The 71,884-nt window shown below is 42.3% G+C and overlaps 3 protein-coding genes across 9 annotated transcripts in view; 2 read left to right on the plus strand and 1 right to left on the minus strand.

Moving 5' to 3' along the window:
- The first annotated feature begins 8,491 nt into the window (after window positions 1-8,491).
- LOC117829723 (BTB/POZ domain-containing protein 17) lies at window positions 8,492-56,521 on the plus strand. Of its 6 annotated transcripts, XM_034707359.1 has the most exons (7): window positions 8,492-8,596; window positions 9,090-9,210; window positions 42,425-42,670; window positions 44,055-44,197; window positions 48,398-48,533; window positions 51,245-51,545; window positions 55,170-56,521. In XM_034707359.1, exons 4-7 carry the CDS (start codon window positions 44,129-44,131, stop codon window positions 56,242-56,244), a joined length of 1,581 nt encoding a protein of 526 aa, XP_034563250.1. In that variant the 5' UTR covers window positions 8,492-8,596; window positions 9,090-9,210; window positions 42,425-42,670; window positions 44,055-44,128; the 3' UTR covers window positions 56,245-56,521. The 6 variants fall into 6 exon arrangements, with proteins under 6 accessions (XP_034563250.1, XP_034563255.1, XP_034563253.1 ...); XM_034707361.1 differs by lacking the exons at window positions 8,492-8,596; window positions 9,090-9,210 and adding an exon at window positions 39,391-39,545; XM_034707360.1 differs by lacking the exons at window positions 8,492-8,596; window positions 9,090-9,210 and adding an exon at window positions 39,411-39,545 and having other exon boundaries at window positions 44,067-44,197.
- On the minus strand, window positions 17,279-34,406 carry gpr142 (G protein-coupled receptor 142). 2 transcript variants are annotated; one of them, XM_034707365.1, is made up of 3 exons: window positions 34,229-34,406; window positions 20,651-20,805; window positions 17,279-18,482 (listed from the first exon to the last, which is right to left on the minus strand). In XM_034707365.1, exons 2-3 carry the CDS (start codon window positions 20,787-20,789, stop codon window positions 17,524-17,526), a joined length of 1,098 nt encoding a protein of 365 aa, XP_034563256.1. In that variant the 5' UTR covers window positions 20,790-20,805; window positions 34,229-34,406; the 3' UTR covers window positions 17,279-17,523. The 2 variants fall into 2 exon arrangements, with proteins under 2 accessions (XP_034563256.1, XP_034563257.1); XM_034707366.1 differs by lacking the exon at window positions 34,229-34,406 and adding an exon at window positions 22,247-22,461.
- Window positions 56,522-59,087: 2,566 nt separating the features above from the next.
- The window catches only part of map2k6 (mitogen-activated protein kinase kinase 6), a 50,178-nt gene continuing 37,381 nt past the window's right edge, over window positions 59,088-71,884 (plus strand). Inside the window, exon 1 of the mRNA XM_034707368.1 lies at window positions 59,088-59,433. Coding sequence (XP_034563259.1) covers window positions 59,343-59,433 — 91 coding nt within the window. The 5' untranslated portion in view covers window positions 59,088-59,342. The remainder of the gene's footprint in view (window positions 59,434-71,884) is intronic.

Consider the following 71,884-nt stretch of genomic DNA (forward strand, 5'->3'; position numbering starts at 1 on the left):
GGCTCCCTCTTGTTGTTGCAACATTTATGGTTAATTAGACATTAAACAACAGTAAAAATATAAAGTGTGCATGAAGGAAACTCCTGGAGGAAGCTCCTGGACCTCCTCCAATACTGAAACACAAACTCAAATACAGAATTGAACATTTGCGTAAGCATATTGTACATGAAGCAATTTTATTTATAAAGCACATCCCACGACACATAAGCTCAATGTGCTTTACATGGAGAATTAAAAACATGAAAACATTAAATAAATAAATAAATAAACACAGAAAAACAGTTTTTACAGCAACCCAGACATAAGTACAATCAAGAAGAAGTTTCAATAAGTAAAAATAAAAATAGATAAATAAAGATAGAATACAATTTAGATATATACAATGTTACAAATGGAATTTAAATTAAATAGAAGTAATTACAGGCAGTATTAAAGCTGACATATCATGCAAAATTGACTTTTTAATGGTTTTCTACCTGAAATATGTGTCCCTGTCTACAAACCCCCTGAGAATGAAAAAAATCCATTCTGTCCCTGTTCTGATTTCTCCACCTTTCTGTAAATGTGTGTGAAACGAGCCGTTTCAGTTTTCAGTGTTTTTGTTACGTAACAACAATATCCGGTCTGTAACAGGAAGTCAGAGCTCGGAGCTTGTTCAGCCCATAGACTGTATAAAATACAACTCAACCCCTCCTCCGTTTTTCATTCCCTGCACACATGTGTGCTAACAAGGAGCTTAGGAGGGAGGCATGCTAGTTGTAGGCTGTCTTAATAAACACAAAGGTCGGTTTGACTCCCCACGTCTGCAGATTTGAAGATCTAGTGGATGATTTTTATTTATCATGGATAAGTGCTAGCGCTAGTTAGCATAGCTACATAGCTACATGTTGGTAGCTGTGTACCAAGACACACGTCGCCATACTGACAAATAAAACAACAAGAAACACTAAATCTGTGACCAATCCTTCAGAAAGGTCCTGCTGCAGGCGCCTCTCCGTCAGGATCAGATTCTGGATCAGATTCAGAGGGTTGAAGTAACGTGATCTCTGAGCAGCCGTGTATATTCAGCCAACATGTAAACATTAGATCAACGTACTGGACAGCCGAGGCCACACCCACTTCCTGAGGGGGCGTGGTCAGAGGGAAAACAGACTGTTCTGTTAGGGTTAGGGTTAAGATTAGGGTTAGGGTTAGGATTAGGGTTAGGATTAGGGTTAGGGTTAGGGTTAGGGTTAGGGTTAGGATTAGGGTTAGGGTTAGGGTTAGGATTAGGGTTAGGGTTAGGGTTAGGGTTAGGGTTAGGATTAGGGTTAGGATTAGGGTTAGGGTTAGGGTTAGGATTAGGGTTAGGATTAGGGTTAGGGTTAGGGTTAGGATTAGGGTTAGGGTTAGGATTAGGGTTAGGATTAGGGTTAGGGTTAGGGTTAGGGTTAGGAATAGGGTTAGGGTTAAGATTAGGGTTAGGGTTAGGATTAGGGTTAGGGTTAGGATTAGGGTTAGGGTTAGGGTTAAGATTAGGGTTAGGGTTAAGATTAGGGTTAGGGTTAGGGTTAAGATTAGGGTTAGGGTTAGGGTTAAGATTAGGGTTAGGGTTAGGATTAGGGTTAGGGTTAGGATTAGGGTTAAGATTAGGATTAGGGTTAGGGTTAAGATTAGGGTTAGGGTTAGGATTAGGGTTAGGGTTAGGGTTAGGATTAGGGTTAGGGTTAAGATTAGGGTTAGGGTTAGGATTAGGGTTAGGGTTAGGATTAGGGTTAGGGTTAGGATTAGGGTTAGGGTTAGGGTTAAGATTAGGGTTAAGGGTTAGGGTTAGGGTTAGGGTTAGGGTTAAGATTAGGGTTAAGATTAGGGTTAAGATTAGGGTTAGGGTTAGGATTAGGGTTAGGGTTAGGGTTAGGATTAGGGTTAGGATTAGGGTTAGGGTTAGGGTTAGGGTTAAGATTAGGGTTATGGTTAGGGTTAGGGTTAGGGTTAGGATTAGGGTTAGGGTGAGGGTTAGGATTAGGGTTAGGGTTAAGATTAGGGTTAGGGTTAGGGTTAAGATTAGGGTTAGGGTTAGGGTTAGGGTTAAGATTAGGATTAGGGTTAGGGTTAGGGTTAGGGTTAGGGTTAAGGTTAGGGTTAGGGTTAGGGTTAAGATTAGGGTTATGGTTAGGGTTAGGGTTAGGGTTAGGATTAGGGTTAGGGTTAGGGTTAGGATTAGGGTTAGGGTTAGGATTAGGGTTAGGGTTAGGGTTAGGGTTAGGGTTAGGATTAGGGTTAGGGTTAGGGTTAGGATTAGGGTTAGGGTTAAGATTAGGGTTAGGGTTAGGGTTAGGGTTAAGATTAGGGTTAGGGTTAGGGTTAGGGTTAAGATTAGGATTAGGGTTAGGGTTAAGGGTTAGGGTTAGAACCAAACCAGAACCAAACCAGAACCAGAACCGAACCAGAACCGAACCAGAACCGAACCAGAACCGAACCAGAACCAGAACCAAACTCAACCAGAACTCAACCAGAACTCAACCAGAACCGAACCAGAACCGAACCAGAACCGAACCAGAACCAAAACCGAACCAGAACCAAAACCGAACCAGAACCAAAACCGAACCAGAACCGAACTCAAACAAACAGAACCAAACTCAACCAGAACCGAACCAGAACCGAACCAGAACCGAACCAGAACCAAACTCGACCAGAACCAAACTCGACCAGAACCAGAACCGAACCAGAACCAAACTCAAGCAAACAGAACCGAACCAGAACCGAACCAGAACCGAACCAGAACCGAACCAGAACCGAACCAGAACCGAACCGAACCAGAACCAATCTCAACCAGAACCGAACCAGAACCGAACTACAACCGAACCACAACCGAACCACAACCGAACCAGAACCAAACTCAAGCAAACAGAACCAACTGGATACATTATTAATGTCCTCAGGTTGGCATTGAATAAAATCAGATCCCTCAGCTTGGATGGTCTGATCCGGTTTCTCCTCTCAGTGAGTATTTGCCCGGTCTTTGAGAAGAACCCTAACCCTAACCCTCTCAGAAGGAACAGATGAAGCCACGATACACAGCCTCCCCTCCATCACCTGTATCCTATATCCTCACATGTGATTGGCCGCATGGCCGCCATACAGACCAATCAAAACAAAGTTCTGCTGTGAGCAGAGCTGGGGCTGAGCACTGAGAGAGCTAAGCAGCGAAAGGAAAAAAATGGGAGCCGGCTCTCTCTGGACGTGAGCCGGCTCTTCTGATTCACTATAAAGCATCGACTCTCAGAGCCGCAGCTTTTCATCATGACACATCACTAATGTGTTTAATCTGTGTTACAATTATGAGGGGGTCCTTGGACAATTTTCTCACCTGTAAGGGGTCCCTGGCTCCAAAAAGTTTGAGAACCCCTGCTTTGGATGACAGGTGCACAAGAGCTTCACAATCCTACCTCTAGGGGGAGCTGAAGTCACATGTTCGTCTTTTTAAACAGACTCTAGGTGTCACCGAATTGATCTGGCTTCATTCTGCAGAATATTAGTAAGACTCATTAATGCTCCTATCAGGGTGTTATTATTCCAGCTTCAATAAATCCACCCTGCCTTTGCTAAAATAATTTAAGGAGTCGGAAATTAGAGCTCTTTGCATATGCAAGCATGTCCTGGTCAAACCCAGAGACAGGATGAGTCTTCTCAATAAATCATGACCTTTTGAAAATCTGCAGTTTCTTTTGTTTTAATCTCCTTTGATTCAGTTCTATCTGAAAGTGATGCAGCACAGCAGAGATGACATAACCCGTACAGATTTCTATGTTTGAGGTCTTTGTCAATGATTCATGGAGCAGTAGTTCACCCAGAGATCAGCTCCTCCTGCTCTTCACACGTCCTTTAGTTTACTCTCACTCACACTTGTTGCTCAAGAGCTGATTTTTCCTGCTTCATTTCTCTCAGTGAACGCCTCGCCTGATCTCTGCAGAGTGGACGGCTTCTCGTTTCTCTCCTCAGCTCCTCTGTGTGACTCCAACTGATGAAGCTTTTAGCTCGTCATTCTTCCAGTTTGGAGAGCCGTGCAGTCTTTTATTCATTTCTTTCTTTTCTGTGGGGGTCAGATGAGGTCTAGGTCTTCTTTGTTGTATTGATGAAGGTTGGATCTGTTTTCAGTGTCTGAGTTTGGCCTCCACCTCCAAAACTTTATATCATATTTTTGAATCTAATCTCATAATTCAGATTTTTAATCTCCTAATTTTGACTTTAAATAACATATTATGTCTTTGAAGCTTATATTTTTTTACATTCAATCTTCACATTTTGATTGTTAATCTCCTAATTTTGACTATAATCTCTTAATTTTTGTCTTTTAATCTCATATTTTTGACTTAATATCAACATTTTGATTTTGAATCCTACATTTTTTTTACCTTAAATCTCATATTATGGATTTTTAATCTCATATTACTTAAACTCATATTTTTTATTTATAATCTCCTGTTTTGACTATAATCTCATAATTTAGATTTTCAAATTTCATATTTTTTACTTAATCTCAAACTTTTGATTTTTAATCTCTTAATTTTGTCTTTTAATCTCAGATTTTTTACTTTGAATATCAAAGTTTGATTTTTTTATCTCATATTTATTTTCCCTTAAATCTCATATTTTGGACTTTTAATCTCATATTACTTAAAATCATATTTTTGATTTATAATCTCATAATTTTGACTTTTAGATTTCATATTTTTTACTTAATCCCAAACTTTTGACTTTAAATCTCATAATTTTTTCACCTTTTATTTCCTAATTTTGACGGTAATGTCAAAATTTGATTTGTAATCTCCTCATTTAGACTGTATCTCCTAATTTGGACTTTTGATCTCAGTGTTTTGATTTTTAATCTTACAAATTTTACTATTCATCTAAAAATTTGACTCTGAATCTCATAATTCTGACTTAAATTTTGGGGTGTTTTTTCCCCATCAAGGCCAAGTCCCCCTCTTTAGTTCTCAGCCTGGGAGAAATCGGCTTCCATAGCTTTGCATGTGAAGTTATGACCCAAGAAAGTCAAGATCTCTTGGAAACCAATACAAATGACATGTTATCATAAAAAAAAATGTGAATATGTCTTGAGATAAGAAGAGATCATTAAAATCTTGAGAAATGAACATGAAATTACTTATCATGAGGGGAAAATGAAGCACATAAAATATATGGATGGTGTTCTACTTTTATGGGAGTAATCAGACATAATCTACCAGAAGCCAGAGAGTATATTCTTGAAGCTGTGAAACAATGAGTGATGTTTTTCTGTCATGACTACTTCCTGTCTCCTGTGCACCCCCCGTATCTGTCCTTCCTGTGTTTAGACATCCACACATCTGATAGGACCCGCTCTCTGACACCTGCTGAGCAACAGGCCGGGCTCAATGCAAGCAGAGTCTGCAGACATGACCAGGTGTTTGAACAGGCACAAAGGACAGGTGGCAGGCAGACAGAGGACGTGTGGCTGGGGGGGGTTTACCTCTGTATGGATCTGTAAGGTCCCCCTCCTCCTCCTCCTCCTCCTCCTCCTCCCTCCTCTATACTCGCTCTTTAAATGTGTGAAAGCTCCATTAAACTTTAATCAAGCCTGCTCTTACATCCCAGCATCACATTACTGTCTTAAATGTTTATCCAGTGATCCCTCTGACCCCCGCCGGCTACACCAGTACAAGGTCACCGCCATTACACGCCCCCAACGCCCCCCCCTCTGTTATTGTCAGGCAGCGGGAGACGTCTTCAAAGAACGGTTTGGTCTCTGCATCTCTCAGAACTCAGTGTGGGACGAGTGTGAGGGGACATGAGCAGACTGACACGGCGACACACAGGGGAGCGGACGCTGAGGCTCGTACTGTTACAGTAAACACAAAGAGGACTGTGGAGAGAGGAGACTTTGCAGGTGGCTCACATCGGAAACTCTAAACCTGGATGGGTGGTCAGAGGGAGAAGAATCTACTTTAGTACTTGAGACGTGCATTGTTGAGTGAAGCTTTAAAGCATGTTTGTGATGCAGACAGAAGCTTTGAAGCTGTTGTTACTTTAATGCAAATAGAAAGCTGACATTCATCCTTCAGTCCAAAACAAAACAAAGCCGGGTATTTGCATTCACAATCAACTCGTACATGTCTGCACAACTGCACAATTTCATCCAGTAAATGTTAACAGATACAGAATATAACAGCAGCACCTCTTCCTGTAACTCTTCTGTCCTGTTACTCTGCTAAAGCCAACAAGTGTTGCAGTTTGTTGCTGTTTTCTTCAATTTGATAGACGTGTCTTTCTCTCTGCTCCTTTTATATTTAACATCCCTCGCTAATTCATCCCTCTTTCCGTCTTGTCTTTGCTGGGGACAGGTCATACACTTTATGAATGCACAGGCCTCCCTGTAAATGACACAAATAGTCTGCTGTTATTGTTTATTTATCTTTGAAGCTATTTTCTGACCCTCAATTTTTTGTTTCCTCTTTTTAAAAATGTATTTTTTTTATTATTATGATTTTATTTTTTTCACACTATATATAAAGCGTCGTTGAGTACCAAGAAAAGCAATATATAAGTTGTTTCAATTATTATAATTTGTGTTATTAATATTATAAAGATTGATGCTTTTATTTTAAAAAGCTGTATACTGGAAGTCCGACTGTTGAAGCGGTCAAACAGTAAATAAATGACATTAATAAGTAACTTTATGTTGATGTAACACCTGGTTAATAGAGGAACAAGGTTTGTGTATATTTCCTTTGTCATGTAAATTAATAAGAAGTGACTTTATGACGTCTATTTGTAGTTCTGTTAAAAGTTTTATGTATTTAACATCCATCGCTAGTTCATCCCTCTTTCTGTCTTGTCTTTGCTGGTGACTGGTTACAAACTTTATAAATGCACAGACCTCCTTGTAAATTACCCAAATAGCCTGCTGTTATTATTTATTTTACTTTGAAGGTATCTTTCTGACACTATTGTTTTTTGTTTCCTTTTAAGTTTCCTCTTTTTAATTCTTTAATTATTAGTTTTATCTTTTTATCACAATTAATGTAAAGCGTCTTTGAGTAACCGGAAAAGCAATATATAAGTCGTTTCAATTATTATTATTTGTATTATTAATATTATAAAGATTGATGCTTTTATTTTAAAAAGCTGTATACTGGAAGTCTGACTGTTGAAGCGGTCAAACAGTAAATAAAGGACATTAATAAGTAACTTTATGTTGATGTAACACCTGGTTGATAGAGGAACAAGGTTTGTGTATATTTCCTTTGTCATGTAAATTAATATGAAGTGACTTTATGACGTCTATTTGTAGTTCTGTTAAAAGTTTTATGTATTTAACATCCATCACTAATTCATCCCTCTTGCTGTCTTGTCTTTGCTGGTGACTGGTGACAAACTTTTTAAATGCACAGGCCTCTTTGTAAATGACCCTGTCATTGTTTAATTTACTTTGAAGGTATCTTTCTGACACTAATATTTTTTGTTTCCTTTTAAGTTTCCTCTTTTTAATTCTTTAATTATTAGCATTATCTTTTTATCACAATTAATGTAAAGCGTCTTTGAGTAACCAGAAAAGCACTATATAAGTTGTTTCAATTATTATTATTTGTGTTATTAATATTATAAAGATTGATGCTTTTATTTTAAAAAGCTGTATACTGGAAGTCCGACTGTTGAAGTGGTCAAACAGTAAATAAATGACATTAATAAGTAACTTTATGTTGATGTAACACCTGGTTGATAGAGGAACAAGGCTTGTAAATATTTAGTTTGTTATGTAAATTAATAAGAAGTGACTTTATGACGTCTATTTGTAGTTCTGTTAAAAGTTTTGTGTATTTAACATCCATCACTAATTCATCCCTCTTGCTGTCTTGTCTTTGCTGTTGACTGGTGACAAACTTTATACATGCACAGGCCTCCTTGTAAATGACCCAAATAGCCTGCTGTTATTATTTATTTTACTTTGAAGGTATCTTTCTGACACTAATATTTTTTGTTTCCTTTTAAGATTCCTCTTTTTAATTCTTTAATTATTAGCATTATCTTTTTATCACAATTAATGTAAAGCGTGTAACCAGAAAAGCACTATATAAGTTGTATCAATTATTATTATTTGTATTATTAATATTATAAAGATTGATGCTTTTATTTTAAAAAGCCCCAAAAAAGCTTATTTTAGTTATTGTTAATTTTACTTGAAGATATCTTTCTGGAATTGATGTTTTTTGTTTCCTCTTAACTTAACTTTTTTTTTTTTTTTATTATTTCTTCTTCTTCTTCTTCTTCTTCTTCTTCTTCTTCTTCTTCTTCTTCTTCTTCTTCTTCTTCTTCTTCTTATTATTATTATTATTATTATTATTATTATTAATATTTGTATTGAGTTCTAAGAAAAGCGATATTAAAGTCGTATCAATTCATATTTTTATTATTATTATTATTATTATTATTATTATTATAATAAAGAATATCGATGCTTTTATTTTGAAAAGTTTTACACCGGAAGTACGCAGTACCCTAACGGTAAAAATAGCAATTAAATAACGTTAATCAGTAACTTTATGTTGTTAAATCACCTGTTTGATAGAGGAACAAGGTTTGTGTATATTTAGTTTGTCATGTAAATTAATATAAAGTGACTTTATGACGTATTTTTGTAGTTCTGTTAAGTTTTATGAGAAAGTGTTTAAGCTAGCAAAGATGCTACAACCATAATGTTGGTGTTTAAAGCTAAAAGCTAATATTTACATCAGATTAACTCAGGCATAAGATGATTATCAGAGTGTATTTTATCTGTAATTTAAGGGCTGAAGTGTGCAAATACAATATTATGAAGCTAAAGGATGTTATTTCATGTTATTTCAGTGTAAAAGGAGCAACTTTAAAGCTAATTATAATTAGCTATAGCTCTCAATGTTGAGGTTGTTTTTTTGTAAATTCAAAAGCAGTGAAAGCAGCTTAGTTCATGATTTCAAGGTTTTAAATACATAATTGTATGGATGTAATTGAACACATGTAATTATAAAGGACTAAATGGATCTTGAATGTGTGCAAAGGTATTCATATTTTTCTTCATTGATTTCTTCCAGCTCTTCCCAGATGTTAAAAGGAACTACTTCCTACAAAACTTTGTGAACCATCAGATGGAGAGTCAAGTCGTCATCAACTGGGGATGCTACACTCCTCCCTGTGGATTGATTTGAGTGACAGGTAAGATCACGTTGTCCTTAGTGTTGCCTTTACTTTTCAGAGTTAATAACCATGGTAGTGACTACAGAGAGCCACAAGCCGATGAGAGGCTGGCGTTGGGCCTAGTTAGTGTCGGACGCGGTCAAAGCAAAAATCACTATTGCACAAAAAGTAAGTTTAACCTTTTATTAACTAAAAGTGCACCAACAGAAAATATCCAAAATAAACGATCATAAACGTAAACTAAGCGGTCAACAAAAAGTCCAGAGAGCCAGCTCACCCCCTCTCTATACCTGCAAACAAAAGAAAACAGGTGGCCTGAATGAACTCAATATCCCTCAAGGCTCCAACAACCATTGTCAAGAGGTTTTGTCCAATCAGACTCAAGTATTTCACACAACCACATCTTAAGAAAGACAGTCAGGTAATCATGTTTTCTAGCTTTATACTTGTGTCTTCCCCATTAAAGCAGAAGAAAGAGTCCTCGTGCATGAACACCGACCTGGTGATAACCCTGACTCTGACTCTTAGACATGCTTTGACCCTCTTAAGGATCAATTTTAGAGCTTCATCTGAGCTTGTTGCAGAAAAACCAGCCGCCTGCTGCTCTCACACTGATCCTTTCAAAGCTGCTGAACCAAACTCGAGACTGGAATAAGCTCCCAGCTCCCTGCAGCAGCTCTCAGGTGTTAATTTGCTCTGGGTGGGCATGCCTCAGCAAGTTACCTGCTTCACATTATTCATTCCTTTTATTGTTACACAGCCCTACAAATGAGTGTGAAAATAACAATTAGCAGGATATTAAGTGTGAATTGGTGAGCGTTAAAGGGCATGGGAAGCTGATTGTGGTTATTTCCCAGTGGTTCACTAAGCTAAGCTAACTTCCTGCTTCTTACAGATACAGAAAATAATGCACAGACATTCAAGTGGCATCTCAGAAACTATATACTACCTGCATATAAGTTTGATATTAGTAGCTTCACGACCTCTGATAGATAAGCTGTTTATGTTGTTAGCTGTATTTGTTTGTATTTGTCTGCAGACTCTGCAGAAGTCATGAGATGTTGGAGTGGATGTGGATGCAACTCTAGAACCACTGATTAATAACTTATATGTTTATTCTGACATGACTCTTATAGTTTGGACAAACTTGCAGACATAGAAAGTGCTTGTTTTTAACATTTTCATATGTAAAGTGTTGTTTTTCACATCGACAGAGCTTTGGATCTCTGTTGGGTCCCTTCTGTCAAACATTAGAAACTTTCAGCTTTTCAAACTCCATTATTCCCAGTGAGCACTAACAAGGAGTTCAGTGTCATTATGAGGTTGAATACAGGTTTTTATTAATCCCCCCAAAAAACCCCACTCCCTACGGGTGCAGCTATATAGTTTACCAATGGTTTAATGTGTACCTCAGTTTTTTGGACACAGTTTTCGTTTCAGTTCTGAAGACCTGAGCCTTCATAATGGTTTACTTTTTGATGTTTCATTCTCAGGCAAAAATTTAGCAGGAACAGAAAAAGTTTATGGAGAAAGAAAGCCATTTTTTTATTCTTAAACTATTTCTTTATTTATCTTTTCCTTTCATACATATCCCTGGTGTATTATATGATACAAAATAAATAAATAAACATATATATATTATGCTACATATATGCATATACTGAATGCAGATGCTCTCTAATGTGATACATAGTCTATGTTACTGTAACAGGCTTCTTTTTGTGGCTAAATTTAAAGTTTCAAATGTTTCTATGATCATTTTATTTTAGCTGAGGATCTAAACTGCTCAATAAAAACATTGTAATGTCGTTATTACAGAAAGGAAGTTTCTTTTCAGCCTATTTTAAGCTAAAACTCTAAACACGACCTGGTTAGCTTTGTTAAAGGGGACATATCACGTTTTTTTCATCAACATATATTGGTCTAAGAGGTCCCAAAAACATGTCTTTAAAGTTTATGCTCAAAAAAACACTTTGAAATCAGATTTTGGCCTGCCTGAAAAACCCTCTTCTTCATTCCTCATCAGAACACTCTGTTTTCTCTCTGACCACGCCCCCTCAGGAAGTGGGTGTGGCCTCGGCTGTCCAGCACGTTGATCTAATGTTTACATGTTGGCTGAATATACACGGCTGCTCAGAGATCACGTTACTTCAACCCTCTGAATCTGATCCTGACGGAGAGGCGCCTGCAGCAGGACCTTTCTGAACGATTGGTCATAGATTTAGTGTTTCTTGTTGTTTTATTTATCAGTATGTAGACGTGTGTCTTGGTACACAGCTACGAACATGTAGCTATGTGGCTATGCTAACTAGCGCTAGCACTTATCCATGATAAATAAAAATCATCCACTAGATCTTCAAATCTGCAGACGTGGGGAGTAAAACAGACCTCTACCAGAAAGGCAGCAGGACCTTTCTGAAGCATTGGTCACAGATTTAGTGTTTCTTGTTGTTTTATTTGTCAGTATGTCGACGTGTGTCTTGGTACACAGCTACAGCTACAGCTACAGCTATGAACATGTAGCTATGTGGCTATGCTAATTAGCGCTAGCACTTATCCATGACAAATAAAAATCATCCACTAGATCTTCAAATCTGCAGACGTGGGGAGTCAAACCGACCTTTGTGTTTATTAAGACAGCCTACAACTAGCATGCCTCCCTCCTAAGCTCCTTGTTAGCACACACGTGTGCAGGTAATGAAAAACGGGGGAGGGATTCAGTATCATTTTATACAGTCTATGGGCTGAACAAGCTCCGAGCTCTGACTCCGTGACAGACCGGATATTGTTGTTACGTAACAAAAACACGGAAGTCTGAAACGGCTGGTTTCACACACATTTACAGAAAGGTGGAGAAATCAGAACAGGGGCAGAATGGATTTTTTTCATTCTCGGGGGGTTTGTAGACAGGGACACATATTTCAGGTAAAGAACCATTAAAAAGTCAATTCTGCATGATATGTCACCTTTAAGTAAGTTAGCATGGTGATTTAGCAAGGTTACAACAGAGCTAGCTTTGTTACACTTTCTAATATTGCTTCTTTATTCACCTTTCAACCTTTTATTCAGACTTTTTTTAAAGCATTTTCGCTGCATGTAAGCTAATGGATAATGCTAACAGTACTAATTAGTAGGGGTGCAACGATACACAAAATCCACGGTTCGGTTTGGTTCGATACGTTTTCAATACAGAAAAAGAGAAATTTCCACGCCTTTTTTTACTTGTAGTTTATTGATATTACCAACATTTGTTTCAGCTCAAAAGCAGTTTTTAAATTAAATGAAATGTATCAGGGGCAGCTACACCTGACACATGTACATGGGGAGGTTGCGTGTGTTTGTGTGTGTGTGTGTCTGTCTGTCTGTCTGTCTGTCTGTCTGCGTGCACATCTGCCTTGCGCGATAGAGAGCAGAGGAGAATTGTGAACGCGCAGAAATGACATCCCATCATGTAAATAAGATAAATAACATAAGGATATTTAGTCTGTTAAATAAAAGAACAAGGTATAGACCTGATCTATGAGAGAGGGAACCTTAAATCACTTCTGCTTTGACTTCCAAGGGGGGGCGGGACCCGGCGGGTGCGCCCCCGATATAACGGCATGGAAAACACTGTTTGGTATCAGGCTGAAGTCTTACACAGCATGCAGTATAAGACCACAAGTAATGCATAAACGAACTTTAAAACCACATCACCCAGTCTAGCATCAATACAGGACCACGGAACAACTCTGCTCTGCAAACAAAGCGGACACTCGTGCTTCCCTCTCGTTCGGGCGCGCGCTCACACACATACGTGAACATATGAACCCAGCAGACCATCGCGTGGTGAAATATATATTTCCATATGAAGCACAGTTAAAAGAAACGTGACCAGCTTGGACTGAATGAATGTGGGAGGAGCGCGCAGTTCAGTGGACCTGCGCTCGACAATGCATCCCGGAGGAGTCAACGCAGATCCGCTGAACTTTCAGCACAGAGCGCCTCGTCAGAACCGTGACCACTGTATCGAACGGTTCGAAACAGATACACGTATTGTTGCACCCCTACTAATTAGTGCTTTCAAAGCTTAATGCAGTGACTCTGCTGACCATGATATTTAAATTTAGCGCCTAATGATTGGGAGGGGATTCCTTATCCCAGCGTGTGGACTACAGGCTCACACACACACACCAATTCAGAGAGAAATATAATGCATGGAAGCTAGTAATAGGAAAAACCAGCAGGTATTGAACCATGGAGGCTGTATTGAAGCGTTCATTATCATATGGAGAATTGAAGCATCTTTATTGGGTCTGCTCTGTTGCAACTTCTAAACCTTAGGATAGAGATCTTTGGATAAAACGGCATCAAATCAAAGCTAAGCTAAAGCTGTTATCCACTCCACGGCGGCTCTACGGCTGCACAAAGATTTTACATCACATGTTACGGGAACTTCATCACGATGCTGACACTGATTAAACACAGAGACGTCCAACAACTCACCACAACTGTTTACATCTCACTCTGGACTCCACGGTTTGAGACATATTACGTGTATACTTGTTCAACATTCAGGACCACACTTGTGTCTAAACTAGCTTTTGTTTCTGCTGCAGCGTTAAAGCTGGGGTTGGTAATCAGATTAAGATCCACTTTTTGTTATACTGGTTAAAATGATCTTTATGTCCTGATGGTAATCAATACATAATGTGTTCCTAAAAAAGAGTGAAAAAAAAGCTGCTATCTACAGCCAGAGTAAACCTTGGAAAACACCAACCAATCACCGTTTTTTGGCTCCCCAAATTTTAAACCAATCAAATCCTGTCCAGCCGTTCTGCCCTCCTCCTGCAGAGCGTACATTTCCCCGGCGTGTACTCCTCCGAGTCCCCGTCTCCTGCCTCTACTTCCCCTGACTCTATTTACTGCCCCTCTCGCTCGTCCTCGGGCCTGTCCCCTCTGACCTGATGAGGTGCTTTACTCAGGACTGTAGTCCGGATCAGAGTCTAAAAAGCTCTCACCATGGGGGCTCTGACAAGCAGAAGAATGAATGACATTCAGTAAGTCCTACAGAAATGTAGATGTACTGTCCGTCCGTCCGGACGCTGTAGGGATGACGAGCTGATTGGTGAACACGTTTAGTTTTAATAACCGGTCACTGTCGGCCGTTACCACGCCAACCAACAAAGCAACAATCAATGTTTGAATGAATGAAGAACTTCTCCTCTTGTCTCTCCTCTCTCCCACTCACACACTCTACACCTCTCCTGATGCCTTCACTGACCGTCAACACTGTAGGAATTAAGAACATCTACACTGAACAGGTTTAACAAACAGTAGAGCTGTTACAGTGTTATATATGTGTTATAACTTTTCTCCTGATATCGTGTCACCGGTACAACTGGATAATGCTAGCATGATAGTTGTGAGTGCTAACAGCAGCCATGTTTGTTTGTGTTTTTAACTTTCACTATGAGAATGTTTTGGTGAGGACCGGTTTTGAATCAGTCACCATCATATGGTCGCAAGTCAGCGGCGCTCATGCATGTGAGCGGGGGGGCGTCGCTTTGGAGGAGCTCCGAGGGAGGGGGGGAGGGGTTAGACGGAGTCATGAGGAAAAGCTACATTCAAATTCATGCTGGTTTTCCGAGACTACCAACCCCAGCTTTAAATCACATGAAACTAACAAACTGCTCTCTCACATTAGAGACCAGCTGACGTGAAGTTTGATGGTTAGAATGAACTCTTCATGAGAAACCAAAGTGAATGCATCACCTACTTTCTCCTGAGGGCGCTAATCAGAAACATGAAAATGTGCAAAAGATCATCACATCTAAAGATCTGGAACACAAATAAGCCAAAACAAGTCTTCATCAAGCCGTCATGATGTAACAAGAGAATTCCTGTTGGAGCAGATGGAAATGTACTAGCGAACATCTGTGTGTGTGTGTTGCTGTGTGTGTGTGTGTGTCTGTGTGTTTGTGCACACCATCAGCCTAATCTGCGGTTTGTTTAGCCAGAGCTGAGGCTGTGTCGGCGCTGCAGCGGAGGGGCTGTTTAAAGAGCGGCGTCCTCACTCCTGCCGCTTCAACAGCAAGCTTTCATTTAAGGCTCCATCCAGTTGCGTTTCATGAAAAATAAACACCGGCCTTAGCAGCTGCGGTTTCTGTGCCTGGGAGCGCGCTGAGCAGACGGAGTACGATTTCTTTGCTCGATTGGCTGCGCTCAGCAAAGGCGGATTGTCTTTTGGGCATTCAGCATCTTTACACAACAGAAACAGCAGACAGTGGAAATTAAAACTCGGGTTTCTCCTCCTCTGCTGCTCTCAGAGAGGATATCATGCCAGGGCGGTTAAAGGAGACTGCAGTGAGCTGAGTGACACTTTTTTTTAAAGGATTGAAGTGTGAACAAACATTGGCTCTCACAAACATCCTCCAGAGAGGCTTTTTTAAGGGTTCGTATGGGGGCTTGAAATCCTTGAAAATGCTTTTTAATGTTGTGTTTTCAAGGTTTGAAAAAAGCTTGAATTTTGGGTCTAAGTGCTTGAAATTGTAACCATATATATTTCACAATTAACAGCAATCTGACTCAACAGATCGATTAAAGCTGGGGTTGGTGTTCAGATTAAGATCCACTTTTTGTTTTACTGGTTAAAATGATCTTTATGTCCTGATGGTAATCAATACATGATGTGTTCTTAAAAAAGAGGTAAAAAAAGCTGCTATCTACAGCCGGAGTAAACCTGGGACAACACCAACCAATCACTGTTTTTGGGGTCCAAAATTTTAAGCCAATCAAATCCAGTCCTGCCGTTTTGCCCGCCTCCTGCAGAGCGTACATTTCCCCGGCGTTCACTCCCCGTCTCCTGCCTCTGCTTCCCCTGACTCTACTGGCTGCCCCTCTCGCTCCACCTCGAGCCTGTCCCCTCTGACCCGATGAGGGGCTTTACTCAGGACTGTAGTCCGGATCAGAGTCTAAAAAGCTCTCACCACGGGGGCTCTGACAAGTAAAAGAATTAATGACATTTAGTAAGTCCTACAGAAAATGTAGATGTATTGTATCGTCAGTCCGGACGCTGTAGGGATGACGAGCTGATTCTTGAACACGTTCATCTTTAATAACCGGTCACTGTCGGCTGTTACCACGCCAACCAACAAAACAACAATCAATGTTTGAATGAATGAAGAACTTCTCCTCTTGTCTCTCCTCTCTCCCGCTCACACACTCTACACCTCTCCTGATGCCTTCACTGACCGTCAACACTGTAGGAATTAAGAACATCTACACTGAACAGGTTTAACAAACAGTAGAGCTGTTACAGTGTTATATATGTGTTATAACTTTTCTACTGATATCATGTCACCATGACAACTGGATAATGCTAGCAAGACAGTTGTGAGTGCTAACAGCAGCCATGTTTGTTTGTGTTTTTAACTTTCACTATGAGAATGTTTTGGTGAGGACCGGTTTTGAATCAGTCACCATCATATGGTCGCGGGGCCGTCGTTTTAGCGGACCTCTGAGGGAGTGGGGGAGAGGTTCAAATTCAAATTCATGCTAGTTTTCCATGACTACCAACCCCAGCTTTAAATGGAGAGAAATAAAATAGTCAGATGTAAGAAGTCTCGTCTAAAAACACCGTGTCGTGCCTGAGCCGGCGGCCATGGAGTGGGAGGCTCTCCCGCTGGATACGAAGGCACGACACAGTGTTTCTCATTGAGACTCGATTCTATCACATTATTCAATTTAAAACTGCTTACAGTGGTTGAAACGTTTGAAAATTGACCTTAAAAGTCCTTGAAAAGTCCTTGAATTGACAATGTAAAAAGTGTACGAACCCTGTTTTTTGGACACATAACATCGTATCTTCTGATCGTTGCAGACACAAAGCATCATTTGCATCCTTTTGTTGAATCCACATCCAGTTATCTCTCTTTAACTCTTTACACTTATGAAAACATGTTGCACAAACATCTTCCTGTGCACAACCCAAAGCCCTACAGCTGAGTAAATCTCCGTCTCCTAACTCTATAAAAACATGCACTGACATGAACACCATGTATGGAAAAAGAAAATGTATGAAAAGACTACTTTTATTTGGTCAAAGTCTTCTAAGAAAAATAAATACGCTGTCATCTCGTCTGATTTACATGAAGAAAAAACACCGGCTGACATTTTATGGAATAAACAAAATGTCTTTAAAGTTCATTTGAGGCCCTTTGAGAGCTCCCGGGCCGACGGGCAGATGTCCACAGTTGTAGCTGGAACGCGATGTGCGTCCCTGGGGTGAAGAGTGCTCAGGGACCGTGGGACGGCGGGTGTTTTTGATTTAAAGGAGGAGGAGGCAAGGGGTCATGAGGGCTTTTGGGCCCTGCAAGGTGACAAGGGAGTGGAGTCCCGCTGTGAGCGTTTGTTGTTCACACTGTACAGAGAGGAGATGGAGGCGTTGGTGGGGGCGTGCTGCGGCGGCAGAGCGCGGCGTGGATACAGCGGCCCCCCTCGGAGCAGCACGACATCCCGCACGGCGCCGCGGAAAGGTTTACTGACGAAGCAGTAGAGGAAGAAGTTCACGGCTGTGTTGAGCATGGCCAGCATGTTAGAAAGGTCGTACGCGAGGTGGACGCGCCAGTCTCTGTGCACCGATGACACGTACAGGTGGTAGATGACCACCACAGTCCTGGGAGCCCACAGCACGGAGAACACGGAGGTGATGGCCAGCAGCATCGCCGTCGTTTTCCCAAGTCTCCGAGGAGGCGCAGACTTCGGCCCGCACTCGTCCTCAAACCTCTGCTGCCTCTGCCTCACCCGCAGCGTGTGGATGATCAAAGAGTTTAGCACCAAGAAGATGCTGCAGGGCAGGAAGTAGATGATAGTCACATGCGTCCATATGAGGACAGTGTCCAGCGCCGTGGGCGGGTGGCTGTTCCTCCACATGTCCGACCACCAGAAGAACGGCACGCCTGACACCAACGACAACAATAGCACCATCAGGATGATCTTCCTCGCCCGGGCGGGGTAGCTGATCTGGCGGTGAAGGAGAGGGTGGCACAGCGCCACATAGCGGTCCACGGTGAGGGGCACGGTGGACCAGATGGAGGCGTGGTTGGCGGCGAACTCTGCAGCGCTGACAGAGTGCAGCAGTAGCGCGGGGACGTCGCGGTGAAACACTGCCGTCTCCAGCAGGAAGCCGACGAAGATGATGAAGAGCTGGGAGAGGATGTCGGAGCCGGTCACCGCCAGGAGGTAGTAGTACAGAGCTTTCTTTGTGCGACAGGCCAGTCGGGATAACGCCACCGCCGTGAGGATGTTCACTGACCGGAAAGAAGACAAAAGAAAGGAGAATTAGACAAACGTTATCCTCAGACTCTTTCCAAACAGAGGAGGTCTAGACTGTACTCTATGTTCTATTATTAACAAAGACCCAACATCAAGACCGGATCAGATCCAGTCCCATCTTCCAGACAGGACTCTGATCTCATCTTAATCCACCATGAGCAGAGTACTTTGCAGCATTTAGCAAGTTACAGTGGCAAGGACAAACTTCCTTTAACAGGCAGAAACCTCCAGCAGGACCAGACTCATGTTAGACACACATCTGCTGAGACCGTGTTGGAGAGAGGGATAGAGGGAGATGAAGAGAGAGAGAGAGATGATAGTGGGGAGACGGATAGTAGTAGTTGTAGCAGCTGGAGTCTGGCACGTCCACAGCAGCAGAGATCCAGAGGAACCTACGAGACAAGGGAGCTCAGGGACTCCAGAAAGGTCTAAGAAAAGAGAGAAGAGAGGGAGACCAGAAGAAAGAAAAAGAGGAGAATAAATGGTGAAGGAATGACAGAAGGAAAGGACGGGATGAGAAAAGGAGACATAAAGGATGAAGAAACATGGAAATAAGAAAGAAAGGCAGAAAAGAAAGAAGTGAAGAAAGGAAGAAAGGAAGAAGGAATGAAAGAAGGAGGGAAGGAAGGAATGACAGGAAAATTAATAAAAGAAAGAAAGAAAGAAAGAAAGAAAGAAAGAAAGAAAGAAAGAAAGGATGAATAACAGACCCAAAAAAGGAATCTACAGCAGAGATCCAGAGGAAGCTACGAGACAAGGGAGCTCAGGGACTCCAGAAAGGTCTATGGTTAGTAACTTTAATGGGACAGGAAGAGTTAAAGTGAGAGTCAGGCAGAGAGAGGAGAGAGAGGGAAAGACAGGATCCCAGTGTGTCAGTCTAAGCCTATAGCAGCATAACTAAGACCTGGTCCAAGCCTGATCCAGCTCTAACTATAAGCTTTATCAAAAAGGAAAGCTTGAAGCCTACTCTTAAAAGTAGAGAGGGTGTCTGCCTCCCGGACCCTGACTGGTAGATGATTCCAAAGGAGAGGGGCCTGATAACTGAAGGCTCTACCTCCCATACTACTTTTAGAGACGATGAGCAGGCCTGCATGTTGGGAGCTTAGTGTTAAAAACTCCTCACAGTGACTTCAAGCTGTGGACGGTTCAACCCAGAGATGAGTGAGCTTAATGCAGCTTCTACACTTTGTCAAATAAAGTAAACACAACATGCATCATCTCTTCCTCAGAGGAAATAACACTTTTCCAAAGTGTGATCATTTTTAACGGGAGCAGCAGTTTCTCGTTGATTTTGCTCCGGTCGGCAGAACGTGTTACATAACTCCACATTTCCAAGGTTGCGGTTCAGCTGTGGGAACAAACGTTCTCCGCGGTTCACGTTACAAACCATCGATTTTATTTGTCCCCTTTCAGCACATCTAACCCAGAATATCTTCTTCACATTGTCTCCAATTAATGTGAACACACCTCATCACCGGGGGGGTTATTGTTCTGAAGCTACTTCACCAGTCGTCATCAGACTCACTCAGGCGTACGGCTGTTTACTCTCATTCTTACACTTATTTCCCTCAGGGGGTGATTAAGAGATGCAGCTGAACGCTCCTCTGACATTTCATTGAACAGCACTCACACTAAATCCCTGATGGATCAATACAAAAACGCCTGCATCGACTCGAAGACAAACCACAGTAATGAGAACGACTCTGAGGAGGACTCACAGTGACAGATGTAAATAAAAGACGTCCTGCGTTTCAGCAGAGAGAGATCTGGTGACAGTTTGCGTCACAGACTCTAACGGAGCGATCGTGATGGTTAGATTATTTTATCCTGCGTGAGGAGGCAGCAGAGCTACAACACGGAGCTGTCTCACAGGTCCATTAGGGCACCGTAATGTACCTCTAACTCACTCATGTATTGATCCCTTCATGTGCTGCTGCTGCTGCTGCTTCTGTTATAAATAGATATCAATTCAAACTGAGCTCACTTTACACCAAAGCTGCGGCTCCGTGCAAATGATCCTAATAAAATATAATGGAGTGCTGTTCAGTTGATATTCTGACCTTTAAATATCTTTTCCCTTCAATTACGTAAATAACTGCGATAGTAAATCCAACCCCCGCCCGTAGACCTGGTCTCAGTGTACCTGGTACTCCCACACAGAGCAGGATGCTGTAGTAGATGACGGGGATGAAGCCCAGGACACATTTGGACCTCTGCAGCTCCTCGGGTCTCCGGCCCAGCGCCTCATTGCCGGGCGCCGTCAAATTGGGCCAGTCGATCATGACCGAGGCGCTTTACCTGGAAAACAAAGTAATGGTGGAAAATGTTAGCAGGGCTTACCAAATATCTACTGATGACTTAAAACACTGGTTCACTGACAAGACCACACCCTTAAACATTATCATTATATTTGGACCAGGACCCACCGTAGTACGTAAACAAAACCACATCATCAAACATCAAAAAACCAAAATGTGTTTGTTTTCAGAGTTTTATAAAAGTAAGTTAAAGGGAAGAGGCTACGAGGGATGAGTAGGGGTCGAAGTTACGAGGGATGAGTAGGGGTCGAAGTTACGAGGGATGAGTAGGGGTCGAGGTAAGATGGAATGAGTAGGGGTCGAGGTAAGATGGAATGAGTAGGGGTCGAGGTACAGAGGGTTGTATAGGGGTCAAGGTAAGATGTGATCAGTAGGGGTCAAGGTAAGATGGGATGAGTAGGGGTTCAGGTAAGGAGTGATGAGTAGGGGTTGAGGTACAGAGGGTTTTACAGGGGTCAAGATAAGGGGGATGAACAGGGGTCAAGGTAAGATGGGATGAGTAGGGGTTGAGGTAAGGAGGGATGAGTAGGGGTCGAAGTAAGGTGGGATGAGTAGGGGTCAAGGTAACGAGGGATGAGTAGGGGTCGAAGTTACGAGGGATGAGTAGGGGTCGAGGTACAGAGGGTTGTATAGGGGTCAAGGTAAGATGTGATCAGTAGGGGTCAAGGTAAGATGGGATGAGTAGGGGTTGAGGTAAGGAGGGATGAGTAGGGGTCGAAGTAAGGTGGGATGAGTAGGGGTCAAGCTAACGAGGGATGAGTAGGGGTCGAAGTAAGGTGGGATGAGTAGGGGTTGAGTTAAGGAGGGATGAGTAGAGGTCGAGGAAAGGAGGGATGTGTAGGGGTCGAGGTAAGGAGGGATGAGTAGGGGTCGAAGTAAGGAGGGATGAGTAGGGGTTGAGTTAAGGAGGGATGAGTAGGGGTCGAAGTAAGGAGGGATGAGTAGGGGTCGAGTTAAGGAGGGATGAGTAGGGGTCGAATCAAGGAGGGATGAGTAGGGGTCAAGGTAACGAGGGATGAGTAGGGGTTGAAGTAAGGAGGGATAAGTAGGGGTCGAAGTAAGGAGGGATGAGTAGGGGTTGAGTGAGGGAGGGATGAGTAGGGGTCGAAGTGAGGAGGGATGAGTAGGGGTTGAGTGAGGGAGGGATGAGTAGGGGTCGAAGTAAGGAGGGATGAGTAGGGGTTGAGTTAAGGAGGGATGAGTAGGGGTCGAATCAAGGAGGGATGAGTAGGGGTCAAGGAAAGGAGGGATGTGTAGGGGTCGAGGTAAGGAGGGATGAGTAGGGGTTGAGTTAAGGAGGGATGAGTAGGGGTCGAATCAAGGAGGGATGAGTAGCGGTCAAGGCAAGGTGGGATGAGTAGGGGTCGAGGAAAGGAGGGATGAGTAGGGGTCGAGGTATCTGAATAGTCAGGAGTAGAGACCTTTGTATTCCTGTATTAAACTTCACAGCCACATAATTTTGGTGTCCCTGTTTGTGAGTTACAGCATTGCACATCCATGCCTCTGTTTCCACCTCTGATGCCAGCTCAGCAGGAGAACGTCGCCCCACTATTAAGCCTCAGACTTCTTGTGGAAATTTTGAAGGGAGGGAAAACTTGTCAAATTTGGGATGCAATTTTTTGGCCATTTGCATTCACACGTGCAGCCTGCCTCAAAAACCTTGGAGTGTTTTCAGGAGTTTTGTGCATTTTGTTTTGGAAATTAAAGGTTTCAGAAACTTTTAAGCGTCCGGCCTGCAAAATTATAAATGATTCTTCTTCAACCAGACTTGACTCAGAGATTTCTTTGGAGAGCTTGCAGGATAAAGCTTGGGTGAAAATGTTGGCCTTTTGCATTCACACAATGTCTCACAAGTTTCAGGAGTTTTGTGCAGATGTAAATACAGATACAGTCCCATCTTAATCAGGTAATGTTAAAATGAATTGATCCTAATATTGTCCTATAGATTCAGTTTCTGATTTATCTTCTACACTGTGCTGTAGATCTTCATCACTGTCCAGAACATTAAAGCTCATCTTGCTCTGGATGACATGTTGTATCATTTCCATGAACGCACATAATCTACTCTTTAAAATATATACTAAACTAAATCCCAAACAATCCACCCTGCTGCCAAAGTACTCTCTGTAGCCATTACTTCACTGGATTTAAGTTTCTGCTGCATCAGAAATATTCTGTCAGTGAAGATTCCCACGAAGCAGAGAGCTGTTTTTTTTAGAGCTGTATCCTCCTGATCCACCGTGGAGAAAGGAAAACTATTATAGCATGGAGGCTTGGGTTATAATATGACTTCATGTATGATGATGGAAAATCAAACTTAACTCTAAATATCTGAGTTTGTATGAAAAGAATGTCGAACATTTCCTAAACCATGCCGACCCCCATGCAAACTCAAGATGATGATATCCTGTCTTATATTACAAGGGACCCAAAACCCTCAGATATTTAATGATCAAAATTAGGGATACACACAATTAATAGATTATTGATTAATTGATTGTTAAGACATTACTCAAAACACGCATTTTTGTTTTCAATTTTCCATCACATGGAACGGACAACATGTGGTCTCATATTACACTCAGCTATCAGGGAGGTGTTTGAAGTTTAAAGCATGTTTGGATGTGAATCAGCTGTTTAAAGGTGTTGCTCATAGCAGAGACGCTCAGCTGGCGGCTGCGGCTGAGTGACAGGTCTCCACGTGCGCTTTTTAAAAGAGGATCAAACGCAACTGCAGCCAACAACGACATGAAGGTTGACAACTTTAAACAGGACATTTCCACCTTTGGATACAAATCCAACAGACTGGTGGGAATTGCTAGTACACTATCTTTGCAGACCAGCAGCATCAGAGCCGTCTGAGCTTTTCTGCAGCTGGACTGATTATGACCCGGTTGCGCTCCCGGCTGACACCTGATCGAATACACACGTTTATTTCTCTCAATAAGAACAAGTAGACAGAAAACTGGACTCTGAGAGTCTGAAGTATTTTCCTGTTAGTATTATGAGCCTTCACTTTATAAGATTATGTCTGCAGAGAACATTTTTATGAGCCTGATCATTGATCAGAATCAGAATCAGTTTTATTGGCCAGTTATGCTTGAACACACAAGGAATTTGACTTTGGTAAACTGTGCTCTCTTTGTACAAGGCATAAGAAAAAAGACATACAAATAAAAATAAAAATCTAAATATAATAACAACATCAACTATAAACTAGGGATGTACATGCTAAGTATTTTCCGTGATCGATTTTTGGAAATGTTAACGATCAATTATCGATTAATTGATTAAAAAAAAACATTATTATTCTTACGTCAAAAACAATGCCAAATACGTTGTTTTCCCCCTAAATTGTATTTTCTACAGCAACAAAATGCATCTAACTGACGGGATTGAATACGGGTACATGTTTGACACGCAGAATATCAACGATCAGGCTCATTAAAATATTCTCCGTGGACATAATCTTATAAAGTGAAGGCTCATAATACTAACAGAAAAGCACTTCAGACTCACAGAGTCCAGTTTTCTGTCTACTTGTTCTTATTGAGAAAAATAATCATGTGTATTCGGTCAGGTGTCAGCCGGGAGCGCAACCGGGTCAGAATCAGTCCAGCTGCAGAAAAGCCCAGACGGCTCTGATGTTGCTGCTCTGTAAACGTAGCGTACCTGAATTCCCCCAGTCTGTTGCCTTCGTATCCAAAGGTGGGAAATGTTCTGTGTAAAGTTGTCAACCTTCGTGTCCGTGTCGTTGTTGGCAGCAGTTTTGTATTGATCCTCTTTTAAAAAGCGCACGTGGAGACCTGACGCTCAGCCGCAGCCGCCAGCTGAGCGTCTCCGCTGTGCGCAACACCTTTAACAGCTGACTCACATCCAAACATGCTTTAAACTTAAAACACCTCCCTGATAGATGAGTGTAATATGAGACCACATGATGTTTGTTCCACGTGACGGAAAATTGATAACAAAAATGTGTGTTTCGAGTAATTTCTTAACAATCAATTAATCGATAATTGATTAATTGTGGTCATCCCTACTATAAACACAAAAAGAACAACAAATAGGCATGACTCATATGTGCAGGCTAAAATAATATGATAATAGTGCAGTGGTGAGTACATTAAAAAAAGAAGTATATGTAGATGATAGTTAAATAAGAAGATAAATAAAAATATGTAAATTCTGCTTGGAGAATTAATCAGTGTTAAACATGTACCCGTATATAATAACGTCAGTTAGATGCATTTTGTTGCTGTAGAAAATTTAATTTTGGTGGAAAAAATTTATTTGGCATTGCTTTTCACATAAGGCAAGGCAAGGCAAGGCAGCTTTATTTGTATAGCGCATTTCATACACGAGGGCAACTCAATGTGCTTTACATTAACACATTAAAAGTATTGGAGACATTCAGACAAGCATAAAAGAACACAATTAAAATGACAAATATGATAAAACAGAAAAGAAAAGGAAAATTAGAAATATATTAAAAATTACATTAAAATTTTAATTTAAAGTGGGTTAAAATAATCTAAGATAGGAAGGCAGAGGTAAATAAAAAAGTCTTAATCTTTGATTTAAAAGAGGTGAGAGTTGGAGCAGACCTGCAGCTTTCAGGGAGTGTGTTCCAGATATGTGGAGCATAATGACTAAACGCTGCTTCACCATGTTTCGTTCTGACTCTAGGGACTGAAAGCAGACCAGTACCTGATGACCTCAGAGGTCGAGGTGGTTCATAAAGTAGTAGCAGATCAGCCTAAACCATTCAGGTCTTTATAAACCATCAGCAGGATTTTAAAGTCTATTCTCTGACAGACAGGAAGCCAGTGTAGAGATCTAAGAACTGGAGTAATGTGGTCTACTTTGTTGGTCCTTGTTAGGACTCGAGCAGCAGCATTCTGTATGAGCTGCAGCCGTCTGATGGACTTTTTAGGGAGTCCTGTAAAGACCCCGTTACAGTAGTCTAGTCTGCTAAAGATAAATGCATGGAGGAGTTTTTCTGCATCCTGCTGAGACATAAGTCCTTTAATCCTTGATATATTCTTAAGGTGATAGTAGGCTGACTTTGTAATTGTCTTAATGTGGCTGCTGAAATTAAGGTCTGAGTCTAAGATTACACCAAGGTTTCTGGCTTGGTTTGAACATTTCATCATTGCAGATTGGAGCTGAGCAGTAACCTTTAACCTTTCTTCCTCCAAAAACAATCATTTCAGTTTTTTCTTTGTTTAACTGAAGAAAGTTCTGGCTCGTCCAGTCATTGATTTGTTCAATGCATTTACTCAGTGTTTGTATGGGACTATAATCCCCTGGATTATATATAAGAATAACATATATATTTTATTTTATTGATTAATCGATAATTGATCGTTAACATTTCCAAAAATCAATCATGGAAAATACTTAAAATGTACATCCCTAATCAAAATATTGTAAAAAACATTATATATTTTTTCTCTACCAGAACAAATTTGCATTTTTCTGTAAACTTAAAGAATAAAAACACATTTTTAATTTTGGTTAATTTTGCTGTTTTCAGAGGAAACACCTTCCTGTGCATTTCCATACATCTGACCCTTCAGTCAGTCTCTATAAAGATATGACGTCTGCTGGATTCTTCGTACGCAGACGACGACCTGCTGTTTGTTGCTACCTCTCATATTTCACTGCGTGCGCTCGGCCCGTGTTTGCTTTACGAGCTGTTTGCTGTTTTTCAGAGATAAACTGTGAAAACAAGAAGTCAGTAAAACGTCTGAGTTTGGACTCAGTCGATTAAACTGCAGGTCCACAACAACAGATGTTGCCGTCAGCGCTGACCCCGTCACCCTCCACCCTCCTCTTAGTCATTATCGTCCCGTCTCCTCGTCTCACCTTTTCACCTGGGAGCTCTCCTTCCTGTTTTTCTCCTCTGCTCTCCTAATTTACCTCGCTCATGCGTGAAGCCGTATTTGGACTGTGTTATCTCCACCATTTGTAGATGCTTAACCAACGTAAACACCATCATGGAGCCACGTTCAGTCGGGTGGTGTAACCAGACTCATGACGCCAGCGGGGCCAATCTCTACTTCCGACATTGGGTCATATTTATTTTCTGCCGTTATAAAGGTTATTTACGAGCATGAATCATACATGTGCATGAAGTGACCGGCACATTTTACGACCTGTAGCAGGAATGTGATCATAAAACGGAGGAATATCTGAGCGCTCGGCTGCTTTAATTCACCTCGGCTCCATAAACACGTGGAGAGAGGCGTGGATCGAAAAGCAATCATCATGATCAATGATGGAAGTCAGGACGGGAACTTCAGGGGAATTTCATTTTCCTTCAAAGAGTTTCTTGGGCTTCTGGGAGCCGCCTGAAACTTGTGCTCCGTGTTTAGTGAATGATGGGGAGGTGCAGTGAGATGCATGGTGTCTGTCCGGTGTGAGGAGTCACCGGAGTCGACCACATTTCATCCTCAACTTCTAAAACGGGCTCATTGATCGACGTCACGACTCAAAGGCGACTGAAGGTCCCTGCTGTGCCGGTTAGAGGAGCTAAATGTCTCAATCTCTTTGTTTACACTCTGAACAGCTGATTTTTATCATGTTACCTTTAAACAGATAACTACAAGTGTTTTTAAAGCAGTGAGTCAGTTTGACCTCAAAATAACAACTTCAAAGTCATTCTGATGTCAAATTATAGAGAACTGTGACGTCCACACTGAACGCCTGATCTTACTCTATATAACCCGACTTATCCATCCATCCATCCATTATCTTGACCGCTTATCCCGTTAGGGGTCACGGGGGGCTGAAGCCTATCCCAGCTGGCTTCGGGCGGAAGGCAGGTTACACCCTGGACAGGTCGCCAACCTATCACAGGGCTAACACAGAGAGACAGACAACCATTCATGCACACACTCACACCTACGAGCAATTTAGAGTGATCAATCAACCTGAGCATGTTTTTGGATTGTGGGATGAAGCCGGCGAACCCGGAGAGAACCCATGCATGCACGTGGAGAACATGCAAACTCCACACAGAAAGGCACCCGCCCGGCCAGGGATTCGAACCAGGAACCTTCTAGCTGTGAGGCAACAGCGCTACCCACTGCACTGCACTGCAGCCCCCTTAACCCGACTTAATGAGGTCCTAACTCCTGCATGATGTGAGCATGCTCTACAGCTGAGCTTTTGGCCCTGCAGTCACCTGTCGTACCTCGACCCTCTCATTAAAGCATCATTAGAGACAAAGAGATGTAGGAGGACGTTCATTAAGAAGGAGGCGAGTCGACTGCTTCTCTATCTTCTATGTGCAAAGACATCAAAAATACTCACTCCTTCATAATGTGTCTTTAAGATCTGCCTCTTGATTATTTAATTTGAAGCAACTTCTTTCATCACAAAGAGGATGAAACAGTTAAAAACCCAAATTAAGATCCTGCAGGAGCAGACGTCTATGAAGTGCACGATGACTGAATATCCATTCTGTCCTGACTGGTGGACGTTCAGTGCTGATAGAGATCATGATGTATGCTCACACCTGCAGAACAGACTCTTACTCAGTAGCTGTGTTTACACAGACCCCTGACGACTGAACCAACATTATTCCTGAAGAAGAACATGCCGATTCCAAGCCAGGAGCATCAGCTGCACTTTAGTTTATTTAAAGAGAGTTACCTGATTTGTTTTAATATTTAACACTTTCATTTGGGAATCGTTCACTTTCCATTTCTTTAGATATTTATGTACGGCCATTTTTGAGTTTTTTTGCAAGGTGCTGAAAAAAGTGTGCAGTGGTTTTACTTGAGTTACAACACACCTTAAAAATGAAAAAGGATGACTTTATTTACAAATAAATATAAGAGAACATATATTTATTGCAGCTGTCTATATCTGAGAATTGAAGTAGAATAATAGTTATTTAAATTTGAGTTTAATCCAGTTTTCTTGAAAAACATTAGAGAATCGTGAGTGAACCAAAATCAGGATTCAAATCAAATCGTGGGTTGAGTGTATCTTTACATCGCTACTGTTTCTGGATTAATGTCAACTCTTAATTTTGATCGCTTCTTCTGAGTAGGTGTAAAATTATTCTTGCAGCACGTGATGTGAGGAGTTTCAGCTTTTGTTGTTGGAGTGCACAAGATTCAACCACAGCTTTCTACATTTTTGCTGCAGCCTTTAAAGCTGGGGTTGGTCGTCAGATTTAGATCCACTTTTTGTTATACTGGTTAAAATGATCTTTATGTCCTGATGGTAATCAATACATGATGTGTTCTTAAAAAAGAGTGAAGAAAAGCTGCTATCTACAGCTGGAGTAAACCTGGGAAAACACCAACCAATCAGCCTTTTTTGGGTGCCAAAATTTTAAACCAATCAAATCCCGTCCTGCTGTTCTGCCCGCCTCCTGCAGAGCGTACATTTCCCCGGCGTGCACTCCGAGTCCCCGTCTCCTGCCTCTGCTTCCCCTGACTCTACTGACTGCCCCTCTCGCTCCACCTCGGGCCTGTCCCCTCTGACCCAATGAGGTGCTTTGCTCAGGACTGTAGTCCGGAACAGAGTCTAAAAAGCTCTCACAACGTGGGCTCTGACAAGCAGAAGAATTAATGACATTTAGTAAGTCCTACAGAAATGTAGATGTACTGTAGCGTCCGTCCGGACGCTGTAGTGATGACGAGCCGATTGGTGAACACGTTGAGTTTTAATAACCGGTCACTGTCGGCCGTTACCACGCCAACCAACAAAACAACAATCAATGTTTGAATGAATGAAGAACTTCTCCTCTTGTCTCTCCTCTCTCCAGCTCACACACTCTACACCTCTCCTGATGCCTTCGCTGACTGTCAACACTGTAGGAATTAAGAACATCTACACTGAACAGGTTTACAAACAGTAGAGCTGTTACAGTGTTATATATGTGTTATAACTTTTCTCCTGATATCGTGTCACTGGTACAACTGGATAATGCTAGAATGACAGTTGTGAGTGCTAACAGCAGCCATGTTTGTTTGTGTTTTTAACTTTCACTATGAGAATGTTTTGGTCAGGACTGGTTTTGAATCAGTCACGATCATATGGTCGCAAGTCAGCGGCGCTCGTGCATGTGAGCGGGGGGGGGGGGGGGGGGGGGGGGGGGGATGGAGTGATGGACATGCTTCATTCAAATTCATGCTAGCTTTCCGAGACTGCCAACCCCATCTTTAAAAGAGCTCAGAGTTTTTTAACATTAACATGGTGGGAAAAGAAAGTTAAGAAAGAAAAAAAGACAAGTACGAGAAAGGAGGAGATTGAAATCTCAGGTGCACAGTGGAAGGTGTGAGCAAAGAAGCAGTTACTTAGTTACTTTAATTGAAACACGTCCAGATTGATGTCAGGGCTTTAACAGGGAAAACCGGAACAGGTAGGAGGACTAGTTTCTTCCTCTGCTGTTTCTGTTAAATATGACCCACAGAAGAACCGTGCAGCGTGCACGAGCCAGAAGGGTTTCATTCTGATAGAACTTTAATGCACGTGCACACACGATCACTTTATTTAGCATCTGTGCAAACAGTGAAGCTGGAGTCTGTAATCTGAATCTTTTTAATCGGATTGAAGAGAAATTGCAGACTTCACCATGTCACCTTGGATGCTGTAATTGCAGAAAGTACTCCTCTGTAATATTTGTATAACTTAAGTAATCATGAGCCACTTCAGAGAATTGATAGAGAGATATAAAAACTACCTTAATGAGAAACTGATTTATTTGCTTGTGGAAGAAGCGTCAGGATTTAAGGATCTGAAATCGTTTGATATTTGTCTGATTGTCAGAAAACATTGTGGACAACTTTTTGTAAGATATGAAACAAAAACTACGACTACTTTTTAAAATCAGTCAGGATTAAAATGTCCCGTTGGAGAACATTCAAAGCAAAGCGGTGCCAAATAACTAACGTCCAAAAAAGGCTGAAATATCCTCAAAAATGATCGTCTCCAAATTAAAATAACAAATCTTGATCCTTAAATCTGTCTGAAGTAAAAAGAATCAACTCTCAGAGTAACATGAGGTCAGGACTGAACATCAGTCTTTCATATCAGACCTGTCTCTGCTGTAATCCTCGGAGCAGAAACGTCCTCACCGCCGTGGTGAGCTGTGATACGCGTCGTGATAAGGAGCTCTCAGAGTTTTATTACAGAGTCTTAAATCCAGCTCATAAATTCATGACGCCTCCTCGGGAGATAAATAAGCTCACAGTGTGCAGCACCTTGATCTTACATCGTGCTGCTTTTAATTGCAGCACGCTTCATTGATGCATTTGATCCATAAACCGTCTCATTGTTGTGTAACACCATCACACACGGAGAGATCGGATGTCCTATCCACTATTTATACTTCCATGAGCGACGTGCGGCAACATGTCAGACCTCAGAGGAGAGAACCCTCCGTCTCTCCACACAGAGGGTTCATGCATGGAGCTGCACAGTTACGTAACGAATGCACGATCCGATAAGGAGATTAAGTTTAAGTATTTAAAGAAAGAAAAGCATCCTCAGATTGTCGTGGAAGAGTTTAAGAAATCATGTCTAAAAATAAAATATGTAACGTGAGAAACTTTTCCTCGCTTGAAGCCAAAGGTGACGTGTGTCATGTTTGTTCTCTCACATATATCAACACTGGAGGGGATTAGGTAGCATTCTTGGTAGCATGCAAAGTTGGAAAACATAGTTTCTAACGCTACAACTCTTAAAATATCCACAACGTCTGAAGCCAAAAGTGATTCATTGAAATGTTTGTTTTCTCAAATCCTGCAGGCATCTATCAGAGGTCAACATCTCAGGAGCTTTAATCAACATTTCTGTCGTGCATTGTCCAAAAATAATAATTTGCTGTAATATTTGGTGCTTTAACTCTTCCTGTTTGGCTTCCTGTCACATTGAAAGCATCACTTCTGCAAGGATCAACTGAGACACTTTATAAAAGCACACCCTGAAGGTTGCTAAATATGCTCTGAGACACCACAGCTGTTTAAAAACAGGCTGCTGCATGCACAGTGACATTACGCCTCCGTCAGACACCTGATCCGTCTCCTCGTGAGCCTCACCTCAGGAGCGGCAGTGAAAGAGAAAGATGATCGTTATAAAGGAGGAGGTTTTTAAAGGCTGCCTGAGAAACGTGGCACAGGGGAATCATTACCACACACACACATGATCAATATCCAGGCAGCCGCTTCTTTTCCTTCAATCTGGAGAGCAGCAAATCAAACGCTGACGTTTGGAGAGTTCTGTGTCTTGTCTTCCTGCTCCTCATCACACCTCAAGGCCAGATTCCACCAGATCCGTCTCCGGTCCATCTCTGATCCAGCGCCGGATCTGATAGGTTTCTATTCTAGTCAATGTGTTAACTTCCACTGGATCCAGCAGGTCAGAGCCCTCCGGATCAGATACACAAGACTATTCAAACAAAGGAAACACTCGTCTCTTCCTGTTTGTCTCCTTTGCAGGGGGCGTGTCTAAAACGGGTAGGCGGGGCCTAAGCATCTGAAAAGAGCTCCTGCATGAAACACTCCAAGGGGTGGGGGATTCAGGTACAAGTTGCATTGATTTTTGTGTAAGCTGTAGATATTTTATCACGGCCAAATTCCACCAGATCCATGTCCGGTCCGTCTCTGATCCGTCACATGACCAGATCTGATAGGTTTCTATTCTAGTCAGTGTGTTAACTTCCACTGGATCCGCTCCGTTGCGTTCCGGCCTGCCGGATCAGATACGCAAGACTTCTATGTTTACCGGATGCCGGAGCACGACGCATCAATCTCAACAGAGCAGATGGAGCGGGACAGGAAGTCAGGTTTCACCAAAACAAAATGAAAACATCCGGTTAATTTTCAGAATAAAACACTCTGTGTTATCACCAGATCGTATTTCACTTAACTACAACAACAAACCAAAGTCATGATGAGCGGAGCCAGGCCTGGAGTCAACAGGTCAGAGGTTTTCAGAGGACCAGAAAGACAACATGGATGAGGAGAGGAGGAGGAGGAGAATCCTTGATTCAGGGATTACTGGGAGAAACCTCGGTCACATGACTCCAGCTGTCCGGTGGTCCTGCACCGTGCTGCGTTCTGAAAACGCAACCTGATCAGAGACGGACTAAACATGGATCTGGTGGAAGTCCCGGGTGAGATTCGGCTCTTGCCTTATAGCAGAGTCAAGCCTCACAGTGTAGCTACAGTCGATTCTTCTAGTGTCAAAAAGTGTCTCAAAACATCCAGACTTTGCATTAAGAGCAAATCCGGACCAGATTATTTACAAAATTAAGCATGAGATTACTGCAGGAAAACCTCGGTCACATGACTCCAGCTGTCCGGCGGTCCTGCACCGTGCTGCGTTCCGAAAACACAACCGTTGGGTGTTGATGGACGAGAGAGCATGGAGACAGACCGGACACGGATCTGGTAGAAGTCCCCATGCCTCTCTCTCACAAGTTTTGACTAATCGCCACATTCACTCCCTGCAGGGCGCTGCACATTGTAACTGGGAATTCTCACTTCAAAGGTTGTTTCATGAAGTCAACCCTCATGACTTCCTGCACAGAGGGAATCAGAAACACTGACGGGACCGCAGGCTGATCGTACTGTCCCAGCCGAGCGTCAGCAGCAGGATCCTCAGAGGAATCCTCTGACTCACAACATCCCCTTCGAACGAGAACATCGGAGTGAGGAGTCAGAGGAGATCAGAGGCAGAGGCATGTTTCTGATTAGGAGATTACTCTGGATGTTGTTCCCAGGGTTAAGATGCAGCTGGAGGCGATAGGACGAGGCTCTGCAGGGGGTTCAGTGCCCAGGAAGCCGAGCTGAACTCTATCTCTGCTCCACTGAGTCCTCTTAATTATTCATCAAGAGACGTGCACCTGAAACAACAGCGCTGAGATAAAGGATGCTGCTGCCGGCACTGTGCTGCTATACGTTGGTTTTATTTTGGGTCTTTAAGATCATATAGCGGATGTTTCATTCTGTCCAGATGGAAGAAGTCATGCCTACAGTGAAAAGGAGAATCTGGCTTCAAATATTTCCTGAGCTTTGTTTAAAGTTCATTCATGAAGAGGCCAAATTCCTGACCCGGTGGTCAGTGTTGTTAGGAAGACAGGATCCAGAAGTCCACAGGAAACATGATATGATGACAAACGTCTCTTTCTTGGAAGTTTTCAGGAGTGAGATAACAAAGAATCACATCGAGGACACGGTGTTAACTAAAAGCTGAGTGGATCACACAAAGGAGTTAAAGGAGAGACATCCCAGACTCCCTCCCTGCATCCAGAAATAACTTTTATAATAAGACTGTACCTTGCACCAACGTGGTCAGTGATGTAGAACAGCGCTGATTGCATAAGAAACAGAAATCATCTTTTCACTGCAGAGCTTTGTTTGACCTGCGTTTAATCTTACCTTCACATCTACGTCTCACAGCGAAGCCTCCCCGCCCGGGTTACAGCCGGTCCTCTGCTCCGTGAAGCCCTCGAGGAGTCCTACAGAGTCCCGACATCGCTGCTGGACACTCGCTGAGGAGCTGTGGAGGTGGACAGAGAGGAGGAGGAGATGTGGAGTCCATGCAGCTTGTTCATCAGTGCTGAGTGAGCGGAGAGAGAGAGAGAGAGAGAGAGAGAGAGAGGGGAGGGAAAATAAAGAGAGGGTGAGGGAGGAGAGAGAGGAGGGAGGGAGGGAGGGAGGGATTGATCTGTGGATGGACAGAGGTGAACGAGGGAGGAAACCGATCAAAAAGAAACACTTCAGAAAAACTGGGTTCAATCTGACGCCTCCAATTTCATATTCGCCCTGGAAATCAGACAACATCAATAAACAGTACGCAGACTAATGTGTTCCCAAATTCCACCCTAAATACTTAAAGAGCACACATGCTCTGAGCACTGATAATCACAGTGCAGCACTTTGAATCATGTGTGCTTTATTGCATTGTGGTGACAGCTGATTATATAACGTGTTAAAGCTACAGTTTGATTGTGACCTGATGATATCATAGATCAATAAAGAAAAGAGAAGTGCAGGATTTAAAATACAGGTTCCTTAATACGCTAACCTGGTTTATGTGAGGCCTTACGCAGAGCTGGCCCTAACAGACTTGGTGCCCTATAGGCAAGATTTTAACTGGTGCCCCTTGTGTTATAACCAACTCCAACAATCGCATCACATATAGACTGAAAGACAACTGACATCCTGCTTTATGTTTTACAGGTTCCTTTGTTTTAAAATAAAAATGACCTCTAAAAGAACATGAATAAAATGATAATAACACTGATATTTAGCAGGAAATCATCATACAATTTTCTATCTAGTTAAGCTAATAGATTCCAAAGTGTAAAGAAAACAACAACAAAACAAAAACAGTAAATCATGAACACTTAAATACTTCAAAAACTGATTTGCATACCATTATTTTTAAAACCAAAAGTGAATCACAAGCATTTAAAGGGGAAATATCACGCTTTTTTCATCAACATATATTGGTCTAAGAGGTCCCCAAAACATGTCTTTAAAGTTTATGCTCAAAAAAAACACTTTGAAATCAGATTTTGGCATGCCTGAAAAGTCCTCTTCTTCATTCCTCATCAGAACACTCTGTTTTCTCTCTGACCACGCCCCCTCCGGAAGTGGATGTGCCTCGGCTGTCCAGCACGTTGATCTAATGTTTACATGTTGGCTGAATATACACGGCTGCTCAGAGATCGCGTTACTTCAACCCTCTGAATCTGATCCTGACGGAGAGGCGCCTGTAGCAGGACCTTTCTGAACCATTGGTCACAGATTTAGTGTTTCTTGTTGTTTTATTTATCAGTATGTAGACGTGTGTCTTGGTACACAGCTACGAACATGTAGCTATGTGGCTATGCTAACTAGCGCTAGCACTTATCCATGATAAATAAAAATCATCCACTAGATCTTCAAATCTGCAGACGTGGGGAGTAAAACCGACCTCTGCCAGAAAGGCAGCAGGACCTTTTATGAAGGATTGGTCACAGATTTAGTGTTTCTTGTTGTTTTATTTGTCAGTATGTCGACGTGTGTCTTGGTACACAGCTACAGCTACAGCTACAGCTATAGCTATGTGGCTATGCTAATTAGCGCTAGCACTTATCCATGACAAATAAAAATCATCCACTATATCTTCAAATCTGCAGACGTGGGGAGTAAAACCGACCTTTGTGTTTATTAAGACAGCCTACAACTAGCATGCCTCCCTCCTAAGCTCCTTGTTAGCACACATTTGTGCAGGGAATGAAAAACGGAGGAGGGATTCAGTATTATTTTATACAGTCTATGGGCTGAACAAGCTCCGAGCTCTGACTCCGTGACAGACCGGATATTGTTGTTACGTAACAAAAACACGGAAGTCTGAAACGGCTCGTTTCACACACATTTACAGAAAGGTGGAGAAATCAGAACAGGGCAGAATGGATTTTTTTCATTCTCGGGGGGTTTGTAGACAGGGACACATATTTCAGGTAAAGAACCATTAAAAAGTCAATTTTGCATGATGTGTCACCTTTAAATGTTTTACTGGCATCACTCCGGAATTTAATCCAAATTTTAATTAGATAAAATAAGATTGTTTTCCTATTATTGTCAAATTTTCTTCCTCACTCATTTAGCGGCACCCCCTATGGATGGCCGGCGCCCCTAGCATTTGCCTGTACTCCCTATGCCACGGGCCGGCCCTGGCCTTATGAGTGCTTTCATCACTTTTTGTGTATGTTTTGCAAATGCATGCATGATTCAATAATAGTTAGTAAATATGCAATGTTTCTGTTTCCTACCGATCTGCAGAACACATCTCTTCTGTCAACACCACATTGTTCCGGTTTTAACACTTCTTTATAACCCGGCTCTCGTACTGATCTTCAAGCAGTGTAAGACGCCTTATTCTGATTGGTTGAACCATGCTTTAGACTTAAAACACCTCCCTGATAGCTGAACCAAATATGAGATCACATGATGTTTGTTCCACATGATAGAAAATCCAAACAAAAAAAATGTGTTTGAGTAAGTTCTTAACAATCTATATATCCATACTCGATTAATTGTTGACATCCCTAGTCTAAACCCCTTGACCATGGTTATTAACTTTCCCCAAGATGAGCAACGCCAGAGGCAAACTGATCACACGTCATGATATGTTCACATGCACATTTAACTTACCAACAAAACCACAAAGCTCCCTCAGGTGGATCCAGTCCACAGCAGGACAGATTCTGAAAGCTCCCTCAGGTGGATCCAGTCCACAGCAGGACAGATTCTGAAAGCTCCCTCAGGTGGATCCAGTCCACAGCAGGACAGATTCTGAAAGCTCCCTCATGTGGATCCAGTCCACAACAGGACAGATTCTGAAAGCTCCCTCAGGTGGATCCAGTTCTCCGCAGGACAGATTCTGAAAGCTCCCTCAGGTGGATCCAGTCCACAACAGGACAGATTCTGAAGGCTCCCTCAGGTGGATCCAGTTCTCCGCAGGACAGATTCTGAAAGCTCCCTCAGGTGGATCCAGTCCACAGCAGGACAGATTCTGAAAGCTCCCTCAGGTGGATCCAGTCCACAGCAGGACAGTTTCTGAAAGCGTCCTCAGGTGGATCCAGTCCACAGCAGGACAGATTCTGAAAGCTCCCTCAGGTGGATCCAGTCCACAGCAGGACAGATTCTGAAAGCTTCCTCAGGTGGATCCAGTCCACAGCAGGACAGATTCTGAAAGCTCCCTCAGGTGGATCCAGTCCACAGCAGGACAGATTCTGAAAGCTCCCTGAGGTGGATCCAGTCCACAGTGTCACAGATTCTCGTGTTGGTTTGGAGCAGACACTCGTGGTTCTCTGTTGACCTTGGAGAAAGCAGCTAGCCGTATTTCCCCTGACGCGGTCCGTGTGTTTGACAGGTCTGGATAAACCGAGTCAGAGGACCTTGTGATAAGAATGTTGTTATCAGGTCTGCAGCCTGTTGCTTGTGTATTAAAACGCGCAGGGGCCTTCCAAAATATGTCTGACCCCCATGTTGTATCATTCCCTTTCATTTAGACACGGCAAAGCACGCTTGTTATCTGTGCAGAGACTCAAATATTATGACTGTGCTGTAACACTGCACACAGGGAGCAGCTTAGGTATGGACTTGAGGCACTGATCCCAAAAAACGCCTCACTCTCAGGGGCAAACTTTGTACCCCCACGTGGAGGCGAGGTCCCCTGTTGTGTGTGCGTGCAATCAGACATGTGTCCCAACAACGTGAGGATAGATTTAGGACACCGAGCTGTGGCAACTTCCTAATTTCATGTTTGTATTCCTGACAGCGGTTGAACCTGACACGATTACAAGAGAGGAAATCAGATTTGCACAAAACAAACGTGTCCTTAATTTCACTAAACTCTTTGAGGAAGCTCGTCTCACGGCTGCAGAGTGTCGGCCAAAGCAAAGCTGTGAAGCAAACAGTGCGTTAAAGGAGAAGATGTGGAGAACTGATTCATCCATCTGTTCGATTGGTTATTTAGAATCCTGAAGCCTGCATGAGCTCGCCGTGGCGTCCCTCCCTATGCATTTATCTGATACCTCTGATGTGACACGACAGCAGGGGTCACTCAGATGAATGATCAACCTTGTTACCTCAGGGTCTGGAAGGCATGACTCGTTATCGATCGGACCTGTTAGGTTGGAGGAAGATGATGCAGAAGGAATAAAGAGAAATAAGCTGATTATGTTTTCTGTTTTGCAGCAACTCGATCAACAGAATCAACTCTTCCTTTTAAGAGCAGCTCAGAAAAACAAGTGAGCCTGGACAGAAGTAATAATGACCTTTCCTTTAAACTCGCCTTGCAGATCTTGCAGATCCTGCAGCGTTGCACCTGAACTTAATCTGTGCATCCTCTGAAGCCGTAACATATGCAAACTTGTGTGCCAAATATTACACAATCCTATATTCACACCAGCAGGTAATACTGCAGTGTCTAATGATCATTCCCGTGCAGGGTTTATAACTCATGGAGCCAATTTCACGCCTCAAGGATCTATCGGCAGCTCAACTTTACAGTCAGCCTCTCTCCTCTCCTCTCCTCTCCTCTCCTCTCCTCTCCTCTCCTCTCCTCTCCTCTCCTCTCCTCTTTCCTTTTCTCTCCTCTCCTCTCCTCTCCTCTCCTCTCCTCTCACGGAGGTTTTATGCTCCGTGGGTGCAGACGGAGGTTTGGTTGTTAACTTCTGAGAGGGACACGTTCTGTGTTTTGGTGGACGGATCTATTTGATTGTTTGTTTGTTTGTTTGATTGTTTGTTTGTTTGATTGTTTGTTTGCTCGGCGTTGTTTGATGATGTGAGAGTGTTTTTGGTATGTCATTGCAATGGTTCAATAAAGGGACTTTAACCAAACCTCTCCTCTGCTCTCACCTCCTCTCACCTCACCTCACCTCTCACCTCTCCCAACCTCTCACCTCTCACCTCTCCCAACCTCTCACCTCTCCTTTCAACTCTCCTCTCCTCTCCTCTCCTCTCCTCTCCTCTCCTCTCCTCTCCTCTCCTCTCCTCTCCTCTCCTCTCCTCTCCTCTCCTCTCCTCTCTCCCTGGGTCTCCAGACTTAGATCGTCCTCTTGGTCTTTCTGCCTACGCGGATGATGTGAACGTTTTCATCTCCAGCCAGCGGGACGTTCAGAGACTGGAGGACACTCTGTCCTTATATGAAAAGGCCTCTTCATCACGGGTGAACTGGGCAAAGAGTGAAGCTTTGTTGGTGGGTCAGTGGAGGGATCAGACAGTGCCCACTCTGCCTGGGGGACTTGAGTGGGGGAAGGAGGGACTGAGGGCTTTCAAAGAAAGAACTGGGAGGGAGTGAAGGAGAAAGTGTGCGCTCGGTTGTCTAAATGGAAATGGTTGCTACCCCAGTTGTCATATAGGGGAGGAGCTCTGGTTTCCAATAGCTTGGTCGCCTTGGCTCTTTGGCACAGACTTGCGGCCCTGACGCCACCAAGGGGCCTGATGGAGGAGGTTCAGAGAGCGATCCTGGACGTCGGGAAAACACTGGATACGGGCAGCGGCCCTCTACCTGCCTGTAGCTGAGGGGGGGCAGGGTCTGATGGACATCAAATCTAAAGTCGCCTCTTTCAGACTCCAGACTGCAAGGAGACTCCTCTATGACTGTGGCCCGAGCTGGATCGGTACAGCCCGACTGCTGCTGAGGAGAGCGGGGAGACTCGGGTACGATAAACAGCTGTTCCTCTTGCGGCATCAGGACGTGGACCTGGATGGTCTAACACCTTTTTACAGTTCGGTACTGCAGGCATGGCAGATTTTTCAGTGCACACGTGCCACAACTGAGACTCCGGGCATGTGGTTATTTGAGGAACCTTTGTTTTTTAACGACTTCCTAAAGACTCGAACGCTGCAGTCTGCCAGCCTCCGTACCAGTCTGAGAGAGGCCGGCTGCACCAAACTAGGGCACCTTCTGATGACGACGACGGCAACGTCTGGGGACGCCCTGAGAGACAACAGCAACATCACCTCTCTCCGGTTGATCAACAGGGTAGTGGAGGAGGTCTGTGCTGCCCTGCCACAGTCCCTGAGAGTGTATGCAGGGAACCAGACTCAGTGGAGTGAGGAGCAGGAGTACTGCTTCCCCTCTCTGTCTATTACCCCAGCTGTTGGGGGGGGGTGGCAGGAGGGGGGAGGCCAGCTGCTGACCTTTACAACCCTCCACCTGGGCAAGTTTCAGGATGCAGGGAAAAAAAGACATCTACCAGACCTGCGTTAGGGTCTTGAACCTCGGATCGTTGGAAGGGATGAAGGAGTCGAGGTGGACCAAGTTTTTTGGGCCGGAGGTCTCCCCGAAAGGCAGCTGGCCGTCCCTATACAAGCTGCCCGTTGAAAAGCGGACAGCAGATCTCCAGTGGAGGGTCGTACATGGGGCAATAGCTACGAACAGATACAGAGCGCACCTTGATCCGGAGCTGGGGGAGGGGTGTACTTTCTGTTTTCAGGTTGAGACCCTGTTTCATTTGTTTGTTCAGTGTCCTCGGCTGGTGGCACTGTTTGATCTGCTGAGAAGGTGGTTTCAGGGGCTCGGGGAGGCTTTCTCTTTTTTTTCCAAAGTACAGTGCCAGGACAAAGACGGTGCACACGTTAATGAACTTTGTAGCAGGCACTGCCAAGTTGGCCATCTGGCTAACCCGGAAGAACCAGGCTCGGGGTGCCGGGTGCGTGGATCCGGTCCTGGTCCTAAAGGGGCTGCTGAAGGCGAGACGAAAGATCGAGTATGGGTCCTTTATGATGATGGACAATGTGCTGGCCTTCAGTCACATGTGGGCTGTGCGGGAGGTTTTATGCTCTGTGGGTGCAGACGGAGGTTTGATTGTTAATTCCTGAGAGGGACACGTTCTGTGTCTGGGTGGAAGGATCTATTTGATTGTTTGTTTGTTTGTTTGTTTGATTGTTTGTTTGCTCGGCGTTGTTTGATGACGTGAGAGTGTTTTTGGTATGTCATTGCAATGGTTCAATAAAGAGACTTTGAAAACCAAACCTCTCCTCTCCTCTCCACTCTCCTCTCACCTCACCTCTCACCTCTCCCCACCTCTCACCTCTCCTTTCTCTCCTCTCCTCTCACGTCTCACCTCACCTCTCACCTCTCACCTCTCCCCACCTCTCACCTCTCCTTTCTCTCCTCTCCTCTCCTCTCCTCTCCTCTCCTCTCCTCTCCTCTCCTCTCCTCTCCTCTCCTCTCCTCTCCTCTCCTCTCCTCTCCACTCTCCTCTCACCTCACCTCTCACCTCACCCCACCTCTCACCTCTCCTTTCTCTCCTCTCCTTTCTCTCCTCTCCTTTCTCTCCTCTCCTTTCTCTCCTCTCCTCTCCTCTCCTCTCCTCTCCTCTCCTCTCCTCTCCTCTCCTCTCCTCTCCTCTCCTCTCCTCTCCTCTCCTCTCCTCTCCTCTCTCCTCTCAGCTCACCTCTCACCTCTCCCCACCTCTCACCTCTCCTTTCTCTCCTCTCCTTTCTCTCCTCTCCTCTCACTTCTCACCTCACCTCTCACCTCTCCCCACCTCTCCCCACCTCTCACCTCTCCTTTCAACTCTCCTCTCCTCTCCTCTCCTCTCCTCTCCTCTCCTCTCCTCTCCTCTCCTCTCCTCTCCTCTCCTCTCCTTTCTCTCCTCTCCTCTCCTCTCCTCTCCTCTCCTCTCCTCTCCTCTCCTCTCCTCTCCTCTCCTCTCCTCTCCACTCTCCTCTCACCTCACCTCTCACCTCACCCCACCTCTCACCTCTCCTTTCTCTCCTCTCCTCTCCTTTCTCTCCTCTCCTTTCTCTCCTCTCCTCTCCTCTCCTCTCCTCTCCTCTCCTCTCCTCTCCTCTCCTCTCCTCTCCTCTCCTCTCCTCTCCTCTCCTCTCCTCTCAGCTCACCTCTCACCTCTCCCCACCTCTCACCTCTCCTTTCTCTCCTCTCCTTTCTCTCCTCTCCTCTCACTTCTCACCTCACCTCTCACCTCTCCCCACCTCTCCCCACCTCTCACCTCTCCTTTCAACTCTCCTTTCTCTCCTCTCCTCTCCTCTCCTCTCCTCTCCTCTCCTCTCCTCTCCTCTCCTCTCCTCTCCTCTCCTCTCCTCTCCTCTCCTCTCTCTCTGCAGGGAGATAAATTGATGCTCAGTCCGAGTCCTCCTCATAGGTCACCTCAGTCTGAACTCGTGCCATAACCTCAAACCTCCAGAACGTCACTCAGTGCAGCTTTAAAGCAATAAGAGTCTCAGCGGCTGAAACATGAGCTTCTTATCTGAGCACACACACCCTCATCATGACTTCATGCTCCGTCTGTGACAGCTGAATTCTGCCCAACATCTCTGAATATCTGATTTATGTGACGCTTCTGATCGAAGGTTTGTCTTTGAGGGTTAACAACAGACTTCATGTAGTCTCTTATGTCTTCTTATTCCAGGTTTAATGTTGTGATTCTTCCTCTGCCTCTGACTCCAAACTTCAAATTATAAATGTATCTTAATCAGCTCCAGCTTGATTGATCACTTTCTCTGTGATTACAGCGTCCCGCATGAAATATTATCTCGTTAAGGATCACATTTCTGTGTTATTTGTTCAGATCATACCAGAGCAGTGACTCAGTCGGGCTCAGACGCTGCATTAGTCAATCAATTAAGACTTTCACCTGACTTTATTTTCTTATAAAACAAACAGCGAGCACTAATGGCTTCATGATTACTCCTACTGGTCAGCCCTCTGTGCAGAAAGCTCAGTGATTACAGAGCATCAGTTTGATTTAAAGTCCCTGAAACAGCTGGACAGCAGCAGCAGAGAATAATAAAGAGCTTTAAAGACGTGTGCACAGATCGTTTACCTCTGGGAGACAGTCCGGCGTTTAATGATGTTCAGTATAGACACTGAGGTCCTCCTAAAATCTGCATCTTAACACTTCACCTGTCGTCGTTTGAGGACAAGAGAAGAAAGATCTTGATTTAATTTTGTCCTCATGAAAGTCAAATCATTTATTTTTAAATTAGTTTCCAATAAAAAGGAGGGTGACCAACTATTCTACATTTTATTGTTGTTAAAAAATTAAATGACTGAATAAATCATACATCATTGACTCGTCTTAATATCTGATATTATTTTAAACTTACTTATAGACATTCATTTGGAGGATTTGAGCTGTTTGACTGGTTCAACTGTTTTTTAATATTTATATTTACTTGTTTTATCATTTTTATCGGTCAAATAAATAAAAAAATACCATCTAAATTCTTCTTTATACATATTTTTCACCTGAGTGTGTTTTAATCCAGGGTTTAAATTAATTTCATTTTATGTTTTTATATTTTATTTTTCAGATTTTTGATTGATCTAATATTTTTCTTTAGTAGTTTTTATTCCTCCAACATTTTTAATTTCCTTTAATTTGTTTGCATCACTTTTCTCTTTTTTGGTCTTTTATTTTTTTATTTTTTTATTATAAATAAATATTTAGCAATTTGTAACAAATTTTGAAAAGTGCTATATAAACAAATATTATTATTATTATTATTATTATTATTATTATTATTATTATTATTATTAGTCAAACACAAATTTTATTCTAGCATTGAAAATATATTCAACTTTCACTTTGACTCTTATTACCCTGACTTCCTCTTCCTTTATCTTATTTAAAACCTAAAAATGTCAAACATTATTTATGTCAGATCAAAGATTCTTATTTTTTTGTACTCATTTAAGATCAAATCACTTAAATGATGTGTTTTCAATCAGCAGAAACTTTCACATGAGCTCCAGTGTTTATGTTTCTATGAAGACTCCATCAAGTCTTCATCCTGTCTTCTGCTTGGATGCAGCAGCTCCGCCCTCTAGTGGACACGAGGTGTAAATACAACCAGTGGTGTCCTACACAGCAGGTGGTAAGTGAACACTTCTGTTTGTATGTTCTGGTGCTGCTGTTAAAACTTCAGATAGTGAACATGTCCTCCAAAGCCTGATAACAATTAAAGGGCTAGTTCACACAAAGAAATAAAAAGAAGACCTTCACACAGATTGTTTTAATCACCAGACTGTATTAGAGGGAACCCATGCAGACACAGCGTCTGAGTTTAATTCATCTGTGTTTGGAGATTCCTGGCCCCTCACATATAAACACAGTTTTATAGGGAATGTTTCCTGAAGGAAGAACTCAACTGAAAACAAAATCAGGCTTTATTAATAATGAGAGAGATTGAGTTTTTGCAGCAGCACAGGGATGGAAATAAAAGAAAGAGTAGAAATCTTTCAATAAAGGTTATTTAGTTTTATTTGCACAAATATAACATTACAAAAAGTCAGATTATAAAACACAAGAGGTGAGTCAGGAGACGAATATACAATGAAAACACACGAGGACAATAAAAGCACAAATATCTGAGCTAACCAGTCAAATCAATCATGATGATTATTTTTTTATCATAATAATTTTATTATATAATTATATATATTATTAATGAAATTATTATATAATAAATATTCATATTCCAATCAAATAAATCATGATATATTGACATCGTGAAAACTGGACAAAGAGGTTGGAATGAAATATTTAAAATGCTAATAATAATAATACTCATTATGATTATTACTATTACATCAATAAATATTATTTGAAAAATATAAACATAAACATAAAAATAACTTAATGGATTAAAGGTGACATTCTGCTCTTCTTCATCAACATATATTGGTCTAAGAGGTCCCCAAAACATGTCTTTAAAGTTTATGCTCAAAAAAACACTTTGAAATCAGATTTTGGTCTGCCTGAAAAACCCTCTTCTTCAGTCCTCATCAGAACAGTCTGTTTTCCCTCTGACCACGCCCCCTCAGGAAGTGGGTGTGGCCTCGGCTCTCCAGCACGTTGATCTAATGTTTACATGTTGGCTGAATATACACGGCTGCTAACAGACCCGCGTTACTTCAACCCTCTGAATCTGATCCAGAATCTGATCCTGATGGAGAGGCGCCTGCAGCAGGACCTTTCTGAACCATCGGTCACAGATTTAGTGTTTCTTGTTGTTTTATTTATCAGTATGTCGACGTGTGTCTTGGTACACAGCTACGAACATGTAGCTATGTGGCTATGCTAACTAGCGCTAGCACTTATTCCATGAAAACTAAAAATCCTCCACTAGATCTTCAAATCTGCAGACGTGGGGAGTCAAACCGACCTTTGTGTTTATTAAGACAGCCTACAACTAGCATGCCTCCCTCCTAAGCTCCTTGTTAGCACACATGTGTGCAGGGAATGAAAAACAGAGGAGGGGTTGAGTTGTATTTTATACAGTCTATGGGCTGATCAAGCTCCGAGCTCTGACTTCCTGTTACAGACCGGATATTGTTGTTACGTAACAAAAACACTGAAAACTGAAACGGCTGGTTTCAGCACACATTTACAGAAAGGTGGAGAAATCAGAACAGGGGCAGAATGGAGTCTTTTCATTCTCGGGGGGTTTGTAGACAGGGACACATATTTCAGGTAGAGAACCATTAAAAAGTCCAGTTTGCATGATATGTCACCTTTAAATGTGACAACAGTCTCCTTCTACAGATTTTAAAGCAGATTAATTCTGAACCTAACCTGAATACAAATCTCAAAATTCTAAATAAAAATAAAAATACTATCTGTACAAAGAAAGTTATAGAAGTACTTTTAAAGACATGTGATAAGTTAAATTAGCCTCAGCCAGAGTGAACATTTTACCAGATTAAAAAATAAATAAAAAAATTGTGTTATGGATTAAATTAAAATATTGCACATGGTTTATTGAGGTATTGCACCAGAAATCAAAGTGTTGCACATGTATGTGATATATCATAGGAGTCTTTAGTGGTGTGAGGGCAAACTGAGACAAGTCTACAGGATAAAATAAGGAAAATTATTTTTTAAAACGACACAGTTTGACAACTACAACAACTTTTATTTAGAAAATGAGGCAGAAATATTAAATTAAAGCTCTTTAGTCAGAACATCTGGATATAAAAAAGGATATGATTTGACCACTTTAGGAAGTAAGAGTCAAAAGTAAAAAAAAACAACTGTTATCCACTATTTATTCCTTTTTGCCTCCAAATGCTGCTCAAATGTTTGAAGTTTTCCATGCAAAATGTGAGTAAATATTCGATTCTTAACAGAGACGCATTTTGAGTGCAGCTCTGAACAGATGAGTGACCTGCTGGCTAACGTCCAGACACAGATCGCCTCTGTCCGGAGTCAGGCCGGGCTGCATGAACTCATCCTGTGGGAGCAGCATCGACTGTGACACACACACACTCATCCTCACACGTTCAGGGTCAACGCCGCTGACATGACACCAAAAACACACTTTACACTGAGTTTATGATCATCAGGGTGAAGAGCAGGAGACGTCTCAGTGAGTGTTTTTAACCCTGCTGGAGTTTCAGTTTGTGTATTTTAAGAGTGAGAGTTTTTTTTAAATCATCTGTGACACATCGATCGTATAACTTACTCCTCTCTAATAAAGCGTGCTGTGGCCTGAAGCCGTGATTAGATTGCTTGTGTTGCTGTGTCACGCACACGCGCTAAAGTGGGTGAACACACTGACACACATATATCTGCACGTAGAACATCAACTGTCTGAACTACAGGCACAAAAACTGCAGGCTGCGGTCCTCTGCTGAAGACCAGATGAGGTCTTAGATTAAAGGCGCTGTCAGACACCTTGGTATCTTAAAGAGCTCATAGTACCCACTACGCTCCCAACATGCAGGCCTGCTAAAGTCTCTAAAAGTAGTATGGGAGGTAGAGCCTTCAGTTATCAGGCCCCTCTCCTTTGGAATCATCTACCAGTCAGGGTCCGGGAGGCAGACACCCTCTCTACTTTTAAGAGGAGGCTTCAAACTTTCCTTTTTGATAAAGCTTATAGTTAGAGCTGGATCAGGCTTGGACCAGGTCTTAGTTATGCTGCTATAGGCTTAGACTGACACACTGGGATCCTGTCTTTCCCTCTCTCTCCTCTCTCTGCCTGTCTCTCACTTTAACTCTTCCTGTCCCATTAAAGTTACTAACCATAGACCTTTCTGGAGTCCCTGAGCTCCCTTGTCTCGTAGGTTCCTCTGGATCTCTGCTGTAGACTCTTTCTTTCTTTCTTTCTTTCTTTCTTTCTTTCTTTCTTTCTTTCTTTCTTTCTTTCTTTCTTTCTTTCTTTCTTTCTTCTATTCCTTTTCCCTTTCATCCATTTGTTCTTTCTTTCTTTCATTCGTTCTTCTTTTCTTCTATTCCTTTTTCCTTTCATTCCTTCATTCCTTCTTTCCTTCTTTCTTTTTTCCTTTCTTTCTTTCTCTCTTTGTTCTTTGTTTCTTCATCCTTTATGTCTCCTTTTCTCATCCTGTCCTTTCCTTCTGTCATTCCTTCACCATTTATTCTCCTTTTTTTCTTTCTTCTGGTCTCCGTCTCTTCTCTCTTTTCTTAGTCCTTTCTGGAGTCCCTGAGCTCCCTTGTCTCGTAGGTTCCTCTGGATCTCTGCTGCTGTGGACGTGTCAGACTCCAGCTGCTACAACTACTACTATCCGTCTCCCCACTATCATCTCTCTCTCTCTTCATCTCCCTCTATCCCTCTCTCCAACACGGTCTCAGCAGATGTGTGTCTAACATGAGTCTGGTCCTGCTGGAGGTTTCTGCCTGTTAAAGGAAGTTTGTCCTTGCCACTGTAACTTGCTAAATGCTGCAAAGTGCTCTGCTCATGGTGGATTAAGATGAGATCAGACTGAGTCCTGTCTGGAAGATAGGACTGGATCTGATCCGGTCTTGATGTTGGGTCTTTGTTAATAATAGAACATAGAGTACAGTCTAGACCTGCTCTGTTTGGAAAGAGTCTGAGGATAACATCTCCAGTCTCCCGGTCCACAGCTGCCTGAAAGTCTGTCCCCCCTCCCCTCTCCTAATCAATGCATGCACCCGGCGTTAATCCCCAATGATAGGAAAGTCACAATCAAAGTCATGGTAGCCATAGAAACAACCCGGGTTTGTTTCCACCCACCGATCGATGAGGATGTGTGTGTCTGACGAGGAGGACCCCTGTCCCACATTCAGAACACAGACCCCCTTCGTCCCTCCACAGGCAGGACTGTCAGAAACCACCGGACACGGCGAGGACGCAGGAGACGAAGAGCGAGGAAAGATGAAGAGAGAAGTGGTTCACGTCGTCGGGATGCTCTTTGTGGCCGTGTGTGTGAGTCTGCAGGCGGCTGCTGCAGGTGAGTTCCTGTTCAGGGATACTTCAGCTCTCTTTAACAGAACGGACGTCATGGTGCAGGGCGGGTACCCTGCAGAGGATTCACTTTAGCATGAAATCTAATGCTGTTATCTTTGTGTTTGAAGGCCTGAGGCGAGAGAAAATAGATATTATAAACAGATTTCTACTCATAAAAATAACTGATCAGGGCTTTAAAATCCAGTTCATCTTCATCAGATCCTGACCCTGCTGTGGGATGTTACTGAGGCCTTTTTGGACTTGTAAGAGAATTTATAAAAACTGTTTGAGAGAGACGGGCGGTGAGGAAAAATGGAGGACGTCAGGATTTCTCTTTTTGCTACAGGAAGGTGAAACCGATGACCCGAATGCAGGACATGCATTATATGCTTTGAAATATGCAAATGAAACAGTCCATGGATTAATTAGAACATTAGACTTCTGAATTCTTGCAAAATGAGCATCCTGCAAAATGTTCAATATTTTATTTACTCACCCAAAAATTCAACTTTAAGGGCTGTGTTATTTTTGCAAAGTAGTTCAGCTGCAAGTTTGAGTGAATCTGTTAAAGAATCATCCTGTTCAGCTCAAAATACTTTATGTGCAGTCCCAAAAAAGTCACTTTTTAAAGCTTCATGTTGTGACTGAGTTTGTCTAAAATGTTGCAGCTTTTTCCTCTTCATCTATTTGGTTAAAGACCTCTCGCCTATCTTTACACCTCAGGGGCTTCGACCTTGTTAAAACTAGGGTCACAAAGGGGGGGAAAGTTTCTGGAAAGCTCCCGGTAAATTTCCATGAGAAGTTAAGCTGGGGTGTTTTGGAAATATTCCAAATTGGAAACTTTCGATGGAAATTTAAAGGAATTATGGGAATTTAATGGAAAGTTATCATATCCAAGCATAAACATTTGTTTAGTTATAAGTAGGGTTGCAAAGTGGTTTAACATTTCCAGTAAATTTCATTGGAATTTAAGCTGGGAAATTTTGGAAGTATTCCAAATTGGAAACTTTCCATAGGAATTATGGGAATTAATGGGAATGTATGGGATTAATGGGAATTAACAGGAATGTATGGGAATTATGGGAGTTTATGGGAATTAATGGGATTAATGGGAATTATGGGAATTAATGGGAATGTATAGGATTCATGGGAATTAATGGGAATGTATGGGAATTAATGGGAATTATTGGAATGTATGGGAATTAATGGGAGTTAATGGGAATGTATGGAAATTAATGGGAATGTATAGGATTTATGGGAATTAATGGGATTAATGGAAGTAATGGGAATTAATGGGAATTATGGGAGTTTATGGGAATTATGGGAATTAATGGGAATTATGGGAGTTTATGGGAATTATGGGAATTAATGGGATTAATGGGAATAAATTGGAATTATGGGAATTAATGGGATTAATGGGAATTATGGGAATTAATGGGAATGTATAGGATTCATGGGAATTAATGGGAATGTATGGGAATTAATGGGAGTTAATGGGAATGTATGGGAATTAATGGGAATGTATGGGAATTAATGGGAGTTAATGGGAATGTATGGAAATTAATGGGAATGTATAGGATTTATGGGAATTAATGGGATTAATGGAAGTAATGGGAATTAATGGGAATTATGGGAGTTTATGGGAATTTTTGGGAATAATAGGAATTAATGGGAATTATGGGAATTAATGGAAAGGTATTATATCCAAGCTTAAATGTTTTGTTATAAGCAGACTTCCATCCAAAATAATACAATTAAAACAGATTTATTTTTAAGTAACATTTTTTATCAAGTGTTAAATATTTTAATGAACAATCATATCTTTCATTGCAGAACAAAAACATGAATGTTGAGTTAAATATTACTCATCCCCCCCGTCCCAACCCATTAAAAAATTAACAACAATGCAATCCCAAAAAAGTCCCATTCAAAATGTTAAATAAAAAAGCATCTTCCCTCAAGCTTCTCCAGCCTCTGCAGGATTCTAGAAACACTCTGTGCTTCATGTGATGGAGGAATGCACAGTGCATGTAGGGGGCGTGGTCTCAATAGCCCTGCAGTAAGCAGTGTGCTGTGTGCATGTGATTGAGGAATAGCAGAGATATTCAACTGTACTTGATGAAATCTGGTTGTTTTAGTCAGGATTATGATCAAATATATTTCCCCCAACTATATTTAAGTTCCCTATTGAGGGCCAACCTTCAGTTTAGTAAATTTCTGTTATTTATTCTCATAAATTCCAGTTAATTCCCATGGAAAATTTTGCAACCCTAGTTAAACTAAAGAAATCTGTCATGTGATGGCGTCCTCGGTCCAGGCTGGGACTTAAAGGGAACATCAGGCCAGAGTTTGTGTCCTGTTCCGTTTTTTTACAAGGGCGAAAGGAAGTGCCAAATATTAAACATGACTCAGAAAGAGGAAGCACACTTTGAGTTCATGAATCAGGGTTACAGTTATAGTGATGTCTGCAGAGGACAGGATGTGGAGGAGGGGCGGTGTGCTACAACCGCCTCAGCTGAGACAGAGCTTTAATTAAACGTGACCCACAATCGCTCATTATCCAGACAGCGCGTGCAGCTGCTGATCAATGGCATGGATTCTGTGATACTGGTTCACTATCTGCCCTAATAAATTAATCACATGCAACTTCTGCACATCGGGTCAGAAGTCAGGAGGTTCTCTGTGTGTAGTTCATCTCTCCTTTCCTCTCTGAAGGTGCAGTGAAAGCCGACGGAGCCGCAGGTGGAGGTAGCAGCGGTGGCGGCGGGGACACCATCAGTCACTCCCTGAGCGTGGTGCAGCGTCTGGAGGCCCTGCTGGTTCAGGGGAACGGCAGCGACGTCTCTCTCAGGGTGGAGACGCCCAACGCGGACGAGGTGAAGGTGATCCAGGTGCACTCGCTGGTGCTCTCCCTGCAGAGCCCCGTGTTCGAGGAGATGCTGCTCAGCCGCAACAGCAGCACACTGGCCCTGAAGGAGAGCTCGGACTGTGCTGCTGTGTTCGACAGGTTCATCAGGTGAGAGCATATCAGGGTGAGAAGAACACCCCATGTGTGACAAACAGGGTCACATCCACCCAAACCTGCAACCAGGTTTGTCTGTGCTATAACGCCCCCTAGAGGATGAACTCTGCAGCCCTACATCAGAAGCAATCAATGATGACTTTAGTATAAAACAAATTGATTAATCAGTGAACTGCTGGGTTTGCTCAATAGCAGCTCCTGTGGTGTAGCAGTGAGTAAGACAATGTGGAGCCGGCTCTGCAACAGCGATCAATAAAAACAATCTATTTTTATCTCAAATGCTAATGAGGATGATAAAAAGCTGTGCCAAAGCACAAAAGCACATCTGCTCTCCTCCATCCTGAGAGGATCGGTGTAGTCGGAGTGGTTCAGAGTGTGTTTCCAAAGAAAGCTTAAGTAGGAGGGTTTCCTGAACACGTCCTCTGGAGATATCACTTAAAGCTCCAGTAGGGAGTTTTAGTTTGTTATGAAACACGCTGAAATGAACATTGATGTCTCTTTGTTAGCTAAAACGACTAATAAGAGCCTCAGCATCAATATTAAATATGTCTTTAAAGATATTTCTGATGCAAAGATTTGCAATAAGTAGGGATGTAAGGATATATGGCAAGACTAAGGGTGGATTAAAATCGATTCAACAAAATTTGCATTGCAATATTATTTTTAAACAGAAGAGGGCGCTCTCTGCATTTCACTCCGCTTGTTCAACATCATGAAGTCTCTTGCGCTGCTCTCTCGTCACTCGCTGAGTGGAGCATAACAGACATGGCGACATATGCTGATATTTAATATTGTAATCATGTCTGTATGATGATATGTGTCTGATGTATAAACTACTTCATGATGAGGCCCCACCACCACTTAAACAATGTGTGTTACTTTAATAATAATGATAATAATAATACATTTTATTTGGGGCGCCTTTCAAATCACCCAAGGTCACCTTACAGATAATAAAAGCATTCATCATTAAAACATCTTAAAACAAACAAACAAAAAGTAAAAAATAAAAGCTAGTGAAGTGCAGAGAGTCCAGTTAGAGTGAATATGCCGGCTTGAGCAGGTGAGTTTTGAGTTGGGATTTGAATGATGTCATGGAGTCTGACTGTCTTATGTGCAGGAACAATCTTAGGGAGACGATGGCATCAGCAAGAGGAGACTGTTTAGCTAAACTTAGGAAGACTGCATTTGGACGGTCTGCATTTTCAGTCAGAACAGCAGAAAAATGGAACTCAATTCCTACCCACCTTCAATCAATCAATCAATCTTTATTTGTATCGCGCCAAATCACAACAAACGTTATCTCAACACGCTTTTACAAACAGAGCAGGTCTAGACCACTCTATGTCAAATTATGAACAGAGACCCAACACCAAGACAGGGTTAGACTCAGTCTGACCCCACCTTAATCCACCATGAGCATTGCACATCGCAGTATTTAGCTAGTTACTGTGGAGAGGACAAACTTCCTTTAACAGGCAGAAACCTCCAGCAGGACCAGACTCATGTTAGACACACATCATGCCTCGACCGAGTTGGGTCTTAAAAGACAGATAGAGGGGAGTAAGAGAGAGAGGTGATAGTGATGAGACGAGTCGTAGAAGCTGTTGCCGCTGGAGTCCAGCACGTCCGCAGCAGGAGGACGTCTACGACAGCTCAGAGGAATCTACGAGACAAGGGAGCTCAGGGACTCCAGAAAGGTCTATGGTTAGTAACTTTAATGGGACAGGAAGAGTTAAAGTAAGTGATGAAGGGGTTTGGGAGAAGGGGGTGAGCTAGGATCCTAGTGTGTCAGTGTGCCAGTTCCCCGGCAGTCTAGGCCTATAGCAGCATAACTAAGACCTGGTCCAAGTCTGATCCAGCTCTAACTGTAAGCTTTATCAAAAAGGAAAGTTTGAAGCCTACTCTTAAAAGTGGAGAGGGGGTCTGCCTCCCGGACCCTGACTGGTAGATGATTCCAAAGGAGACCTTGGAGACTGTACAAGCCTCAGTGTTTTTAAAAGTACACTGAAATTATGGCTCAAGGGAAAACAATCATGTGATCACTGAGTTAATCCTCTGAATGCATCAAACTAGAGACAATGAAATGTAATTTTAAATGTGTTGTTATTAGTGATGGACTGTGTTGAGTAGCCTATGTGTTGTTTTAAATGCTAGCATGTTTTTTTATCATTTGTATTGAACATTCTTTACATCTTCCTGCCCAGGGACCACAGATGACAATTAGCTTATAGCTAACTCTGGCTTGACAGTTTTTGTTTTGCATGGCCCCTGTCAAATAAACTAATAAATAAATAAATAAACAGCAACATGTATCAGCTGTAGATTAACACAACACGCTCTGAATCTCTGTGGAAAAGGAAACAGAGATCGTAGCGGGGCCGGAAGCAGGCGACCGGCTATCAGAGAGACCACACTGCCCTCAAGAGTTCCAGTGGAGAATTGCTGTGCGACATGGGGGGCTCATGTCCGTGTTAACCCCTGCTGCGTAGGGGCGACGCAGAAGTATAAATCAGCCTTTGGTAAACAATGGCAGCCATCTTGGATGTTGACAAAGATGGCTAAATGACGCTCCTGTGTCAGTCAGACCGAAACAGAGTAAATACTGGACTTCCAATCATCAGGTGGAATGATTATGTTGCTCTGTCTGCTGGATGAGTTAATAACTTAAGATCCATGCAGGGTTAGCATAGTTAGCTTAGTATGCTACTACAGCTTTAGCTTGTTTTAGCATGCTTTGGTCTTTAAGTGTCCAAAAAAGGTAACAGCAGCTTCATCAGGTTGGTCCCAATGTTTGTAAGACATTCAAAGAATTGCTGTGCGACATGGGGGGCTCATGTCCGTGTTAACCCCTGCTGCGTAGGGGCGACGCAGAAGTATAAATCAGCCTTTAGTAAACAACGGCAGCCATCTTGGATGTTGACAAAGATGGCTAAATGACGCTCCTGTGTCAGTCAGACCGAAACAGAGTAAATACTGGATTTCCAATCATCAGGTGGAATGATTATGTTGCTCTGTCTGCTGGATGAGTTAATAACTAAAGATCCATGCAGGGTTAGCATAGTTAGCTTAGTATGCTACTACAGCTTTAGCTTGTTTTAGCATGCTTTGGTCTTTAAGTGTCCAAAAAAGGTAACAGCAGCTTCATCAGGTTGGTCCCAATGTTTGTAAGACATTCAAAGAATTGCTGTGCGACATGGGGGGGCTCACGTCCCCGTCAACCCCTGATGCGTAGGGGCGACGCAGAAGTATAAATCAGCCTTTAGTAAACAACGGCAGCCATCTTGGATGTTGACAAAGATGGCTAAATGACGCTCCTGTGTCAGTCAGACCGAAACAGAGTAAATACTGGACTTCCAGTCATCAGGTGGAATGATTATGTTGCTCTGTCTGCTGGATGAGTTAATAACTTAAGATCCATGCAGGGTTAGCACAGTTAGCTTAGTATGCTACTGCAGCTTTAGCTTGGTATAGCATGCTTTGGTCTTAAAGTGTCCAAAAAGAAGTCACATGTTTGGTCCTGATGTTATTGAACAATTCAGCTGGTTTAGGCTAAGTGGTCTCATTCAGTTTGTGGTCTCTTAAAGTCTTAAACCTGTCCCCCTTCTCTCTGAGCAGGTATCTCTACTGTGGGGAACTCTCTCTGCGTCTGGAACAGGCCACAGCTTTACACAAACTGTCCACTAAGTACCAGGTGACGGGTCTCCAGCAGGGCATCACCCAGTACATGACCCAGAACCTGGCCCGGGACTCGCCCTCGGGTCACGTGGCGGGCTGGTACGAGTACGCGGTGCAGGCCGGAGACGTGACCCTGAGGGACAGCTGTCTGCAGTTCATGGCGTGGAACCTGTCGTCGGTGCTGCGGAGCGGCGAGTGGGTGACCATCAGCAGCCAGCTCCTCATGTCTCTGCTGCAGCGCTCCGACCTCATCCTGCAGAGCGAGATGGAGCTGTTCGCCGCGCTGGAGGCGTGGATCATCCAGAACGAGCCGGACGGGTTGACCGCTGAGAACGCTCTGAGAGCCGTACGCTACGCCATGATGCCTCCGCGGGAGCTCTTCCGCCTGCAGACGCAGTCCACAATCCTCGCTCGCTATCAGGAGTCTGTGCGCGACCTCCTCTACATGTCGTACCAGTTCCACTCCGCGTCGCCGCTCAGCATGGCGAAGTACTTCGACGTGAACTGCAGCCTCTTCGTTCCCAGGAACTACCTCTCCCCGGTGTGGGGGTCACCCTGGATCATCAACAACCCCACCCGAGACGACCGCAGCACCAGCTTCCAGACGCAGCTGGGACCAAGCGGACACGACTCCAGCAAGAGAGTGACCTGGAACGCCCTCTTCTCGCCGCGCTGGTTACCCCTCACCATGAGGTCCATGTACACGGAAACCGGCGCCATGCAGCCGACGCGTGTGGACGGAGGGCGCCCTCGCATCATCATCACACCGGCGACGTCTAGCGCAGACTTCGCCGGGGTGAACTTCCAGAAGACGGTGCTCGTGATGGCGCAGCAGCAGGGGAAGGTGGTGGTGAAACACGTCTACAACTTCCACCAGAGCACGGAGGAAAACGGGGATTTCTTGGCCGAGGCGGATCTGTACCGCCGGACGTCCGAGTACCTCATCGACAGCTCCCTCTACCTTCATATTATAGTGAAGCCGCTGTACCAAACCCTCATCACCACCAAGAACTGAGCCTCTACTGTCCCACGCAGAGCCACCAGACCTCAACACACCACCCGACCCCTCTGGAACTTCTCATTACAGGGATCTGAATCCTCCTCGTGTGTGATGAGTGGATCATTTGTATTTTCATCTGGCAACTTACAAACCAAAGCGTGACTGTCTGAACTGTTCAGCACCGTGCTCAGTGTGGGAAATTATGATGAAGGATGTTTGAAAGAGCAGATACGGTGCTTCTATAATCTGTTCCCTTTCTAACAATAAAGAACCAAAATGACTTGAACGTAAATAATCTGTGTGAAGAAGTTTGATCAAAACTAAAGCACCCACACATTTCTGCATTTAACACGTGTTATTTTAAATACAATGATCCATGCATAAGATGGTTTAAAGGTGCATTTCAGCAGGAATCACTCGCCTCAGAGCTGAGTGTATGAACAAACTACTTTGTTTTGGACTTTTGGAATTCTAAAATACTTTTACTCCTCCTGAAGCTTTTATTTCTGTCTTTCTTTCATTATTTCTTATTAAACTGGTGCTATTAAACCTCAGCTACAATTACCAGGTCACAGCTTTCATTCACCACCAAGCCAGGAACGATGAGATGATTTGCAGGTCAAACTTCATCTGGAGGTCGAGATTCTAAATGTGGACAACTGGGCTGAAAAGTTTCAACATGCTTCAAATGCTTTTCAGAAAATGTAAATACGCAACTCCGATGTTAAACCTGCTCACGGGGGATCAGTTTTCAGAAGCCACATGACTTCATACTTTTATTTACTCATCATATATTCACAGAACCGCTACAATAAGCCTGAACAGTAGATGTCACCTTGTTGGTAGTTCACTCATGTGTTTGTTGTTGTTAGATTCACTGTCATTGTTTTTCTGTGTTACCTTCAAATTAAACTTTTTATTAAATTCCTTTAAGTCGTGTCATTTGTTTCAGCACCGACAATATTCAGATTTCTCACCGAAGGAAAGTCTCATTTATTTATTTTATGTAAAAGAAGTTAAATTAATTTAACAGATGTTGTTTTAAAATGATAATATTGAAAAAAAAAAAACCACTGTAAAAGGACATTTTATTTAAACTTAATGTCTGTAAGTATTAGCAGGACGAGCAGGAGAATTTTAAACTATCATGACCTGAATTATGAGAGTTGTGTTGCTTATCTGACTTTCTAATGATAACTTGTGGTGTCCCCCAGGGCTCTATTATGGGACCCATTCTGTTCTCTGTGTTTTTAATGACTTGGGTAAGGACACCAAAGTAAAAATACGTCTCTATGTTGATGACACTTTCATCTACATCCCAAAAAAGAAGCAGTGTAAGAGCTTCAGAAGGCTTTCCAGTCTTTTCAAACAGCTTTACTTTTTATTTTTATTTAGGTCTGAGTTAGCTTTTGAAAATTAGACTTATTCTTTATTGTCTAAACTATTTATGTTTTATTTACTTTTTCTTAAATATCCCCCTTTGTTTGTTTATTTATATACATTTATTGCAATTAGTGTGCATTAGTCTCTTCTAAATCCATTTCTGTTTCATGTTTATTCATTAAATATATAAATGAAAAAATTAATTAAATGATTGGTTGTAATATAAAACTATTAAAATATTACCATTTATTTAAAATATAATAAACAACTTTAAAACTATGCAACCTTTATTGACTTATTTATATAAATGCAGTGTTTTATGAGTTGATTGTGTATTTTATGAAATACTTTTCAGTAACTACAGCTGCCATGTGCAGCAAAACGTCACTGACATTATTTCAAGGTTTAAAGGTTTTTATTGTCAATTTTCACTTTATATACGAGACATACAGGAAAAACAAGATGCTGTTTCTCTCTTCCAGCTCTTAAATATCAAAAATGTAAATATTAAATACAATAAAATATAATAAAATACAGCTATAAAAAAACAGCCTATGTACACAGTGCAGGTAGTGCAGTGTTTAAAAAAACCCCAATGTAAATAGATAATAGTGCAAATTATATTAAGGTTTATTATTAAGGTGCATATTTCCTTAAAAATAACTTAATAAATATTTCCTTAAAATAACTTAATAAACAATTCCTTAAAAATAACTTAATAAATATTTCCTTAAAATAACTTGATAAATATTTCCTTAAAAATAACTTAATAAATATTTCCTTAAAATAACTTAATAAACAATTCCTTAAAATTAACTTAATAAATATTTCCTTAAAATAACTTGATAAACAATTCCTTAAAAATAACTTAATAAATATTTCCTTAAAATAACTTAATAAACAATTCCTTAAAAATAACTTAATAAATATTTCCTTAAAATAACTTAATAAACAATTCCTTAAAAATAACTTAATAAATATTTCCTTAAAATAACTTAATAAACAATTCCTTAAAAATAACTTAATAAATATTTCCTTAAAAATAACTTAATAAATATTTCCTTAAAATTAACTTAATAAATATTTCCTTAAAATAACTTAAACAATTCCTTAAAATTAACTTAATAAATATTTCCTTAAAATAACTTAATAAACAATTCCTTAAAAATAACTGAATAAATATTTCTTTAAAATAACTTAATAAATATTTCCTTAAAATTAACTTAATAAATATTTCCTTAAAATAACTTGATAAATATTTCCTTAAAATAACTTAATAAATGTTAACTAAAGAGAATCAGCACAGACAAACACACTCTACATCTGCACAAACACAGACCTCGTTCAAACAGAAACCAACACTGACATGCAAATCCATTTAGTTTCATCACTGCACTCCTGCACTGCACAGGACTACATTTCCCAGCATCCCCCGCGCTCCAAGCAGGAAGAGCGTTCTCTCGCAGGGGCTCACACTGATCCAAGTTAGGAGCTTTCAGCTGCCAGCCTTGGCCCATCATGTAAGTGCTGCGGAGGATTCTTTGCAGTCATTTGCAGAATTACCTGATTTCCAGACGCCTGCCGGGCACGTGCATCCACACCGGCGCTCCGTGCACGGACACGCGCGCTCCGGACGCAAAAAGGCTCCAAGTGCATGAAGATCTTTGGCTTCTGTTTCTGCATCTTTGTTGCAAAAGCAAGCCGCTGAAGCTTCCAGTGCTGCGAGGGCGATGGAGGGAGGGAGTGAGAGAGAAGGCAAAGTCTTTTGTGCTTCCCCTCCCCCTCATCAAAGCAAAGGGGAAATGTCTCAGCCAAAGGGAGGTAAGAATATCACACCGATCCGTGCACAACTAGCGACATGCAATCAGTGCTGCACGCGCTGCAACATGCACCCCTGCAGCTCGAGCACGGCCCGTGCATTTTAAAGTTACAGGCGTTAGAAGGGTCAGTTTGCATTTCCTGTTTAAGATCTTCCCCTTTGCACAGTTCCTGGTAAGACGATGCAGTCTGTCCTCACTCAGACTGACGCTATTAGCGGCACTGTGGCAGGGATGTGGAGCACAGGGCGCCTTTAAACAGTCACGAGACAGACAAGGACACTGCAACTCTTTACAATAAAGTGTGCACGAGGGAGTGCACGACTCCTGCACAGGGCTCAAGGTAAATAATGAAAGCCATGTAGTATGGGGGTCCGTTTGTGCCAAAAATATGTCGTCATGCGCAGTGGCGGAGCCAGACAGCTTTGACCTGGGGGGCCAAACTGGGGCACTGACTGTCAAGGGGTGGCCAGGTGTGGAAAACATTAGGGGCTCACCCCAAACCTAGGAGGGTTACCTCCAATAATCACATCTACTTTAACTTCTTTTTATAAAATAATTTAACAAATGTTACAAATTTGTAGATTTCTAATGTTAAAGCTCCTGTGAGGAGTTTTTAAGTGGTCATGAAATGGACTGAAATTAACAGTGATGGCTTTTTATGACCTAGAAAAGCAAACAAGATTGTTCGAAAAGGAATTGATCATTTCTGTTTTGTTATTTTTAAGCCTGAAATCGCTGTGAGGGGAATGAAAAACCCTATTTCTGCAGCAAATACTCTTAATGAATGAAATAGTTGACTGTTAGTCGAAAGCGGGAGGAGATAACACAATTCACTCATGTACAGGACAAAATAAGCAAGATCCCTCAGTCCACAGGGGGGCGCCAAAGTCAACACAAACAGAAAGTTCCTCACAGGAGCTTTAAGATTAAAAATGTAACTCGACAGTGTCAACATTTAAATCTGCTGAACTCTTAAAGGACTCAAAATGAAGGTGATTGCCCAAAATCAAAGCATCAACAAAAATAATAATCAGATCCACAGAAACTCCTTTCTCTGCAGCTTGTTGAAACACAACAACACAATAACTGATTTCAATATAAGTAATGCCTCTGAAATGGCAAACGGCCAACCATGTTTAAGAATCGCAGGGTGGCCACTGGGGGGGCCAATCAGTTTTCAGAGCTGTCCATGGCCACCCCTGGTCACCCCCTGGCTCTGCCACTGGTCATGCACACTGTCTCTGTCTACTGAACATGTGAGAAGACGTTTGTCTATGTCCATGGAACGTTGAACTGTCCTTGTGTCATTTGACTTTGTCATTACATCGTGTCGTCATGATGTGTCGTTTGACAACGTAGGGGTTTTATTATTTTACTACGTTATTGTATTGTAACATTTAAATTAATTCTGATCCAACGATGTTGTCAAACGACACATAGTAACGACGCATAGCAACAACGTTGTCATAGACACATAGTAACTACACATCAAGACAACCAATAGCAACAGCACATAGTAACGACGTTGTCATAGACACATAGTAACTACACACCAAGACGACGTTGTCAAACGACACATAGTAACGACGCATAGCAACGCGGTGTCATAGACACATAGTAACTACACACCAAGACGACGTTGTCAAACGACACATAGTAACGACGCATCAAGACGACCAATAGCAACAACACATAGTAACAACGTTGTCATAGACACATAGTAACTACACATCAAGACGACCAATAGCAACAACACTTAGTAACAACGTTGTCATAGACACATAGTAACTACACACCAAGACGACCAATAGCAACAACACATAGTAACAACGTTGTCATAGACACATAGTAACTACACATCAAGACGATGTTGTTAAAGACACATAGTAACGACGCATAGCAACGACGTTGTCATAGACACATAGTAACGATGCATAGCAACAACGTTGTGAGAGACACATAGGCTGTTTCTGAAACCGCCTACTATACTAGCAGTTCGTACTGATTTGGCCCAAATTCAGTTTGTAGTATGTGAACAAGAGCAAAATCTGCAGTACGACAAAACTCCCCGGATGTCTACTGATTAGAGAAAATTTCACAGCATGCATCGGACCAGTCTGCCTCACGTACTGTTTCCCAGAATGCACAGCGCTCGTTTTTTTCTTTTTCCTTCTTTTTTGACAGGAGGAACTCAGTTTTTGGGTGCTGTGAAAGTTATTGAATTACATATAAACCACTTCCTATCTTTTTAAATCATAAGTGATGCTAAAGAAGCAGTTTCTCTATCGGCTTCGGCGTTGTTTACTTCCGCTTTTCAAAAGCGGAAATCCAGTGACCTCTGACCCAGAATACTGAAACACAGATCCAACAGAGCAGCGGTACTGCATACTAAATTCAAACGCAGTATGTAGAAGGCAATACCTACTGCTTACTACATGAGTAAGTAGTATGTAGCAGGACGTTTCCAAAACAGCCATAGTAACTACACATCAAGACCACCAATAGCAACAACACATAGCAACAACGCACAGCAATAACACATCAAGACGACACGTAGTAACAACACATAGTGACGACGTAAAGACGTTGTTAGACATTTCCAAACTACACATCAAGACAACAAACCATAACACACATCATAATGACACTTTGTCAAATGACACAAGGACAGTTCAACGTTCCATGGACATAGACAAATGTCTTCTCACATGTTCAGTAGACAGAGACAGTGAGCATGACGACATATTTTTGGCACAAACGTAACCCCATATGTAGTGCTACAAAACATGCGTGGCTAGGTGCAGGAGGTTGACGAGACAACCTGCAGCTGTCAGAGTCCAGTTGGAGTGTTTATTGGGTGCAGATTTTCTGCTTATGAGGGAGAAAATGGAAAAAAAATCTAATAATAGAATTAGTTGTGAGCACATAAGTGGTGGTGGTGTGTTCAGGAACAGGGGCTTGTTCAGGCTGCTACAAAACAAGTCTCCTAGCAATAAGTCCCATTCTGTCTGCTCAGCTGCTGCTTCTGTCCAAGCAACTGGAGAAGTGTGAAACCATTGGGTGGGTGGGTGTGTGTGTGTGTGTGTCCAATGATGTTCAGCTTCTCCCCCTCAGCACGCACGCCACACTTTGACCCCAACTTTTAGCAACAACACGAGCCGTGCAGCGGCGGCGTCCCTGCAGCCCTGACAGCTCTGCAACTTCATCATTGAATGCATCATGCAGCGAGGAAAAAAAAAACAGCTGCAGTGAAGGCAGTGAAGGCAACTCGGGCCTCTTTCCTCCCTGTGCCCTGTTTTCCAAGAAGTCCAAAGAGGGGCTGGTGTATTGCACAACATGCAGAACACACACACACACGGTCAGGAAGAGGCCGTGCAGGACAGGAGCAGGTAGAAGCGAGAGAGAGAGAGAGAGAGCCCCTGATGGTCAGAGCCTCGCACTGTTCCTCTGCTTCAGTCAATCGTCCTCCTACACACACAGGAACCTTCGTCTTGTTGCAGCCGCTTCATCTTCTGATGAATAATGCACAGACATTTCTTGTTTTTTTTTACTTTGTGGATGAATGAGTCGATTTGGGACTTTCCTGAGAGCAGAAGTAGGTTTCTGGTGTCATTCATTGATGTAGTACGGTGCAGGAAATAACCCACGCACAGATCCACCGCTCTGTCGATTAATTGATTCCCTAGATTAGTCATTGGTTGGAGTGTTTGTGTTGACTTTTTGAAGTAGAACAAATAAAACAAAATGGCGCTGCAGCACTAAATTCTGATGTTAGTCACCTGAAGGCCGAGTGCATTTATTCTAAGATGTTAAAGCTGCAAAGAGAAGCTGATTAAAGGAGATTCTTTTTGCTGTTTTTGTGATTTCGCATTCTCTGTTTTCATGTTTTTCTCTGTTGGCTGAACAAAACATGGCTTCCCTTCGGCCTTTAGGAGCATGTGACAGATATTTGCACAGTTTATATCTTTTTTAAATGAAGAAAAGCAAACTTCAGCATGTTGCAGCTCTGTTTAAAAATCACATGCATTCTGCAAACCTCCTCAGAGGTGACGTTCTGCAAGACCTTGTGTTGTTGTGCTTCATATCTCCTCTTTGGGACTGTTGCATGCACCTTTCTGACGGTTGTTGTGTTCACCTGAGAGATATCTGTGCTGCTAATGTTTCATTTCAGCAAAACAAACAACGCATAAAGTTTTATTAGCTGCAGCTTTAAACAAATGTTCAACCAAAGGGCTGCAGCCGTGAGTCCTGGGAGCTGTTGTGTTATCCCAGATCACAGTGAGGAAGTACTCTGCTCGTCCGATCTGCAGCCTCAGGGAGTGACTCGCTGACTTCCCTTCAAACAGACGGACTTTAATGAAGGATTATCTGTATCGTTTTACTCTTTAATGCTACAGTGTTATCTTTAATGCACTGCTGTCTTGTTTCTGTGATTTAACATGGAGACAGAGAACATCAGTGCAGCAGACTTACAGATCAGACAGCAGCACTGAGGTTAGTGTGACGCTGCATTTTACAAATGCATGCTGGTGGACAGGACAGGGCCTTTATTATTTAGCATTTCAGTTAGTTTTTGTAGTTTACTTTTGTGCTTTTGTGCCTTTTTATGACAGGAAACTGGGCGGAGCTTCTGTACATGGGGCGCAAGATTCAACCACTTGATTAATCTTGTGCACACATGTTGAAACGCTTTGGTTTTGTCATCCTTTATCAAACTATACACGACCTCTTCAGGACAACTGCAGCAAACTGAAGTGAAGCTTTTAGCACGAGCAGCCGGATATTGTTCACAGGAGAGCTGGAGGAGACCAAAACAGAGAGTGAAGAGACCCTTTATTAAAACTCTTGGTGCATGGACAGAAATAAACGCAACATTTAGCGCAGACATCATGACGTGGTGTGCTCCCCTCGTTTCCCCCTTTATGCATTTTATGTCAAGAAACAGGCTGCATGGTGGTGCAGAGGATAGCACTGTTGCCTCACAGCTAGAAGGTTCTTGGTTCGAGTCCCCGGTCTGGCAGGTGCCTTTCTGTGTGGAGTTTGCATGTTCTCCCCGTGCATGCATGGGTTCTCTCCGGGTACTCCAGCTTCCTCCCACAGTCCAAAATAACATGCTCACCGGGTTAATTGATCACTCTAAGTTGCCTGTAGGTGTGAGTGTGTGCGTGAATGGTTGCCTGTCTCTCTGTGTTAGCCCTGTGATAGGTTGGGGACCTGTCCAGGGTGTACCCTGCCTTCCGCCCGAAGCCAGCTGGGATAGGGTCCAATCCCCCGTGATCCCTAATGGGATAAGCGGTCAAGATAATGGATGGATGGATGTCAAGAAACTGGACGTAGCCTCTGTTTTGTCATCCTTTATCAAGCTATACAACATCTCAAACATCTCAGCGTGGTTTTATTCTGTGTGTCAGACACTTCCTTCTTTCCCCTTTTATGCCTTTTGATGAAGAGAAACTGGACGTAGCCTCTGTACATGGGGTGCATCTAATCCGGTGACTCTGCATTTCAGCGTGTTCAAACGTTTTGATTTTGTCGTCCTCATGTCAAACTATACGCTACCTCTACTATGTCAAGAAACTGGACGTAGCCCCGGTTTTATCATCCTTTATCAAGCTATACACGAACAGTTCAGAAGCAAACTGAAGTGAAGCTTTTAGCACGAGCAGCTAACTATTATTCACAAGAGAGCTGGAGGAGACCAAAAACAGAGTGTGAAGAGACCCGTTATTAAAACTCTTGGTGCATGGAAATAAATCGGCTAGGTGCAACATTTAGCGCAAACATCTCAGCATAGCCTCGGTTTTGTCGTCCTTTATCAAGCTATACACAACTTGTTCAGGACAGTGGATGCAAACTGAAGTGAAGCTTTTAGCATGAGCAGCCAGATATTATTAATTGGAGCTGGAGGGGACCAAAACAGAGAGAGAAGAGACCCGAAACTCTTCGTGCATGGACAGAAATAAATCGTCTAGGTGCAACATTTAGTGCAAACATCTCAGCGTGGTGTGCTCCACTCGTTTCCCCTTTTATGCCTTTCTATGACAGGAAACTGGACGTAGCCTCAGTTTTGTCATCCTTTATCAAGCTATACACGACCAGTTCAGGACAACGGATGCAAACTGAAGGGAAGCTTTTAGCATGAGCAGCCAGATATTATTCATTGGAGCTGGAGGAGACCAAAACAGAGAGAGAAGAGACCTGAAACTCTTGATGCATGGACAGAAATAAATGGGCTGTGTGCAACATTAAGTGCAAACATCTCAGCATAGCCTCGGTTTTTCATCCTTTATCACACGATACACAACTTGTTCAGGACAGTGAATGCACACTGAAGTGAAGCTTTTAGCATGAGCAGCCAGATATTATTCACAGGAGAGTTGGAGGGGACCAAAACAGAGAGAGAAGAGACCCGAAACTCTTCATGCATGGACAGAAATAAATCGTCTAGGTGCAACATTTAGTGCAAACATCTCCACATGGTGTGCTTTGAGCTTGTACTGCTCCAAAGTGTTTAAAAAATCAACATATGCTGGTGAAAGATAAACTGCACACAACTTTTTATTCAAAAAATAACTTTAAATGTTTTTAAATCCATGCAGCTTTACAGGAACTTTGGTTTAAGTCGTCTGAAAGTGGAAATATTTTGAATTATTGTTGCAAAATGTGGCCAAATATGAAGAAAAACATTCTTTCATGGCTGTTTAGGATGTTTTTTTTATTCTCTCTGAATAACAGGCAGCCTGACACAGACTGCACAACGTCAGTGTTAAACTTACAACTGAGGGAAACTTATAAAAGCACCACGTCCTTGAGTTTTATTGAAATGACTCCAGACTGAGCTAAGTTACTCACCGTGCTTCTTCCTTTTTATTTTCATAACAATTCACAGAGGTATGTGAAGGCTCCTCCTTGTGCACACTGCTGCTTGTACAGTTTTCACCATTGTGTGCTGTGTTCAGTGTTCAGGGCTCTGTGCTGTGTTCAGGGCTCTGTGTTCAGGGCTGTGTTCAGTGTTCAGTGCTCTGTGCTGTGTTCAGTGTTCAGGGCTCTGTGTTCAGGGCTGTGTTCAGTGTTCAGGGCTCAGTCCTGAGTGCTGTAGTGTGCAGCTCTGGCTGGTCGCAGTGTTACAGCGGACCCTCCCAGCTCGTGTCCCCCCTCTGCCTCGCCCGACCCTCGCGCCCCTGCACAAATGTCCCGTTTGTCATGCAAATGCAGGGCTGCGTTTTCAGCTGCACAGATACTAAATTTGCTGTTTCGACTGGCCGATTGTTGGACCGGCTCCAGGCATGTAGTGGCTTTTTTTTTTTTGCTGCAATAACAGAGGAGTTGTTCAGAGTATTGTTCGGATGATCTCCACTTCTCTTTGTGGACGGGGTTTAATGAGAAAGCATCAGACGACAGAAACTTCTGACTGCAAGAATTAGACTCAGTGTTCGGGACATTTTCAATTCCTGTTTGCTTCATCACACATTCTTTCACAACAGAGGTGTGCAATGCATGCATGGATTATAACGTGACTTAATTTCTTCCAGTAAAGCTAAAAAGTTGAAGTGACTCATGGATCCAGATCAGCTGAGAGTTACCTCACGGTGGTGAGAGCAGCAGGTTTCCAGTATTCAGCGCTGAAATGAGGTGACGGTGGGGAAGGAAGGGCGATGTAGCACCGCCTCTGAGTGTAAGAAAGTTAATGCAGATACGAGGACACGTTCATTTAGTCTAATTTACTCAACTCATTTTTATTTATATACACCTTTCATACATTGAGCATGCAGCCCAAAGTGCTTCATTAAAGAACAGAGACAGAAAACAGAGATAAAATACAAACAAGACAGAGGAAAGTTTTATAAAATACTTAAAATAAAAATAAAATAATTTAATAAAATAAATAATATCACTTGAATAAGATAGAATAAATAAAGTTATTACTCTAAAATCATTATAATAAAATCAATACAATAAAATCCTTAAAACAAAAAATCAATAAAATAATTTGAATAAAGTCAACAAAGAAAATACAATCATTACAATAAAATAAATTAAATGATATCACTTGAAGAAGATAGAATAAATAAAGTTATTACAATAAAATCAATAAAATTAAATAATTAGAATAAAATCAATAAAATAAAATCAATAAAATAAAATAGTTAAAATAAAATCAATAAAATAAAATAATTTGAATAAAATCAATAAAATAAAATAATTTGAATAAAATCAATAAAATAAAATAATTTGAATAAAATCAATAAAATAATATAATCAGAACAAAATCAATAAAATAAAATAATTAGAATAAAATCAATAAAATAATATAATTAGAATAAAATCAATAAAATAATATAATTAGAATAAAATCAATAAAATAAAATAATTAGAATGAAGTCAATAAAATAATATAGTTGGAATAAAATCAATAAAATAAAATAATTAGAATAAAATCAATAAAATAAAATAATTAGAATAAAATCAATAAAATAAAAGCATTAGAATAAAATCAATAAAATAATATAATTAGAATAAAATCAATAAAATAAAATAAATAGAATAAAATCAATAAAATAAAATAAATAGAATAAAATCAATAAAATAATATAATTAGAATAAAATCAATAAAATAATATAATTACAATAAAATCAATAAAATAAAATAATTAGAATAAAATCAATAAAATAATATAATTACAATAAAATCAATAAAATAATATAATTAGAATAAAATCAATAAAATAAGATAATTAGAATAAGGTCAATAAACTAAAATAATTAGAATGAAGTCAATAAAATTAAATAGTTAAAATAAAATCAATAAAATAAAATAGTTAGAATAAAATCAATAAAATAAGATAATTAGAATAAGGTCAATAAACTAAAATAATTAGAATAAGGTCAATAAAATAAAATAGTTAAAATAAAATTAATAAAATAAAATCATTACAATGAAATCAAGAAAAAAGATCAGCTAAGTACCTAATAGATATTAGATAAAAATAATATCAAATGAGATAGAGTCAAATAAATAAACATTATGTTAAGATAAGAAGATTAGTCTCAAGTTTACTTTTATAACACATAGAGATCTAATTAATAATGCATGTCGTTTCTCCCTCTTCACTCCACCCTGCCTCATCTCAGTTTTCTCTAACGGTCTGGATGGTTGTTTAGGAGTAACAGTTCCTCGAGCTCCAGAGGGAAATATAGCTTTAAGACTCTCTCTCAGTCGTCTCTATGAATAAAGTTACTCTGCTGAAACTCCTCTCCACTAAGGGATGGTGATTTTGGAAAGTGTCTGCACTGTCAGCTCATTTTTCACTGTTGAATTTTTACGGCTGCGACTGAGTGCAGTCATTATCCCACAGTCAGCAGTTTTTAAACCTTTTACTTTTTAACTAACGCCTCACCTGCTCTCATTAGCACCTCAGAGTTTTGGTAAAGAGTGGACTTGTGTGTGTTTGTCAGGTGTGTGTGTGTGCAGAAAGAAAACAGTCACATTAAAACACAAACAAGCTGGACTGCAGCCGAGGAGGATCTGCAAAATTAAACCAAGAATTCTCTCCTAATGAAGATTTTTGATTCTTAAAAAGTCAGAAAACACGTACATATGTTTGTAAAAGAGGACAAATTTAGATGAAATGTTGCACAAAGTAAAGCAGATTTTTTGGGGGGGGAGGAGTTTCGCCGGTCTGCTAACGTGACATCATGCGTTACAGTCTGGAGCCGTGCAGGACTAGTTACAGAACTGAGGTGCAAATCTGAAAGCAACCTAAAAACCTGACTCATTCGGTCTCCTGCAGTTCTTCATAGTTGCAGGGTTGTGGTCTTAAAGGGGGATTCCACTGTTTTCAAAACTGGAATCGATTGAGGTGTGATGAGAAAAGGTTTCACAGATCTTTGCAGCCGGGTCAGGAGCTTTCTCAGAATCACGCTTTGCATTCTGACTCTTATAAATCGGGCCTTGAACTAAGACTTAGAGCTGCATCTCTTTCTGAATGTGAAATAGGAATGGAATTGAACAACAAACTGCTGCATGCACGTCAGATGCACGTTCCTAGATTGCACACAACCCGTTGATTCAAGCTGATTCAGCATCATCATTCATCCTCGGTTTGTTCCAGCGTGCAGGTCTTAGTCCTGTCCGAGGCCGTGCTGGTCTCAGGTCTGCGTTCCTGCTCCAAAACGACCTGAAGCTGATACCTCGACAGGCCGCGAGTCTCGCTCACGATGATCCGCCTGCACAGGAAGTGAAGAGTGAGCCGGTGGTGACAACTTGATTCCCCTTGCAGCTCCTGACAGCTGTAACCTAAAGGAGCGGCCATGTTTGGAAGTGTAGAGTGTCTCACAGACTGCCTGAGCGGTGGAGAGGGGGGGGGGAAACATCCGAGAGGCTTCAGCTGGAGTTATTTTCAAGTCTCTTTCTGCTACCAGCACTCCCTCCCTCCCCTCCCCTCCCCTCTCCCTCCCTCCTGTGTGGCTGTTTTCCTGTCCTCTTTGTGTCCCTGGCTGCTGATAGCTACCTCCCCCCCGTGTCTCTGATTGATCCGTCTTCCTCTGGCTTTGTGGAATTCCATTGAGGAACTCTTGGGATTGTTGGAATTCCTGCCGGGTGCATGTGTGGGTTAGCAGCAGGCACAGCACGTCCCTGTGATCTGGGGCTCAGTCACCTGCCCCCTCTCACACACACACACACACACACACACACACACACAGAGAAGCGTCCTGCATGCTCTCTGTCCCCGTTTCTGTCTCTGCAAACCCGCCTGTCAGCATCATTTCTTCCTCTCTCTGCTCGTAAAGTGACCGGCCTGCACCGTGACGCCGATTGCATGCATGCTCGCAGCGGGTGTGGCAGAAGCCGGGAGCACAGACACCAATCTCCTGTGGCCTCTCTCTGGCATTTCTCTGCATACTTGAGCTCATGTGCTGCAAATCACCGGGAATGATATGTACTGCTGCTTTTAATTAGCCCACGCTGCGTACCACAGTATGCAGGCTCGATTGCTGAGCTCAGCAAGAAGAAAGGAAGGAATTGTGCATCCGAGTTATGCAACATAATCTGGAGCACGTCTGAAACGGGATATTTTTATATCGTCTCCATGTTACCAAGTCTGCTTGGGGGAAAATAATTAAGTACGTTGGCTGTACTCAAGGATTTGTTTTCTCTTCTTCTTCTCCTCTGTGATTCAGACTCTCTCTCCTCTCTGTGATCCGTCTAACTCCGGCACAGGGTCTCAAGTTTGATCAACAAAGACGCAGCTTACAGAGAAGCTGTGGACGTGTTTCTTTAACAACACCAAGCCTTGAACTTTGACCCTGTGCCCGTGCATTCTTCAGATTCTGTGGCGCAATATTTGAAAAACTGTTTGCCTCACAGCTTGCAGCGATGCATCTACCCGAGGTCAACACAGAGAGCTCTTCTGTCGGCCTTGACACACATGCAGTTTAGTTTTTAGTACCTGTGCCTCCTCAGTGTGACACGCTCCCTGCACGCTGCAGGACGTAGAAAAAGGAAGCTGTGGTTGTCGTATTTCTGAGATATCAAAGCAGACGCTGCTTCGAGGAATGAGGGACAGAGAACGTTAGAGAACGAGTGCAACACAGCTTGCATAACATCATCGCTTCCACCTCATGTCAGTGATAAGTTTCCTTTACATCACATCCACTCACCTCGTCGTCTTCCTGCAGGGTGAGCCGGAGAAGTGGAGGTTGTTTGAGGTGCTGGGGGGGAAGAACTCAGGGTGCAGAATGTGTCCGTTTGCATCACATGTGCAGCTCTCTCTGCAGGTTTCAGGAGTTTGTGCATGAAGGCACGACTGATTTAGACTCACAGCTGGAGTGTTAATGACGTCTGTCGTTGTTTTACCGTCACGTGATTGAAAAATGAGACTTCCACGGAGCCGAGGATTGTGGATTCGGGAGCTTTCTGCAGAACATCCTGGTACTTTTCTCCATCCATGTATCTGAGCATATTAAAGATTATTTTTGCATATTGATCAGCTTTAAAATCTTTGAAATTGGGGTGTAACCTTTCAGTCTGCAGCGTGCATGCTCCAGAAGGACCAGAAACCACATACACACCCATTCAAAGAAGACGATCTTTACAGCAGAAATAAACATGTTCACAGTCTGGTTCAAAAGACGAGTGTAGTCTGGATAGCTCATTTCTCGATCGGCACACTCTGTACGGGGGTGAATTTTTATCTAACGCAGCAATTTTGAAGATATTTAGATTATGAGTCTTCCAATGAGAGGCACAGCTGACTTGATTGACAGGTGGACACTGCAGCTGTTGGCTAGGAGGCTCAAACCCCGCCTCTTTACATCACAATCGCTCAATAGCAGCAATATGGCCGCCGCCGACAATTGGCCTCAAAACAGCGCCTCAGAAACAGATGGGTGATGTCACGGAGACTACGTCCATATTTATACAATCTATGGTTTATGGAAGGGTGCCAATG

This window comes from Notolabrus celidotus, chromosome 18, assembly GCF_009762535.1.
Source record: "Notolabrus celidotus isolate fNotCel1 chromosome 18, fNotCel1.pri, whole genome shotgun sequence".
Classification (NCBI taxonomy): Eukaryota; Metazoa; Chordata; class Actinopteri; order Labriformes; family Labridae; genus Notolabrus; species Notolabrus celidotus.

Excerpts from the sequence above, each read along its gene's own strand:
- gpr142 (XM_034707365.1), bottom strand. The coding sequence starts at position 20,789 with ATGATCGACTGGCCCAATTTGACGGCGCCCGGCAATGAGGCGCTGGGC. Across the intron at positions 18,483-20,650 it reads GCTCTGTGTGGGAGTACCAG|TGAACATCCTCACGGCGGTG; the intron begins GTACACTGAGAC and ends CTTTCCGGTCAG.
- LOC117829723 (XM_034707359.1), top strand. The coding sequence starts at position 44,129 with ATGCAGCAGCTCCGCCCTCTAGTGGACACGAGGTGTAAATACAACCAG. Across the intron at positions 44,198-48,397 it reads GGTGTCCTACACAGCAGGTG|GCAGGACTGTCAGAAACCAC; the intron begins GTAAGTGAACAC and ends GTCCCTCCACAG. Across the intron at positions 48,534-51,244 it reads TCTGCAGGCGGCTGCTGCAG|GTGCAGTGAAAGCCGACGGA; the intron begins GTGAGTTCCTGT and ends TCCTCTCTGAAG.